Here is a 63,670-nt window from a genome sequence, read left to right on the forward strand (position 1 = left end):
GTAACAACATTCCAATTTTCTGCCTACAGCTTTAAAAATAAAACTTATTGGAAATACAATGAAGGCCATATTACTCAAGTGGTTATCTCCAATTCTGTCTTGATCGATATCGATCAGAAGACCGGTGCATGATTGACTTCTGCATATGGTTGCTGGTGTTATCTGGCTGTTGCCACTCTTCTCTTGCTACGATAGTCACCAACCCTAGATTAATTTCTTCTTGGTATACGGAGATCGGAAAGGTCTCGACAAAAAACATTTATTAATCGAAAAAATTCCAATTTCAAATATTGGTTCTATTCCCTTCAAAATGTTAAGTAGATGGAGGGAACGTGCTGAAGGAATAGGCAACGAAAAAAACGGATTGGCGACAGTATATCATCTTTTATTATAATTATTGCCGCTCGGCCGAATATATAAAAACTGACTTTAAATGTTATTTTTTATGTTTCATTTTGGGGGATTTGATTTGTTTTGGAGAAGGTGAGACCTTACAGCTTCAGGAATGTTACATCAAGTCTATCTCGTTAAAACCAGATATTTTACTCTAGCTTGAGGTGAACTTTTGGCATTATTTGACCAGCTGATGTAAATGATGTTCGAGCCACAGGCCCTCGTGTCTCAGCGAGGATTAACGGTTTTTAAAAAATATATATATATATTTGAGATGAAACGCTTCACAGTACAATAGTCATAATGCGTTGTACTGTAGAGCATTTCGAGTCGGGGGTCATCTCAAATATATATATATATTTTTTTAAAAACCCGTTAATCCTCGCTAAGACACGAGGGCCTGTGGCTCGAACATCATTTACATCAGCTGGTCAAATAATGCCAAAAGTTCACCTCAAGCTAGAGTAAAATATCTGGTTTTAACGAGATAGACTTGATGTAACATTCCTGAAGCTGTAAGGTCTCACCTTCTCCAAAACAAATCAAATCCCCCAAAATGAAACATAAAAAATAACATTTAATGGAAATAAGCTGCATGCAGAGTTTTTCCAGTCGTCTGACCCGTAGCTCATACTCAAACAGCTTTTTGAACGTCGTTTGACTAGATGTTTGAGCTCCATTTCGTAGAGGTGGATTTTGAGTACATCAGTCCTGTTCTCTTGTGGTTGACCAGTGACGCCGTGAGCGTGGTCTGTTGTCAACAATTTGGGTTGTTGGTTCGGTGTTATTAACACTAACTTACGACTATCTTAGCGCTAAGTGAGCTTCGAAAATCTAGGCCCTGTTTATAGACTGAAACCTCGAAGGTATGGCCACTGGACGAAGAGTACTGCCATTAAAGACATGTCAATAACCCGTTGCAGACACGGTATCGCTAGTTCAACCACAACGATGAAGGAAATCAAGTTGACCACAACTGTGAGATAAATGCTCGTCATGCACGTTGTATGCTCCCCAGGGAGTTGAGATTGACAATACGATGTGCCGTTGAGATTAACATCCAGTGAACGAGGGAAAAACAAAGCGCCTTTGAGCTGAGCTGGATATCGGCGCTATACAAATGTTAGTATGTATGTATGTAAATGGAATCAATAAAATTGAAAGAAACATTGGAACACAGAGATAAATCGACCTTCTTTGAGAATGTCAAACTCCGGAAATACACACGTAAGTGGCGCCAGACCTGAAGACCGTTTTTTACAGATCTAAATATTATTAAAGAATGAATATTTTTAAGAAGGACAATTTTTACGGATATACAGCTTCTTTATTCTGTATATGCTGTCGTTGTCAAGCAAGTGACATTAGATTCAATGTCGAAACGTGGCCTATACAGAATATAGAAGTTGTATATAATAAAACTTGTCCTCATTCTTCATCTTCTCAACTTCTAGAATGCCAATGGAAGAAGACTAAATATTTTTGCATAAGATGTTTCTCATCAACACTATCATTGTCCTGATGCTTGGTGTAAACATTTATACTACATGTTCCCCAACTTATTTGTAACAGTATAAATGTCACGAACTGGTAGAAGAGAGTAATTAGTAAATTGATATTGACACTAGGGAGCTGGACTTGCAAAGTCTGCAGGAAACTCTCACAGTACACAGTACATGACAAGCACTTATCCACAGGATCTGATCCATTCCAACATCTATAGACAAATTACAGCTCAACAATGCCGCGTGTGCCTTCAACCGGTTGACCGGCCTCAGCATCAATATCCAATGTTGGATCCAGGGCTGGTATAATTCAATAATACCGATATCAGAGCTGGCATTTATCACCCTGATGAGCGAAAGAGACGGCAGTCGCACTTACCCCAACTGACAAATGGTAATGCAGATATTATATTGATCTCATAAACTAATGAAATCTGCCCGCGGAATCTACAAGCTGAGAGGTCGCGTCATTGACATTTGAAAGGCCATGATTTAGACATGAATACGGGAGATTTAGACAATTAGTAGAATGTGGCATTTTATTTACATAATGAAACTTGTATGTTAATATTATGCATGTTTTAGTTTTAGTTTCTCTTTTAATTATACCCGTGAAGATCAGGGTTAGAATATTGATCTTCAGTAACCCATACTTGTCGGGATCGGGTGGTCAGGCTCGCTGACTTGGTTGACACGTGTCATCGTATCTCAGTTGCACAGATCGATGCTAATGCTGTTGATCACTGGATTGTCTGGTCCAGACTCGATTATTTACAGACCGCCGCCATATAGCTGGAAAATTGCTGAGTGTGGCGTAAAACTCAACTCACTCACTCCTTTTTCATTATATATTGTTGGATATTAGTTTTAGTTTTGTTAAAGGCGATAGATTGTGGTTAGGTTTGTTTGCTTGTATGGGTTTGGGGATTGTCTAAATATCATTGCGGGTTTGAGTCATTGTTTATATTTACATATACTCATGCCAATAATGGTTGTCACCCCCTTCAATTTTTTTAATTAGAGAGGGGATGTGAGGTGTGTGTGGGGGTTGTGGTGGGGAGGGGGGTGACAACCATTATTGGCATGAGTATATTTGGCTTAATTTTCTATTGGTTCAGATCTCATTTCAGTTCCAGAGATCATATGATTTCTCCTCCAAACTACATAATGAACACTAATATTTTCCCACACACTGCCAGCCCCACAGATTATCTAACCTTTAACCTTTGGCCTTTCCCCCATAACAGAGATAGCGACAATATATGTTGACCGGTTTGATCTGGCGCCGGAAACGATTAATTATATCACGTGATCATGAGTGAATATCTATATTAATTCTTGATGATGACAGAGTTAAATACTGCTTGTCAGTGTCGCTATTTGTTGAGCTATTTATAGTAGTGTTTCGGCAGGTACGGACAAGAGAGTGAGTGAGTGAGCTGGGTTATGCGCCGCTTTAGCAATATTCCAGCAATATCACGGCGGGGGACACCAGAAATGGGTTTTACACACTGGATTCATGTTGGGATACAGGTCCCAGAGCTACTCCACCGCTTCTCCTGACAAGAGATGTATGACTATTGAAATTGTATTAATGATGATATTTTCATATGTTCAATGTATACAAATCAACTCGTATGCGCTGTAAAGCGAAGCTTTACTCGTTTGGTTGTTTTTTTCAAATAGAACCACGAATAGATTCCCTGAATTAGGAATGTCAAGTCAACGTGGTAGGTGTTGTCAACAGATCAATTCCAAATTTCATTATTTACCACCTCTATTACTTGTGGATATAGCGTCTTTCAGATGGCGGGAAGTGGACCGTTCGATTAAAAGAAAAACACGTGAAGACTTGTCTCACGATAGCTTGCCTACCTGCCTATCTGTCGATCGGTATTAGGGGACAAAAACATCGAGTGGTCTAGGATGACTACGGAGCAGGAATGGGGAACAGACAAGGATCCAGGGATCCAATACTCCTAAGTAGAATGAAGAGAGAGCCAAACAATTCCATACGAAATGAGAAAATAGAAAATGTTGCCATCCTCAAAGATGTATTGTTTGAGCATGCAAATCTTACTTCATAATAACTCATCACATTTATAATCTTGATTAGATCTTTAAAGCCGAATGACAGGGGAATTGAATTTACATAATGTTAAAGAACAGACAAGAACAAACCGTGTATCATTTCAACATCTCTATAAATACCAACGTTCTTCACCAATTAAATCAGAAAAATAAATATAAAAGGTCACACTGGTGATAACTGGTCCATTTCACACTGCCTCCACTTACCAACTTCCGATTCTGCCCTGACATTTCCAGGACGTATTGTCAAGTTGGAGATCAGCTCACGCACAGGGTGAGATCGAGCATGCATATGGAATTGTCCGACAACACCCATTGATATTTACGGCCATAAGTATATTATTGGAGTGAAAACGAGTGAGTATGGTTTTACGTTGCTTGTATCAATATTCTTGCAATATCACGTAGGGGTGAATACTTGTCACGTATTGTACCCATGTGGTGAAACTATCCCGGGTATTCGGCGTGCGGAACGAACGTTTTAACCACTAATCTTAGGAACCAAAGACTGAAAAGAAGATGCGTGGATACGTGCGCTATATAAATATCCTATAATAATAAAAATATCTAAGTATGTCCATTTTTTGACCCAACACACAGGTACAACATAGGTCGCTGTCACAGCGATGACGTTGGGGAGGTCAGTTTGCGCCTGCATCGTTATGACGTTTGTTCTGACAGTTCAAGGTCAGTTCGACAGTTCAGCGTTCGATTGGGATTTTGAATCAGAATGCCAAAAGATCTGTTCCGATACTCTTAAAAGAGATGGATGTTGTCCCGAGACCTTATGCGAAAGTAACCAGTTAAGTAACTTAGTACTGAACGCAGGCTCCTCACTCAGGTTTGAAATGATCCATTCATGCCCGGATGAAGCTCAAGCTGAACTTAAAAGCCTCTGTGTTGACAGAACCCGATATGACGTCACTTCCGATCTGGAGTCACTCATGCCAGTGACGTCAGACGGCGTGACATTCTTCAACAAGTACTGTGCAGCCTGCTATAATGTTTCTTCTTACTACAAGTGGTCAGTAAATATCAGCTGTAATGCCCATGTAAATCTCCATACCTTACGGACCCAGCAAGAGATCGTCAACATGGCGATATCATCCGGGTACTGTCAGGTCATGCTTCAAAAACCTGCCGCTCTACGCCTTATTACATGCATGAGTACCTCAATCTTTGAAGGTGATGATGATATACTTATCAACAGACAGGTTCCAATTAAATCATTTATCGGAGCAGGGAGAAATCAAAATCCTTCATTCCACGTTGAAACAGATACGCCATTTTCAATCATACTAAGTTTCAGTGACGAAAATGATGATGAGTATGAACTCCCATATGATGAGAAGGGAGATAACTCCACATGCTCCGAAAACCAGTGGACATATAATTTTACGGTAAGATTTTGATTATATTCAAGTTAAGTCAAGTATGTTTATTCATGTTTTTAGGCCGTTGGCCGTTATACATGTACATTTCAATACATTATTAATACATATATATACTCAGTATAATATTTACAATAGTTAAACGTTCTTTTAAGGCTATGAAACATATATTTACATACTTTGAGCATTAGTGTGTCATTGTCCGTCACCATAAGGAACTTAAACTTGAAGATATTTGGATTGTTCCAAAAATACAATGGAAAATATAATTTTCTTAAGTCATTATAATGTTCATACACAAGCAGACAATGATATTCATTTTTCACGTCTAATTCACAAAGTGGACATATTCTCAGAAAATAACCAACATTCAACCATCTGTCTCCATTTACTTTCAACCTTAATAAGCCATATCTTAATCTTGCTACAAATTACGATATTTTTTTACAGTGATGACAGCTAAGTATTTTCTGGAGGTCAAACACTTTTGTACTCCTTGCACAATCTATATCTTGTGCTATTTTGTAAAACACTATTCTAAGATTGATAAAACATATTTATAGCAACGTCTTTAAAGCTTCGAAGAAATATCAACTCATTGCCAACCGATTGGCTTATCCATACAAAACCAAACGCATGATTAAACAACGGCATACGTATTGATGAAGCATAGCTTGAATATGAATAATTATCTAAATTAACCAACATGTCATATGCTTTCTTAGGTACTCTATTATTGGGCATTTCAATTAACTTAATATTTAACAGCCCGACATAAGGCATTGATATATAATGGATATCGGCCACATTCGCCGTAAGTTATAGCATTTGCCGTTTGTCGACCAACATTTAGAAATCTTTTACATGCGATAATATGTACATTTTCGATTTTCTCAAATCTGTTAAGTCTCAACACCTCAGAGCCGTCTAATGAAATAGGCTGAACCTGTGAATCAAAGAGTTTTAAAAATACAGTAGGGTCAACAGTATTTAATTTATTCATAGTTATGAAGAATTTCCGCCAGTACGCGTTTACCTCGGGGAGCTAGATCAGATGCTCATGTTATAGGTAGTAGAAAAGGTAATACCAAGATATCTGTATGTAAACTCTGTCAAAAAAGAAACGCAACCCCTGTATTTTAGAGATTTTGATCTGAAGTTTTAGGACGACACGGCATTTTTATTATTTAAGATAGAAGTCTGAAATTTGGCAGAATAATAACCCAGATGGGCATGTTTAAAATTGTCATTTCAAAAGTCATCTCACAGACACCAGTTTGTCACCAGGGGGGCGTCTTTCTCAGTATCTCGTATGAGCACCACGCGCTGCAATCACTGCACGGCATCTCCTTGGACAAGAACGGATAAGACGCCGGATGCTTTCCTGGGGAATGGCTCTCCACTCCTCCTGCAGTGCAACGGCGAGCTGTTGCAGCGTCTGTGGCGGCGGCTGACGTTGACGTACGCGTCGATCCAGAGTATCCCACAGGTGTTCAATAGGGTTGAGGTCTGGTGATTTAGAGGGTCATGGCAAGACATTGACGTTGGAATTCTGCAGAAAGTTCATTGTTGCACGTGCAGTATGAGGCCGGGCGTTGTCCCGTTGAAAAATCTGTGTCTGTTGGTCAATAATCGGGAGAAGGTGAAGCTCTAACACGTGGTTGATGTAACGTTGGGCTGTCAGGTTCCCTGGAACGATCACCAAGTCTGATTTCTGGTTGTATGAGATGGTTCCCCAAACCATGACGCTTTCTCCGCCAAATCTGTCCACCTGTCGGACGCAGATGGGCGCAAAACGTTTATGACGTCTCCTATACAGACGCTGTCTTCCGTCGTGACGTTGCAAAAGAAAACGTGATTCATCAGAAAACCAGATTCGCCTCCAGTTTTGTAAAGTCCGTATCCTTACGTTGTTGCACCACCTGAGTCGTCGGCGTCGATGTAGGGGGCGTAGTACAGGTCCAACAACTGGTCTACAGGCACGTAAACCCGCTTCTTTCAGACGGTTCCTAATCGTTTGAGCTGACACTCTCCTCAAACTTGGTATTTGTGTGGCAGTCACGGTTGGTAGGGCATGCCGATTACGCAGGTGATGGACCCGGATGTACCGATCTTGAAGGGGGGGTCGTGATTCTTGGCCTTCCACTTCTCGGGCGATCGTTGGTCAAATTGAAGTTGTTGTAGCGGCTCCAAAGTCGGGATATCGTTGTTTTGTGAACATTTAGGTGCCGTGCAACAGTTCCAAAACTTTCTCCGGCTTGAACACGACCAATGGCGATATTTCGGTCGGCAGCACTCAATCGTGGCATTTTTAACACAGCTTTTCGGCGACAAATGAATGAATATAATACGGAAGCACATGGGCTTTTATACACCCCTACATTAACTGCCATTTTCATGATTTGCATGTGTTTTTTTTGTGCGAAGTCACCATGAGGGTCATTTCATGCGTTGTGACGGAATAAGCAATAAAATACACTTATGCGTACAAATGCAGTTGTTTGGATGGCAATCTTCATTAATTACGTGTATCATTTCAATACATTCGAATAAAATTTAGTTTGGAAGCAATAACTTCATTCAAACGAATTTTTCATATCTGAGGACAGGGGTTGCGTTTCTTTTTTGACAGAGTTTATTAATGTATTAGTTGTAATTATTTCATTTTTATTGAAACATTTTTCACATTTTGCCAAAGGCCCGCCCCTTCTAAACTCAAGAGCCGTAGTTTTATCCAGGTTGACACTGACTTAATCCCCAAGTGTCATCGAAAATGTCTCATACATTCAGTTGTCCCTGTAAACCAGAGATAGCATCAGATACTAAATATGACATCCTCAGCAAACATCAGTAATAATATTTCAAGCATATAAGGAAACAACTGAACACCATATGTTCCATTCTAAACAATATCATTTGACTTTTTTGTTGATAAAAAAGGAAGAAAGGATTGGACTTAATATAGTACCTTGTTTCAAACCAACAGGATAATCGAAATAGTTTGTGCAACGGTTCTTGCTAAATCTTACACATGCTTTAACTGATTTATATATTCCTCGAAGGGCTGCCAACATTTTACAACAGAAGCCTGTATTTCTTAGACATGATCACAATTTAACACAATCAGCAGAATTAAATGCTCTTTTTTTAAATAAGCAAATGCGACATATAATTTCTTTCTTTTTTGGGGATAAGCACTTCTGTATAATTGCATCAAGAGTACACACAGTAAGGAGACACCTCTGTAGTTTATGTTTCCTTGTTTATGGAGAGGAATGATAGTGGATATTGTACAATCTTCAGGAAACGATCCAGTATTGGAGCATATTAATCAATTGAACTAAAAAAGGTACATTATATTTCTCACATTTCACATGTAATAGCATCATTACCCGGCGATTTACCATTCTCAAATGGTTAAGAACTGAAGGCATTTCTTTATCATTGATGGGTGATTCCAACAAGACATTATCAATGTCATCTAAAACAATATCATCTACAAACAGTAATAACAACGTCATTGATTTGGGTACAATGATGGATGATGTATTAACGGACTTACGGAAAACGTAACTGTGCTTCATATACAGTTCAAAGCCTGAGATGGCTCGACGCGTACGACAGGATGTGAATCAACCATTAAGGCTAGCTCATTCTGGTCAACCTTTTGTTGACATTTGCAAAAAATCTCTCAGTCTTTTCCCAGTCGTCTTTTGTCGTCAAAGAGCCGGGACGTTCCCGCTTGGAATTCAATGTAAATTGTGGTCACACCTGATATTTATATTGTTAATGGAGTTGTTACATTACCCTCTCTATAGGGCGTGTCCCTCCGTTTCCTGTCTCCAGACAAATAACCAAAATACTATGTTATTATCAATAATAAAACATTTACACCACTTTACGAGAAGCACTGTTACTTTACCCCATAAGTATTAAGTAGAATGGTGATAAGATGTCAATTCTCAATGCACCCAATAGTGAAGACCTCCAACGTGAGATTACTGACATGATAAAACATACAGAACTTGTTCTATGGTGGTAATATTTAAACCAAAGTCTAGATAGGTAAACACATTTAAGCCAACATTCTACCGCATTCTTACACTTACTAATATAATTGTTGTTTTTTTCATTTGTGGTTTTCTCGTTTTCCAGGATTTGTGTTTCGATGTCCACTGTTTCCAAGGGAAGACCATGGTTGGCAGTTCATGCAAGTCTCTTATTGCAGAAGGGAAAGGCTTATTATACCGCTACTCAATCAAACTGGAATCCAAATACAACCAACAACATGGCCATTGTGAAATGGATGAGAGGTTAAAAAGACATGTTTATGAAATAGCTGAACGTTTACAAACAGAATATTTCAGATGTGAAATTTTCCCCAGTTTCACAACAGACGGTTCTGAAAATTATTTGAAGGCTGTGTTGATGTACCAGATCACATTGACCAAACCCATGGATAGAGATGTGTTTGAGGAACGAGCGCTTAATCTGACAAAGGAACCTTGGAATATGACCTGTGGGGACTCCGTAATGCAGTTCAAGGTCAATCTTGTTTCTTCTTCGTCGCCCGAAGCTACTCGAGCATTGGTTAAATCCGATCCTGGAGACAAATTACCCGTGTCCCATCAGACCTTCACTATAAACAATCCCGAATACGAATCATACATAACGGAAGAGAATTCTTACATAAATATTTCCCCTGTCATGGTTTGTCAGTTTGTGAAATTTAACTCAAGCCAATACACACTTAACCCGACTGGAGATATCCGCCTCACTGACGGAAACGTGTCCCTTCAACCTCACGACTTCGACCTCGCCGACGGGGATGCACGTGTGTGTGTTGATGTTCTGACTAGCAGATACGACGCTTTGACAATACCTAAGCGGGTCAATATCCACGGAGTTGTTCGGCAGTATTTATCCTATGTGTGCGTGATTCTGTCTTTGGTAGGACTTGCTACCACTTTCACTGTATACATGGTGTTCCCGTCCCTCAGAACCCTCCCTGCGAAGAACAACATCTGTCTGGTGGTTAATCTGTTCCTTGCACAGTCTCTCCTGCAGTTCGGTGTCAGGAGGACAGAGAATCCTACATCCTGTGCAATCCTGGGGATCCTCATCCACTTCTTCTGGTTGGCGTCTCTCTTGTCTATGAACGTGTGTTGTTTTCACATGTACAGAGTGTTCAGCAGCAGGACGTTAGCCGCTATGCCAAGACACTCCTCTTTGAGACGACTTGTGAAATACATTGCCTACCCGTACACAGTTGCCACTATCATAGTAACTTCCACCATAACGTCACAATACATCACCAGCAATGGCAGCAGCATCGGATACGGTGGAAGACACTGCTACCTGTCTTCACCGTTACTAATAGGTTTAGCCTTTGCCCTGCCTCTAGGAGTCATCCTGCTTCTGAACGGAATCATGTTCTGTAGGGCTGTTCGTTCCATAGCACAGACCAGCCTCATTCAGAGAGAGGCTATGGCAAAGGGTAGACACAACCTGCATGTGTACATCAAACTTTCAACGCTGACAGGACTATTCTGGATTGTGGGGATCCTAGCGGAGGTGTTTCCCCTAGAGGTTCTCGCTTACCTCTCCATCATTCTGAACGGTAGTCAGGGCGTCTTCATCTGCATTGCCTGCGTCTTTAACAAGAGAGTCCTCCACCTAGTTGGCTGTACAGGGAAACTGCCGGGTCAGACCACTAGCTCGGACAAACCGAAAACACGAACCAAGAGTACATCGGCGAATGACTTAAAATGAATGAAGAAAAGTGTATTCTAAACAAGAATATGTTTTAAATGTATTCCCTTTCTAGAATGGTTGGCAGATATAGACAATTGCACAAAGAAAGCAGGCATGAACAGAAGATCCGACTCTGGGAGTCTCTGACAACTGAACGTTACTGATTTTACAAAGTCATGCTATACATAATTACACATTGTAATATGATAAGCTGCACGTGAAAACGTCGTTTGTATAGGAATTTGCAATTCACAAATGCTGAGTCTCTGATTGTGTTTTCTGTGTTAACTATTTAATTAGCAGTGTATGTAGAATATGTACTATCCGTGAACCAAAACATGGCATTACAGTATTATCCAATCATCATTATCATGATCTGAGTAAGTGAGTGAGTGAGTGAGTGAGTGATTAAATTAAGCTTAACGTCGATCTTACAATAATGTTATATTACGGCATGATAGCTCAGTGTAGGAGAGAACTCTCGGTGATGCATGCCTGGGACGTGTCATTCTTTGAACATTACCTGTAAACATAGTCTGGGCGAGCAAGGGTTCAAACCTCAAATCAAAGGTTTCCGGATTGTCCAAGGGACGTAACTCTGTACCGCTAATTGCGGCGCCCTTGACGACATGGACACTACTGTCCCCCAACTGTTCTCATAGCACGTGTTCTTGAGAAGACACGGGCCACTAAATCATATAGCACGTGTTTAGAAAGAGGCACATATACGCAACATGGATAACACGTGTCATCGGCTAGACACATAGCTCGCATTGTCGACGTGACACGTTGAACATACACACCATGTGTTCTCCAGGAGGTACATATATACAACATGAATAACACGTGTCATCGGCTAGACACATAGCTCGCCTTCTCGACGTGACACGTAGAACATACACACCATGTGCTCTCGAGGAGGCACATATATACAACATACAACAACAACAACACACACACACACACTTCATGAATTATGAACCTTGCTCATTGTATATTCAGTGTATTATAGCTGGTTCAAAGCTGGCGACTTTGTGTATCGGATGGTCAGGCCAAGTGGCTTGATTACGTGTCATCGAATGCCCACAGCGTTTACCAATGCTCCTAAAACCAACCACGGGATTGTGCGGTACAGAATCATGTATAAAGCCGAGAATTTATAGATGTCAACTTCTATATTTTGACAACTTGCAAACAACCCACTTATATGAAACCAGGCATCGCAGTGAAGAGCGCCCTACGCTCCACCCAATCACCAGAGGAGCACCCTACTCTCCACCCACCCAGAGGAGCACACTACACTCCACCCAAGCACCCGAGGAGTACCCAACACTCCAGCCAAGCACCAGAGGAGCACCCTACACTCCACCCAAGCACCCGAGGAACACCCAACACTCCAGCCAAGCACCCAAGGAGTACCCTACACTCCACCCAAGCACCCGAGGAGTACCTTACTCTCCGCCCAAGCACCCGAGGAGTACCCAACACTCCACCCAATCACCAACACTAATCACTGAACGTATTGTTTTGCCAAGTCTCAAGGAATGTCTGAAATTTGCAAACTGAATATTAAATCAATAATTTCCTTGGTATAATCAGACATTCTACTGAACCGGCGTTTTCTTCCTGGGACATCATGTAGTTAGACTAACAACCAGTCTCTGAAATGAACATATTTTACAGAAAAATTAAGGCTCATGGTGAAAAAAATTAAAAATATGTATATATACTCTCCCAAAAAGAAACGCATATAGGAATTTCAACTGTATTTTTATGCTTATTTTGAAATATCTTGTAGGCTTTATGAGTAAATGAAATATAGCGAAATTGCACACTGGGAATGTGGACTTATCCGTCTTTGGCACCAACTCGAGGAAAGTCAGTTTGAGTGTCGCATGGAGACGTGTGGTGGCGCTGAAGTCAATACCTCTTGTGACCACCGTGGGCATCCAGAACTGCACGGCATCGCCTCGGTATCGAACGAATAAGTCTCAGAATCTCGTGTTGCCCAATCGCAGCCCACTCTGCATGTAGTGCCTGTGCGAGTTGCTGAAGTGTCTGGGGCTGAGGGTTACGGCGTCGCACCCGTCTGTCCGGGGCATCCCACAGATGTTCGATCAGGTTTAAGTCCGGTGATCTTGAGGGCCAGGAGAGCACATTGATGTTATGGTTCTGGAGGAAGTCTCTAGTGTGACGTGCTGTGTGGGGCCTGGCAATGTCCTGTTGAAACAACTCCCTCTGGCGATCAATGATTGGAAGGAGGTGTTGGCGTAGGATTTCGTCACAGTACCGTTGAGCTGTCAGGTTGCCCTGGATCATCACCAAATCACTTTTTCTTACGGCCGGTGATCGCTCCCAACATCATAACACTCCCCGGCCGAATCTGTCCACCTGGGGAACGCAAGCGTCGGCGAAACGTTCACGTCGACGTCTGTACACCCGCATTCTTCCATTGCGTCGTTCCAATAGAAATCGTGATTCATCACTGAACCAGATTCTACGCCAATTCGGTAGGTTCCAGGCCTGAATGTTGGTGAACCATTGAACTCGATGTCGACGATGTTGTTGTCGAAGCACAGGGCCAAAATAAGGTCTTCTGGCACGTAAACCAGCCTCTCTCAACCTGTTCCTGACGGTCTGTGCAGAAAGCCTCCTCAATCCGGGTATTTTTCGAGCGGTACTGGTCGCCGTAGCTGTTCGATGACGCAGGTGATGTACCCGGATGTAGCGATCCTGCGCCGCAGTGGTCTCTCGAGGTCGCCCACTACGAGGGGCTTCTGCTACCGCATTCTGCCGGCGATATCTCTCCCAGAGCCGTCAAATGGTGCTTTGGTGAACATTCATGCGTCGGGCAACTGCACTTGAGACTGGCCAGCTGCAAGCAAACCAATGGCGATATGACGGTTGGCTTCACTTAGACGTGACATTTTTCGTTCGTCAACAATATTCCAAATACAGTGAATAATCGACAGACAGCGATTGAGACTATCTGATCCCCAACTTTCACGTGCATTGCCTGTGAATTGTGTATTCATTGACACTACACGCCGAAATTGAAAATCATGCTGTTAAATACGGGTAATTTACGGATTGTGGGTTTTGTTGTCATGTTTCAAAACATAAACATCATAGGACTCATAAACAGAGCAAAACCTTTTGTAAAATGAATCACGTTTTAATTTATTGCTACATGAAATTGCTATTTTCATGATGCGTTTCTTTTTTGGGAGAGTATATATATAATTTAAAAGGAGCCCTGAGACATTTTCTTTTCTTGGATATATTTGCTTCAGGGTCTGTACAACACACTATCATTTAGTCTGAGAACCGTCTTGTACGTTATTCGAATACATTCCTAATCATCTCTGGTTTGACATTATATTTGCCAGCAACCCTGTCGACCGATGAAGATCCGGGTTAGAGTTTGTTTTCAGCAAACCCACGTTTGTGAGAGGTGACTAACGGGATAGGGTGGTCTGACAGCGTTGATTCGTGGATCTTTTCCCAGTTCCGTATGTCGATGCTAATGATCTCAATCACTGGACTGTCTGGTCAAGACTCGATTATTCCGATTATTCACAAGTCCCGTTATACTTCTCGAAATTGCTGAGAGAGGCGTTAGACAACTGACAAAATGTGTTCGTGTTGAAGCGTACGTAATATATCACTTCAGCCACAGATATTTGTATCGCAAGGTCGGGTGTTTTTTCATTCCACGAAACATAAAATCACCTAATTAGGACTCCTTGCCTAAGAGAAAGGGCAGGAGACCTATTGTAATCGCTGGGATTATTATAGTTATTCCGCCTCATTTCGTTCCAAACATAACTCTTAAACCAGTGTTCAGAATCGCGTCAAAAATCACCAAGGTGCCCAGTGTGCTGAAGTTGTTCCTACAAATATTTCAAGGCACTTGCTAACAGCAAAGGGCAGATACTTCAAAATTAATTTAAAATATTCAATAATCTCCGAAACTACATGTGCAATGACTACAAAATTTCTTATGCAGGTGCGGAATCCGATATCATTAAATTTCAAGTGCAGGATCCATATGTCTAAAAGACTGATGAAAATATGTCTGTCACCCTCTACCAAACACTTGGGAATCCAACTGAACAAAAATCTCAAACCTACTGATGCTGTACATAGATCATGTCGGAACGCAAAGTGATGCTTTCACGCACTGATGGGCATTGGTCGTAAACCGAAAGGTGTCAGTCCGCTTAGGGACCGTTCATAATTTAAATAATAAATAAATGCCCCACCCTTCCGATAAATTTTAAGCACAAATTTATTTTTCTTTCAAAGAACAAAATTGTTGACCCACCCCGCACCCTAGTACATGTGTACAAAACTGCTGACCCCCTAACACCTCCACACCACCACCCACCACCCCCACACACACCATCTCCCCAGGACAAAATGTGTGAACCCCCATAAAATCATCACATACGCACACGCGCGCACGCACGCACTCACACACATACAACCGCACATCACCACCACCACACACCCACCCACTCCTCTAGCCATAAATTATTAATGGTCCCTTATTTCAGCATGTACAGTTCACAAAACAATATTACCTTGGATGCTCTATGTTGCGAACTTTGGACACAGCTTACAGAGTTAGGCAAGACATGAGTGAGAGTTATCCTCAACACGACATTATATGGCAAAATCGTTACACGGATTACATAGACTTTGCTCCCTCCCGCCTGGAAACATCACCAGACTGACTGACTGACTGAGTTTGGTTTTACGCCGCTTTTAGCAATATTCCAGCAACATCACGGCGGGGGACACCAGAAATGGGCTTCACACATTGTGCCCATGTGGACATCACCAGAGAAGACTACAGAAGCCAATATTTGCAGAACCCAAGCCGACAGCAAAAAGGATTCATACCTCATATACAAAATGTGATCCAGAGGTACAACATGTACAATGTGTTCAGTGGCTATATTGTGAACAACTTAAGCTTCTTGAAAAAGACTGCTGAATGAAACTGTCAGAACAAATTATATTTCGGAATGGACGACACGTGTGAGCTGTGACAGAGTTCTCACGGTTTTAGCACTACAGATGAGTGTGTGTTTTTTTGTAGCAATATTCCAGCAATATCACGGCGTGGGCCACCACAAATGGGCTTCATACATTGTACCCATGTGAGTAATCGACCCGGGAATTCGGCGTGGAGAGCGAACGCTTTAACCACTAGGCTACCCCACCGCCCCCAACTACAGATGAAGAGACATTACTCCAGTGTATACTTGGTAGACCATCTACCATCCAATTGGATGAAGAAACAAAAACAGATTCTATGATCTGTGTGCAGTAATTGTAATGACGGCTATTATCATAGAAAACTTGTTATCTGAAGAAACACGCCATACATCACCGCCTTACTTGCATTGACATGAAAAGTGACATTTAAACTGAATGCAACTTCTCACCACAATATATTGTCTTGTACAAAGTTGAAATAACTCTATTTTCACGTACTAACGTTTCCTTGAATTGTATGTGTAATAAACCTTTGATCTCCAAAAGAAGGACATAAAGATGATGATGTTGATGATGCATTTCCCATTATTGGAAGTGACATGATCCATACAAGATGGACCATTTACTATCTTTAAAGAAATATCACTGTTTGCTCTGAAACCATATCATACGATCTCAGTCACTGGATTGTCTAGTCGGCTCGACTGTTAGCAGACTTCTCATTGATCCGAAAGGGCTTTTTGCTTCTATTTACAGATTTCTTGTTGTAAAACGGAGGTACAAAAGTAACTCCCCAACCAGAAGTTTGTCTATTGAAAGAATAATCGTTTGATTGCAAAAAAGGAAAAAGGCAAAATGAGGAAGTTTTAAACGGCCAATTAAGTTCTGATTAAAGCCAAGAAAAACCCGAAATTGCTGCCTGTAGCTTTATTTTTGCTTATGTATGTTTGAAATGTCAGACAGAAGTCACAGGCTATGTGAATTGACTACTGACGTCAGATCTACATATTGTCAAGCCATATTTATGTACATATCTATACGTTCTGCTTACTTAACGCCAGTGTTGATAAATATAACGTGAACAAGATATGACCTTGATGCCATCATGAAGCATGTGAAGGTCAACTCAGTATACTTGAAGAGTAGAGCTTGTCCTGGTTATGAAGGGGACCTTGGGGTAGCCTAATTGTTAAAGCGTCCACTCCTCACGTTGAGGACCCGGGTTCGATTCCCCACATGGGTACAATGTGATACCGCCGTGATATTGCTGGAATATTGCTAAAAGCGGCGTAAAACTAAAGTCACCCATTCATTTACTGAGAGGACACGCTCTACGCGCTTAAGTGGCGAAATGCACGTATATCCCTTGTTCCCCAACAGTATTTATGACATGAATAGGTTAGACAGAGTGATTAGTAAATTGATATTGACACGAGGGAGCTGGACTTGCAAAGTCTGCAGGAAACTCTCACAGTACACAGTACATGAAAAGCACTTATCCACAGGATCTGATCCATTCCAACATCTATAGACAAATTACAGCTCAACAATGCCGTGTGTGCCTTCAACCGTTTGACCGGCCTCAGCATCAATGTCCAATGTTGGATCCAGGGCTGGTATAATTCAATAATACCGATATCAGAACATTTAAAGGGGCCTGATTTAGACAGTGAGTCGAATTTGGCATCTTATTTACATAATTGAACTTGTATGTTAATATTATTCATGTTTTTATACATTTTTTCATCATATATTGTTGGATATTTTTAGTCTTTAGTCTTGTTAAAGGCGATAGATCGTGGTTAGGCTTGTTTGCTAGTATGGGTTTGGGGATAGTCTTTATATCGATGCGGGTTTGAGTCAGTGTTAAAATTTACATATTTCATTTCATTTCACTACCAGAGATCATATGATATCTCCCTCAAACTACATAATGAACACTGATATTTTCCCACGCACTGTCAGTCCCACCTTGATATCTCATTTCAATCCCAGAGATCATATGATATCTCCCTCAAACCACATAATGAACACTGATATTTTCCCACGCACTGCCAGTCCCACATTTACCCCCATAACAGAGATAGCGGCTATATCATGTTTTCAGCTAACCGGTTTGATCTGGCACGATCCGCTATATCACGTGACCGTGTGTGAATATTTATATCACTTCTTTATGATGACAGAGTTAAATACTGCTTGTCAGTGTCGCTATTTGTTGAACTATTTCAGGCAGTATCTCGGCAGTCGGCATGTACGGATAAGAAAAGTATAACTATTCAAATTATAATTATTTTACTGATGGTATATTCAGTATATTTACAGGACAACTCGTTTAACATTGAAACTTTAAAGGTCACATAAACCCTAGGGGGTAAAATACATAAATCACTAACTGGCATCGTTATAAATGCAACCCGTCATTAAAACTACTCTATTTCGACCTTTAATTGACTTAAATCGACCTTTTTGACAACAGTGCACAATTCTCACCCGCGAACGAAATTTCAACCAATCAGAGCGGCGCGACTCTGTGACGTCATATGAGGAATAGCTTTGAGGGCCGATGCAGAATACATCTACATTTTAGGGTTAAATTATCTTGTTTACAGGCTTGTATAAACCTGAAATCGTGACAATTGTGGTGGAAAATGAAAGCTATATGTTCTTACAATCTACTGGCATTAAATTGTGTTTCCTGCTTTGCCTAGTTTCCGAGGTACAACTTGTTTTCATAGACGCTTCTGTCACAATTGATTGGTGTCGTTAGGCCCTATTTGTATAATGACTGATCCAAATTGATCCCATTTCTGTGTTTTTACCTCGATATTTAATCATGTCATGTGTAAAATCTGTTTGTATTCTCAAAACAGTGTCGGCCCATAAGTTTTCACATGCAATACAGCAATTAATACTCCCTTGTTGTAACCCGTGTTAGGTGGTATAAACCTACACATGTTATTTGTCATCATTCACTTGATGGTCAGTTAATGAATTTATAACAGGTATAATTAGTGGTAACACACTTAGATTACCCGACAAAGGTTCCCATTTGGCATTTCTTGTGTCTGGAGTAAATATTCAACATTATGAACATCGATCAAAGGATTAACCGATAACACGCTGATTGATTAATTACTTTTATCTTACACAGCGGAATTGTCAAAAGGTAGACTAAGTGTTTATGTATGTAGATTTACTAATTTATACTGAATACACTCTGCCGTGTCGGTGTCTGCGTAAAAACAACGTCCTACTTTCAAAGGATTAACCGGCAATACATTGATTGATTGCCCATCATTGGCTAACTAAATTACTGTTTTAATGAAAGGCGGACATTATGCAATTAGTTGCCAGGTGTGCTATCTTGGGTGACCAATGAGACTATACACCAATACCTGAAAAGATTTTATCACTTTTTCGTATATTAAACTGTTAAAAGACACATCATTTGGAACAGTTTTGTGGATATTGATGGATACATTCCTCAAACAAGGTAATGGCCTGATATTGTTCCTCTAACTTTAATCTGTTTTAATTTTAATATTTGCATTTTGTTTTTTAATCATTTGTCGTAGCATTCAACAGAATCATTGTTTTCGCCATGAAGTGTAATGAGACAGACAACATACACTAGGAATTGTGTGTGCGAATTATGATTCACATTGGCAAACTATAAAATGTCTAGATATTACAGTTCTGTTATAAATTCACTATAAGTATCAGCAGATCGTCAGCTTTTATTTAGTTTCAAAATGCATAAAAGTATGATAATAAACTAATTAGGATTATAAGACCAAATATAAAGACGCACATTGACTAGTATCTACATACTGGTGAGTGGACATTAACCATGTGAATGTAGCAAGAAATTTATCGCGCAGTATTGTGACTTCGACCCCCACCTCGCTTCCGTGGAAGAAATCGTTATGTTATAAGTTGTGTCATGCAAAACCCCTTTGGTTATGATTCCAATACATATTTAACTACGAGTAGAAAGTAGTTTTGATTTTCTATCTTGATGAAAACAAACTATAATCTCATTAATTCTAACAGACTTTACGATTTTCCGGGAACATCCGCCAGTCTGTGGATAAATGCTATTTAGGTTTGTTTTCAACGAGTTCTAAAAATCAAAACTACTTTCTACTGGTAATAAAATATATATTTTATATGATAGCCAATAGGATTTTGCATGACATATAGCATATAACATAACAATTTCTCTCCTGGCAGCGAGGTGGGTGTCAATATAATACTACTTACAATATTATTGTTACTTCCACCACAACCTCACTTCCGAGGAAGAAATCGTTAATGTTACAAGTTGTTCCGAGGGAAGAAATCATCAATCATATGCATATTTTACTATAACTAGTAAGTAGTTTTATTCTGGAAACTTCCGTGAAGCGATTGAACACAAGTAAGATATCGTTTCAGGCTTCCACAACATCGCTTCGCACTCACAAACATAACCCATTTAGCACGAACTGTAGGATCCTGTGGAAATCTTTGATTCATCACCCGACCCTAGAGCAATTGACGACAAAGTGATTCGGCATGTCGTCGTTCATGTCGAGAAATCATCAAGTATGAGGGTGCTACACACTTTCTTACAACTAACTGAAAATCGTTCCTCATATGACGTCACTGCAGTGCTCTGGCGACAGAGTTACGTAACCCGTCTGTGGTTTGGCGGGCGAGAGGGAAGCAGGCGACTTTTGGCCACTTTAATCGCTCGGTATTAATTCTACAAGTTTTAAATAATAAACACCATTGTTCCGCATAAGACTAACGCCACAAATCTTTCATATGTAATGGTTAAAAGAGTAACAAAAACAAAGTTTAGTTTAAGACCTGTGCACTGTAAATGGAATCTTTACTCATTTGTTTTCTTGTTGAAAGAAGAACCAAGAATATACGCCCTTAGTTAGGAACGTCAGGTAGGTATTGTCAATAGGTCAATTCAATTTCTTTTTAATTAACCACCTCCATTTACCAGTGGATAGAATTTCATTGAGATGGTGGAAGGTTAAAAGAAAAAGACGTGAAGACTTGTCTCACGAGGTCCTGCCTATCCAGGGGTCCAAAACTTCAAAGATGGATGACTGAACACCAAGCAATTCCATACGAAATGAGAAAGTCCCCTCCAGTATTTTATGGAATCTGTTCTTAAACATTATGTAAATTTAATGCACGTCATCAGTCATCACGCACGCCCACTGCCTGTTGTGTTAGGATGAAAAGTTTGAACCGCCAACATACGTTGCTTTTATAATTGTGTTATAATTCATAGATTTATAGAATACACTCCTGAATAGATCTTCAAAGTTGAATGACATGTGCATTGAATTTACATAACGTTTAAGAACAGATTCCATGAAGTATTGGATATCACACGAATCGTGTCTCATTTCAACACACCTATAAACAACAAGTCAAGCCAAATGTAAATCGTATCATGCTATTTGTATAGCTTTCATACAATAAACAACTTGACCTGACTTTACTATAAATACCAACGTGGTTCAACATTAAAATACAAGCAAAATAAATATTAAAGGTCGCATTGTTGATGACTGGTCTATATAACACAGCCCCCACTAGCCAACTTCCGAGTCTGCCCAGACATTTCCAGGACGTATCGCCAAGTTGGAGACCAGCTCACGCACAGGGTGTTTATCCAATAGCTAGGAATTATCCGATAGCTTTAAAATCACGGCCATCAGTATTTTTATTGGTCTTGAAAGCGTGTGCGTGAGTATTGTTTTACGTCACTGTTACCAATTTATCCAGCAATATTACGGAGAAGGACATGTTGTACCCATGTGGTGAAACTCTCCGGGGTATTGGGCGTGCGGAGAGGACGATTTAATCTCAAATAATCTCCAGAGCCATAGTCTGAAAATAAGATTTTAGGTGGTCAAATTCTTGATTTGGTCAATTCTTGATCAGGTGGTTGCCCGGATGTTTGGTCACGGGTCTGTCTTGCCAATACTTGCTTCATTTGATTACACAATCTCTCGAGGTTCACGAGCACTAAATAAAACTTTGTTTCCACCCGGCGTGATATCACAGCTAAGAATGTCCATTTGTTTGTCGAAACACACAGGTACAACATAGGAGGTCGCTGTCAAGTCATCAACGTAGCAGTGATGACGTTGGGGAGGTCAGTTTGGGTCTGCGTCGTTGTGACATTTGTTCTGTTCGACAGTTTATCGTTCGATCGGGATTTTGAATCAGAATGCCAAAAGATCTGTTCCGATAATCTTAAAAGAGATGGCTGTTGTCCCGAGATCTCATGCAAAGGTGACATTTTAAGTAGCTTAATACTGAATACAGGCTCACCACTTGAAATGATCCATTCATGCCCGGATGAAACTCAAGGTGAACTTAGGAGTCTCTGTGTTGACCGATATGGCTTATCCGATCTGGAGTCCGTCATGCCAGTGACGTCAGACGGCGTGACATTCTTCAACAAGCACTGTGCAGCCTGCTATAATGTTTCTTCTTACTACAAGTGGTCAGTAAATATCAGCTGTACTGCCCATGTAAGTCTAGATACCTTACGGACCAAGCAAGAGATCGTCAACATGGGGATAAAATCCGGGCACTGTGAGGTCAGGCTTCAACAACCTGTCACTGTTCGCTGCATTGCATGTAGTACCCCAGGCCAGCAAGACACTGATGATATATCTATCGACGACCTGTCTGGTTCAGTTTTGGCCTCTCGACCAGATACGCCATATTCAATCATCCTACGTATCCTAGGTGACGAAACTGAAGATGAGGTTCAATTCCCACTTGATGTGAAGGGAGATCAGTCCACGTGCACTAGAAACCAGTGGACACATAATTTTACGGTAAGATTTTGAATATATTCATTCACTTTATTTTATCAAATGTAATTGAAGATTCGGTTATGGTATCCGGTTTACACCACTTTACGAGAACCACAGTTACCTTTCCCCATTAGTATTAAGAAGAATGGTGGTAACGTGTCAATTCTCAGTACATACACGACAGTGAAGACCTCCAAATTATATATTACTTCCAAATTGTTGACATAATAAACTATATAGAACTTGTCCTATGACGGTAGTATTTAAAACAAAGGTATTCTCCAAAAGAGCCAACGCTTATTAGCCAACATTCTACCGTATTCTTACAGTTACCAATAGTTGTTCATTTGTGGTTTTCTCGTTTTTCAGGATTTGTGTTTCGATGTCCACTGTTTCCAAGGAAAGACTTTGGTTGGCAGCTCATGCACGTCTCTTATTGCAGAAGGGAAAGGTCTATTATACCGCTACTCAATCAAACTTGAATCCAAATACGACCCACAAAATGATCTGTGTGAAATGGATGAGAGGTTAAAAAGACGTGTTTATGAAATAGCTGAAAGTTTACAAACAGACTATTTCAGATGTGAAATTTTCCCCAGTTTCACAACAGACGGTTCTGAAAACTATTTGAAGGTTGTGTTGATGTACCAGATCACATTGACCAAACCCATGGATAGAGATGTGTTTGAGGAACGAGCGCTTAATCTGACAAAGGAACCTTGGAATATGACCTGTGGGGAATCCGTGATGCAGTTCAAGGTCAATCTTGTTTCTTCTTCGTCGCCCGAAGCTACTCGAGCACTGGTTAAGCCCGATCCTGGAGACAAATTACCCGTGTCCCATCAGACCATCACTATAAACAATCCCGAATACAAATTATACATAACGGAAGAGAATTCTTACATAAATATTTCCCCTGTCATGGTTTGTCAGTTTGTGGTATTTAACTCAAGCTCATACACACGTAACCCGACTGGAGATATCCGCCTCACTGACGGAAACGTGTCCCTTCAACCTCACGAATTCGACCTCGCCGACGGGGATGCACGTGTGTGTGTTGATGTTCTGACTAGCAGATACGACGCTTTGACAATACCTAAGCGGGTCAATATCCACGGAGTTGTTCGGCGGTATTTATCCTATGTGTGCGTGACTCTGTCTTTGGTAGGACTTGCTACCACTTTCACTGTATACATGGTGTTCCCGTCCCTCAGAACCCTCCCTGCCAAGAACAACATCTGTCTGGTGGTTAATCTGTTCCTTGCACAGTCTCTCCTGCAGTTCGGCGGCGTCAGGAGAACAGAGAATCCTACATTTTGTGCAATCCTGGGGATCCTCATCCACTTCTTCTGGTTGGCGTCTCTCTTGTCTATGAACGTGTGTTGTTTTCACATGTACAGAGTGTTCAGCAGCAGGACGTTGACCGCTATGCCAAGACACTTCTCTTTGAGACGACTTGTGAAATACATTGCCTATCCGTACACAGTTGCCACCTTCATAGTAACTTCCACCATAACGTCACAATACATCACCAGCAATGGCAGCAGCATCGGATACGGTGGAAGACACTGCTACCTGTCTTCACCGTTACTAATAAGTTTAGCCTTTGCCCTGCCTCTAGGCGTCATCCTGCTTCTGAACGGAATCATGTTCTGTCGGGCTGTTCGTTCCATAGCGCAGACCAGCCTCATTCAGAGAGAGGCTATGGTAAAGGGTAGACACAACTTGCATGTGTACATCAAACTTTCAACGCTGACAGGACTATTCTGGATTGTGGGGATCCTAGCGGAGGTGTTTCCCCTAGAGGTTCTCGCTTACCTCTCCATCATTTTGAACGGAAGTCAGGGCGTCTTCATCTGCATTGCCTGCGTCTTTAACAAGAGAGTCCTCCACCTAGCTGGTTGTACAGGGAAACTGCCGGGTCAGACCACTAGCTCGGACAAATCAAAAACACGCACCAAGAGTACATTGGCGAATGACTTAAAATGAATGAAGAAAAGTGTATTCTAAACAAGAATATGTTTTAAATGTATTCCCTTTCTAGAATGGTTGGCAGATATAGACAATTGCACAAAGAAAGCAGGCATGGACAGAAGATCCGACTCTGGGAGTCTCTGACAACTGAACGTTACTGATTTTGCAAAGTCATGCTATACATAATTACACATTGTAATATGATAAGCTGCACGTGAAAACGTCGTTTGTATAGGAATTTGCAATACACAAATGCTGAGTCTCTGATTGTGTTTTCTGCGTTAAATATTTAATAAGCAATGTATGTAGAATATGTGTTATCCGTGAACCAAAACATGGCATTACAGTATTATCCTATCATTATCATCATTATCTGAGTGAGTGAGTGATTGATTAAATTAAGCTTAACGCCGATCTTACAATAATGTTATATTACGGCATGATAGCTCAGTGTAGGAGAGACGCATGTCATCGGCGGGACACATAGCTCGCGTTCTCGACGTGACACGTTGAACATACACACCATGTGTTCTCGAGGAGGCACATATATACAACATGGATAACACGTGTCATCGGCTAGACACATAGCTCGCGTTCTCGACGTGACACGTTGAACATACACACCACGTGTTCTCGAGGAGGCACATATATACAACATACATACGATGATGATGATGATGATGATGATGATGATGATTTTTATGGAGTAGCATGTACAATGTAAAATAGCCCCCCTAAAATTTATGTTCAAAGTAAGTGACCCCCTCGGCCTCATACCACCCCCACCCCACCCCACCCCCCTCCTTTCATGGCATGTACAAAATCAATGACACCCCCACCTCCTCTTCTCATAACTTTTAATCATAATTTTTTAATAGTTATATGTACAATTTTGCTGACCGATTATGTACGAAATGACCCCCTACAAAATGGGTGGCCTCCCCTTACAATCAGCATCACCACACACACACACACACACACCCCACACACACACCCCACACACACATACACACTTCTTGAATTATGGAGCTTGCTCGTTGTATAATATCCCAAAAAGAAACGCATAGGTGTTTTGTATTATTTAAAATCTATTAACTACCTTTTGTGCTCAATCGTCAAAATATGTAACAAAAGTGTTGATAATATGAATTTATAATTACACAATTGCACAAGTAAAAAAATCAACTTTACCTGAAAATGTTGATTTTGATGAGATTTCTTACAAAGATTAAAAAGGCATCGCCACAACGCAACCGAAATCACCTTCCAGTTGAAATTGTGCTGCAAAGAGCATGCACTGTCTTACTTTAAATATCCAGTTTACCTTCGGAAATCGGCATTCGTTTTGAAGGAGTTTCAAGGTCAAATCACTTCGCCACGTCTTGACTCTGCGACACGAAACATCGCCATTGAAAGAATGCACGCTGGAGATTACCAATCTTCTGTTGCCAGGCGTCTGAATTTTAATCTGAGCCCGATATCACGGCTTGCAGCTCGTTACAACCAAACCGGTATAACAAATGACCGTCCTCGTACGGGCAGAGCTTGAGTCACCACTGCAGCCAAAGATCGGTACTACATTTGCGTGTTTGTACTGCCACAGGTGAGAGCACAACAGCTAGGGTGCCCTCTTCTATACCGATGTAAATATTCATGTACTAAAGTCTATTTGTGGACCAGTTATACCTGTTTGAAAATACAGCATTTTCGCAACAGAGTTCTGGCCTATGCGTTTCTTTTTTGGGGAAAGTATATATTAATGTATTATAGCTGGTTCAAAGCTGGCGACTTTGTGTATCGGATGGTCAGGCCAAGTGGCTTGATTACGTGTCATAATTGTAGGCCCACAGCGTCAACTATGCTCCTAATATCAACCATGGGATTGTGCGATACAGAATCATGTATAAAGCCGAGAATTTATAGATGTCAATTTCTAAATTCTGAGTGTTGCAGTAAACAACTTGCAAACAACCCACCTATATGAAACCAAGCATTGCAGTGAAGAGCGCCCAACATTCCACCCAATCGCCAGAGGAACACCCAACACTCCAACCAATCACCAGAGGAGCACCCTACGCTCCACCCAAGCACCCGAAGAGTACCCAACACTCTACCAAAGCACCAACACAAATCACTGAACGTATTGTTTTGCCAAGTCTCAAGGAATATCTGAAATGTGCAAACTGAATGTTAAATCAATAATTTCCTTTGTATGATCAGACATTCTACTGAACCGGGGTTTTCTTCCTGGGACATCGTGTAGTCTGAGAACCGTCTTGTACGTTAGAATTGGATTTCTGTAAACCTACGTTTGTGAGGGTAGACTAACGTAATCGGGTGGTCTGACAGCGTTGATTCGTGGATCCTTTCCCAGTTCCGTAGATCGATGCTAATGATGTCTATCACTCGACTGTCTGGTCCAGACTAGATTATTCACAAGTCCCGTTATACTTGCTGAGAGTGGCAACTGACAAAATGTGTCCGTGTTGAAGCGTACGCAATATACCACTTCAGCCACAGATATTTGTATTCGCAAGGTCAGGTTATATTTTTGATTCCACGAAACATAAAATCATTTCATAAGGGCTCCTTGCCTAAAGTGAGTGAGTGGGTGAGTGAGTGAGTGAGTTTAGTTTTACGTCGCTTTTAGCAGTATTCCAGGAATATCACGGCGAGGCTTGACGAGCGAACGCTTTAACCACTAGGCTACCCCAACGTCTTCCTTGCCTAAAGGGCAGGAGACCTGTCGTAATCGTACGGATTATAAGCATTTTGTTCCAAACAATAGCTCCAAAACCTGAAGTTGTTACTGCAAATATCTCAAGGTTCTAGACTCAAAGGCAAAGGGCAGATAATTCCAAAGTAATTCAATATTTCAATTTCCAAAGCAATAATCGCAGAAACTACATGTTCAATGACTACAAAATTTCTGGTGCAGGTACGGAATCCGATCTCATTCAATTTCAAGTTCAGGATCCATGTGGCTGAAAGACATGTTTTTCAACAGTTTTTTCAATACTTTGTTCCCAAAATGTGCTGCGCTCAAACTATCAACTCCAGAGCTTCCCAAACTGTCTTGAGTCAGTGTTTATTTTTACATACTTGATTTCATTTTCTATTGGTTGAGATCTCATGTCATGAGATCATATGATTTCTCCCTCAAACAACATAATGAACACTAATATTCTCCCACGCACTACAAGTCCCACTGATTATCTAACCTTAGACCTTTGACCTTTCCCACATAACATAGATAGCAGCAATATACGACAAAAGCCGGTTTGATCTGGCTCTGGAAACGATTCATCATATCACGTGATCATGTGTAGACATATATATAACTGCTTTTGATGACAGAGTTAAATAGTTCGCTGTGTCGCTGTTTGTTGAGCTATTTCAAGTAGTGATTCGGCATGTACGCATAAGAAATGTATAACTATTCAAATTATAAGTATTATAATGATGGCATATTCAATGTTTACAGGACAACTTGTGCAACATTGAATGTTTTAAGACCAGTGCACTGTAAAACGAAGCTTTACTCATTTGTTTTCTTTAAAAAGAAAAACCAAGAATATAAACACCTTTAATTGGAATGTCACGCAAGTATTGCGAATAAATCAATTCCAATTTTGTTGTTATTGACTACATCCATGTACTAGTGGAAAGAGCATCTTTCCGATGGCGGAAGGTAGGTGGGCCGTTCGATCAAAAGTAAAAGACGTGAAGACTTGTCTAACGATGACCTGCCTGCCTGCCAATCTGTCAATTAGGCCATTATCCAGACAATTTTTTGGCACCACTCAGGGGGACCAAACACCTTTATGTTTTTGGAAGTGGTTCTGGTATTTACATAACAAAAATATATAATGACCATGACTGTTTGGTAGCTCAAACTCAGAACCAGGCTAAATTCAACATGGCCGTCAAAACCCCAAAAGTTTCAAAACATGTCAATTCCAAGCTTTAATCATGAGTAAAGTTCAGTAAATAGGTTGGAAATGAAAAAGAGATGTAAATGGTGCTAACATGATTAGAAAGATTTAATTAATAGCAAGCTGTGTTACTTGATACCTTTAAATCATATTTTTCTTGGTTTTGTAAGAGTCAAAATTGTAAGTACAAAGAACGTTTTCAAAAACTTATCATTTAATTTATTCTGAAGACAGGTCTTTAATTTCAAAGAGTGAGAGCACCTTCAAGTTCCTTAATTTGTGTAGTGATAGTCACTGTTCCGCATCATAAACATCAGCTTCATCAGTGTCACTCTTTGGCATGTCATCGGTCAGTTGGTAAGGCACTGACAACTTGGCAGTTTACAGACTGTTGTGCACTTGCAAGAAATGAACTCAAGAACAGCATCTGGACCAAGAGGTCCTGTCATTCAGTCAAATCTCTACGTGACCATTTTCTTCCACCCAACCATGACCATCTGTTGCCCGTGGAGTTGGATATTCAGCTTCCAGAGATTTGCTCCATATTGCAGCTTGATAGTTTGCTCTCGGGACATACATACATAGACAATCAAAGCAGGGTGGAAATTGTTCTCATTCAGTTGCCCCTTTTCTCACTTCAAATAAATGGTAGCACAATTTACGGACATCCCTAGTTGTTGGAAAGACTTTTAATCTTATGGAAGAACCTGAGGCATACAGGTGACATGTGAATGCTTGAAGTGAGTCAATCAAACCTGGTGGCACAGTCAACTCATTCCCAACATGTTTGAAAGCCTCTTGATATTCCTTTGTTGTTGAAACCGGTTTTGATTGATATAGAGAATAAGCACGACAGGACACCTGGCCTGTACAATATATGTGGCTAATGGAAATGGGGTATGACAGAATGGCAATACACCCAGTAGGTACCCAGATTGAACTCCTCATTATAGTAAATAAATTGATGAGATGTAGTAAATGGATATTACATGATTTATATTACTACAGATTGTAGGTATATTATTGGCCATATAATATAATACATTATATTATTATTGAATAAACTGTGACTTCACTTTCACATCAAGTGGGGAAACATACTAAGATATGATTGATATAACAACATGTAGAAATACTACATATTTAGCAAGAAATAACTGTGATTTGTATTTCACAGAACAGATTGATATGGTTGCATGGTAGTCAATGCTATGCCTGTTGGCAACGATTACGTAACGCCAGACGCGAAGAGAACGAGGAAATAATCTTGTTCAGAAAATATACAAAGTTTAGAGATGACAATAATATTCAAATGCTGAATGATTATGCTGTGAATATGCGATTACCACCAGATATATTGGATAAAGTGACATGAGATGATAGTAGGCTTTTGCTATGTTCAGATAAACATGAAGCAGACGACAGACCTTAGTTTTGTTTACATCCGCTGCAGCCATTTTGTAACGAAGCCGGACGCGAGCCGAAGAATGCTGAGGGGAGCCGAAGACAGCCAAAGTAGTGTCCTGTTCGGTGGAGAGGTCAGCACTTGTCAGTGAGCTTGATCGCCACTAATTGCTTCCAGATGGTACCGCGATACTTTAACTGAGCACATGGTTTGGAAACCGGGACAATGATACAGCCACTTTTCAATTTAGAATAAAATGGCAAAAGAGTTCTGTTGTTAACAGCAACAAGTTGTAAATAAATGGAATTTTGAATGTAGCAATGAGCTAGAGACAATTTTGACTGGAAGGTCAAATAAGCAAATTAATGCTAAACTCACAAAGTACTTTACTAAAATGAATTTCTAGAAGAAAATATATTGCAATGAGTACATGTCATTAATTCTTGCCATCGAGTGCACGTTTGGACAGTCACAGATGAGTGACCTTTCGCCAGTTTGGCACAGCAAGAATAATTGATGACAGTGACCCAACACTTGTTTTAATTTTGATTTATCAGATTAAATAATGTATTAATTTAAAAGCCGCAGATAATTACTTATCCTGCTAACAACATAACTATGCATTGGAATTTAATACAGAAGACCTAGTTGCAATTTGGAAGCAAACTGAGGCTCTTACCTAAAAAGCAATCCACAAGTTAAGTTGGCTTGTTGTCACCTCGAAAGTGCAGGCAGAAAGAGGAAGATTTCAGGCTTAGGGGTCCCACGCTCCCTCTTTCCCCTGCCATGTGACAACATAGCCCCAGGGGATTAGCTGAAAAACTGTTGCTATGGAACCCATGGCACCAGTGCCTTGAGCCCCAAAACACTGTCAGATAACGGTAAAGAGCGGGACATTGGGTTACTTGTGCAAAGGAGCAGAGAACAGCCTAGTCGACTGTAACATTGCTTCAGGACACAAAATGTGACATGATCAGAAAGCAAAACTAATATCATCCAGTTCATTGGCCAAGTCTGGCAGCTTCCTCATTCCAGGGCCAAACTTGAAGACAGAATGCTGTGTGTGACATGTGGAAGCAAGTGCTACAGAATGACCTCTGAATCTTCAGCTGAAGTTGAATCCTTGTCAACTACACAAGAATAAACAGACACACAGATGCTGTTGCATGCTAAACATGCATCTTAGGAATCCTACGAAATCAGTTGTCATTTCTTCAGATGACACAGGCGTCATCGTCTTGTACTTAGCAAGGAGAAGTGACATTGCAACCAAAATTTACATCAAAGCTGGTACAAAATATTGCCAAAGATTCGTTGATATAAAACAGGTTGCTGAGGCGTTTGCTCAAAGGCCCTTCCTGGACTACACGCATACACTGTATGTGATACTGTCAGTTCTGTTGGAGGCAGAGGGTCAATGCATTGAAACCTTTTGTCACATAAGTTATGTCCCTTCCTCTCTTCTTTCTTTAACTTTCCTATCTCTTCTCTCTATTCTTTCCTAAGATGTATATAATTGAAATTGTATGTATGCAAATATTCGGGAGCGGGTATTTTAAGTTGAATAATTTGTCCCCAATCCCTTTCACATTTGTGAATAAAATATGTTTAAATCAACATTTGGTCAACAGCAAGGAATATCAAGAGGCTTTCCAACAACTTTGGAATGAGTGGACTGTGCCACCAGGTTTGATCGACTCACTTCAAGCATTCACATGTCACCTGTATGTCTCGGGTTCTTCCATAAGGGATGTCAATCAATTCTGCTACCACGCATTTGAAGTGAGAAAAGGGGCAACTGAATGAGAACAATTTCCACCCTGCTTTGATTGTCTATATATGTATGTCCCGAGAGCAAACTATCAAGCTGCAATATGGAGCAAATCTCTGGAAGCTGGGTATCCAACTCCACGGGCAACAGATTTTCATGGCTGGCTGGAAGAAAATGGTCACGTAGAATTTGCTGGATGACAGGACCTCTTGGTCCAGATGCTGTTCTTGAGTTCATTTCTTGCCAGTACACAACAGTCTGTAAACTGCCAAGTTGTCAGTACCTTACCAATTGACCATGACATGCCGAAGAGTGACACTGATGAAGCTGATGTTTATGATGCGGAATAGTGACTATCACTACACAAATTAAGGAACTTGAAGGTGCTCTCACTCTTTGAAATTAAAGACCTGTCTTCAGAATAAATTAAATGTTAAGTTTTTGAAAACGTTCTTTGTACTTACAATTTTGACTCTTACAAAACCAGAAAAATATGATTTAAAGGTATCAAGTAACACAGCTTGCTATCAATTAAATTTGTTTAATCATGTTAGCACCAATTTACCTCCCTTTTTTTCATTTCCAACCTATTTGCCGAACTTTACTCATGATTAAAGCTTGAAATTGACATTTTTGAAAATTTTGGCGGCCATGTTGGATTTAGCCTCGTTCTGAGCTTGAGCTACCAAATTGAGATGTCCATCATACCTTTTTGATATATAGAGACATAAAGGAATATAAAAAGCACTAAAACTTTGGTCCCTCTGAGTGGTACCAATAAGTCCATTTTCAGCTCTTGGCTCAAGTCCTAAATCTGAACCTAAAGTAGAATGACGGGGTGAATTGAATTTACATATTGGTATAGGAAGGAGAAAGACCAAGATCCCGCCTCATTACTCTAGCACCTCAACACCCAACATCCCCGAATCAAGTTCACTATGGACACAGAGAACGACAACAAACTCCCCTTCCTAGATGTTGTTGTATCCATAGACCCTTGCAAGAAGATCCAAACCACAGTCTGCATAATACCCACCCATTCCGACCAGTACATTCAATTCAACTCTAACTCTTATCTTAAACTAAATCACGGTGTCATCTCAACCCTGACCAAACATATTTGCTCCAGCAGCCATAACCTTAGAACATGAGCTCAACCACCTACAACATGTCTTCACCAACCTCAACCAATATCCCACTAACTTAGTCAAGAGGACCATCTCGGCCACCTTCCAGAACAAACCCAAGCAGACCAAACCTGAAGACGACCCCATCACTATTACCCTACAGTATATTGGCAACACTCCAATCAAATCAGCAGACTTTGAAAGCACCAAGCAGGCATCAACACCATCTTCTCTGGCTCTCCAACCCTCAAGACTATCCTCCAAGCCAATGGCAGTAACCTACCCTACACAATACAAAGCAACCCCCCAAAGGAGTGATTTGCAAGATTAATTGTGAATGTGGTGACTCTTATATAGGTGAAACCTAAGCCATTGAAATCCGCCGCCATAAAACTTTGATCAACAGAGACCAAGGATACTAGATATCATCGGCCTATGAAGAATTAATCATACTCTAGCCTCTATCAAAGCATCCTGTCAGCTTTTTGTTACTACCTAATATTCTTGTTTACTGGCTTCATCACCATTGCTGTTTGTTGTTCTTAATCCTCATCTGGCCTCTTCCAATTATGTACCACTTGTTATTCAATTACATGTTTTTGTTATAGTTAATCTGCTGTTTGTAATGACATAATATGCCATGCATGCTTCTCACGATTTAGTTGAAGTCACTTAACATGCTAACGATGTAACAGTCTACATCGAAATGTCGCTCTATCCAATTAACAAGAACTTATCATCCATAAATTTGTATGTTACATTGTTGTTAACCATTTAAATACAAGCACAATAAATATGAAAGGTCACATTGGTCTATATACATGCATCACACTGCCCCCACTTACCAACTTCCAAATCTACCCTGACATTTCCAGGACGTATTGTCAAGGGGGAGGGGGCCAGCTCAAGCACAGGGTGAGACCGAGCATGCATGAGGAATTATCCGACAACACCCACTGAGATTTACGGCCATCAGTATACTGTTGTGAGTGAGTATGGCTTTACGTCACTTTTAGCAATATTTCTGCAACATAAAGGGGTTCACATTTGTCACGTATTGTACCCATGTGGTGAAACTATTCGGCTTGCGGAACGAACGTTCGGACCTCTAATCTTTGCCAGAGCCATAGACTGACAAGATGGGGTGGCCAAAATGGCTGCTGAAACTGAACACACTTTGGATTGGTGAACATCATAAAGGACCAAGCTGGCCGTGATTCGGTTGACTGATTGGGTGGTTGCATAAAAAGTCAATTCTTGATTAGGTGGATGCTTTGTGTCTGGTTACAGGCTTGTCTTGCACATGCATGCTCCATTTGATAACATAACTGATTAGCCGTGTCAATGATCATATCCCAGGTTCGTATTTATCTGGATCCGTGGATTTCGCTACAGTATAACTATGGTCGCTGCTTTCAGCAAACTAACTCAAAAATACCCCAAATATTCACCTTACACCCCTCTCTGAAACTGAAACACTGTTACACTTAACGCAGTCACCGGCGTGTAACATGTATTACTGTCCAAAAACCTAACTATTGGTTGTTGTTTTTGTTTTGCTTTGATTTTAATTTTATGAGAGAACGTCTTTATATTTATATTCGGCTTTAGTCTTTCGGGTTTCACGAATACTGTTACTTTCCGTTCTAAAGAAAACAACTTTTTTTCCATCCAGCCTCGTATGAAAACTAATTATGCCCATTTTGTCCAAACACACAGGTACAACACAGGAGGTCACTGTCACGTCATCAACGTAACAGCGATGACGTTGGGGAAGTCAGTCTGTGTCTGCATCATTATGACGTTTGTTCTCACAGTCCAAGGTCAACTCTACAGTTCAGTATTTGAATGCAAAAATTCTGTTCGGATATTCTTAAAAGAGATGGCTGTTGTCCCGAGACCTTATGCGAAAGTAACCAGTTAAGTAACTTAGAGCTCATCGCAGGCTCATCACTCACGTTTAGAGTGATCCATTCATGCCCGGATGAAGCTCAAGTTGAACTTAGAAGTCTCTGTGTTGACAGCACCCGATCTGACGTCACTTCCGATCTGGAGTCCGTCATGCCAGTGACGTCAGACGGCGTGACATTCTTCAACAAGCACTGTGCAGCCTGCTATAATGTTTCTTCTTACTACAAGTGGTCAGTAAATATCAGCTGTAATGCCTATGTAAGTCTCCATACTTTAAGGACCCAGCAAGAGATCATCAACATGGCGATATCATCCGGGAACTGTCAAGCCATGCTTCAAAAACCTGCCGCTGTTTACGTTATGAATTGCTTAGATTCATTCACAAGTTCTGCATCTGCAGTCCTGCCATTTTCAATCATACTAAATTTCATTGACGAAAACGAGGATGAGAAGGGAGATAACTCCACATGCTCTGAAAACCAGTGGACACATAATTTTACGGTAAGAATTTGATTATATTCATTCACGCTATTTTATCAAATATAGTTTAAGATTAGGTTATAGTCGGAAGCTACAAACTGTAATAACCACATCATCGATTTGGGTAAAATAATTGAAGAAAAGGTTACTGTGCTTCATGTACAGTTCGTCACGTCGAGGACCCAGGTTCGATTCCCCACATGGGCACAATGTGTGAAGCCAATTTCTGGTGTCCCCCGCCGTGATATTGCTGGAGTATTGCTTAAAGCGGCGTAAAACTAAACTCACTCACTCACTCATATACAGTTCAAAGCTTCTTTGTGTATATGAATGCATTGCTAAGCTATCAGATCCTCGTTAAAACACTTTTCGTTAACCGTAAGTAACGCTTTTGCAATGTTCAGGCTACGCGCTGTGGGTTTCCTGGAATGGCGCTAAACGATGTTGCCAGAATATTGCCCAAATACAATATCATCTTATTGAATGAGTTATCTATAGCAAGGCAACACCTGTCTTCAGCGCGTGACGTCACGTCCAAAAAAACAACCACATTCCATGGGTGTATCTTGGGAATCATGACTAAACCGATCCATCAAAGGCTCGAAAATGTCCTTGGTTCAGACAGAAATGCGAGCAAACGCATCAGGAAGCACACCGTTCGGCATCGACTTCTTTCAAAATCCTGAGAGGGTATGTAAGTCCCAAAACATTCGAAGTAAATTAAAACGTTCCACTTTTTTTAATCGTAAAATACCTCTTCTTTTAATGTGTGGCTAGATTTGCTAAATTGCTAACGGCTGAAGGGATGGTGTAAATCCAGCTAGGGTCCATGCAGGAAGCAAATGTACTGTAAGTCCCCATGGTCCCTAGTATGGTGATCTACCTTCAGTTGTTGGCAATCTATAGCCGGTTTTAATATTGTATTGTCATTTAAAAGTAACATATTTTAGATTTAATTACTAGTTTTACATACATATCTGTGATATTCTAGTTGTTTTACTGTCCTTCGTCGGCAGGTTTTTTATAATATACATATATTTCATTTCAATATCGAATGTTCTCGTCACGATATGGCTGAAATATTGCCGATATGACGTTAAATATTAACTCACTCACTCACTCTTTCAAAAAACAAAACTGTATACTATTTACAAATGAGTCCAAGTGTCATCTGGTTGTTTGGTTGGTGTGTTGTTTAACCCCACTTTAAGCAATATTCCAGCTATATGGTGGTGGTCTGTAAATAATCGAGTGTGGACCAGACAACCCAGTGATCAACATCATGAGCATCATTCTACGTAATTGGGTTACGATGAAGTTGTGTTTCTCTAGACGAATTGTCCATTTACATATCCGGGATGAGATGGTTCGACGCGTACGACTGGATGTGAATCAGCCAGTAAGGCTAGCTCATTCTGGACAATCTTTTGTTGACATATGGAACCAAATCTCTCAGTCTTTTCCCTGTCGTCTTGTGTCGTCAAAGAGACGCGGCGTTCACGCTTGTAATTCAATGTAAATGGTGGTCACACCTGCTGTGTATATTGTTAATGGAGCCGTTACATTACCCTCTCTATAGGGCGTGTCCCTCCGTTTCCTGTCACCAGACAAATACCAAAAATAATATTTTATTATCAATAACTAAACATTTACGCCACTTTACGAGAACCACAGTTACCTTTCCCCATTAGTATTAAGAAGAATGGTGGTAACGTGTCAATTCTCAGTACATACACGACAGTGAAAACCTCCAAATTATATATTACTGCAACATTGTTGACATAATAAATTATACAGAACTTGTCCTATAACGGTAGTATTTAAAACTAAGGTATTCTCCAGAAGAGCCAACGCTTATTAGTCAACATTCCACCGTATTCTTACAGTTACCAATAGTTGTTCATTTGTGGTTTTATCGTTTTTCAGGATTTGTGTTTCGATGTCCACTGTTTCCAAGGAAAGACTTTGGTTGGCAGCTCATGCACGTCTCTTATTGCAGAAGGGAAAGGTCTATTATACCGCTACTCAATCAAACTTGAATCCAAATACGACCCACAAAATGATCTGTGTGAAATGGATGAGAGGTTAAAAAGACGTGTTTATGAAATAGCTGACATTTTAGAAACAGAATATTTCAGCTGTGAAATTTTCCCCAGCTTCACAACAGACGGTTCTGAAAATTATTTGAAGATTGTGTTGATGTACCAGATCACAGTGACCAAACCCATGGATAGAGATGTGTTTGAGGAACGAGCGCTTAATCTGACAAAGGAACCTTGGAATATGACCTGTGGGGAATCCGTAATGCAGTTCAAGGTCAATCTTGTTTCTTCTTCGTCGCCCGAAGCTACTCGAGCACTGGTTAAGCCCGATCCTGGAGACAAATTACCCGTGTCCCATCAGACCATCACTATAAACAATCCCGAATACAAATCATACATAACGGAAGAGAATTCTTACATAAATATTTCCCCTGTCATGGTTTGTCAGTTTGTGGTATTTAACTCAAGCCAATACACACTTAACCCGACTGGAGATATCCGCCTCGCTGACGGAAGCGTGTCCCTTCAACCTCACGAATTCGAATTAGCCGACGGGGATGTACGTGTATGTGTTGATGTTCTGACTAGCAGATACGACGCTTTGACAATACCTAAGCGGGTCAATATCCACGGAGTTGTTCGGCGGTATTTATCCTATGTGTGCGTGACTCTGTCTTTGGTAGGACTTGCTACCACTTTCACTGTATACATGGTGTTCCCGTCCCTCAGAACCCTCCCTGCTAAGAACAACATCTGTCTGGTGGTTAATCTGTTCCTTGCACAGTCTCTCCTGCAGTTCGGCGGCGTCATGAGGACTGAGAATCCTACATCTTGTGCAATCCTGGGGATCCTCATCCACTTCTTCTGGTTGGCGTCTCTTTTGTCTATGAACGTGTGTTGTTTTCACATGTACAGAGTGTTCAGCAGCAGGACGTTAGCCGCTATGCCAAGACACTCCTCTTTGAGACGACTTGTGAAATACATTGCCTACCCGTACACAGTTGCCACCATCATAGTAACTTCCACCATAACGTCACAATACATCACCAGCAATGGCAGCAGCATCGGATACGGTGGAAGACACTGCTACCTGTCTTCACCGTTACTAATAGGTTTAGCCTTTGCCCTGCCTCTAGGAGTCATCCTGCTTCTGAACGGAATCATGTTCTGTCGGGCTGTTCGTTCAATAGCACAGACCAGCCTCATTCAGAGAGAGGCTATGGCAAAGGGTAGACACAACCTGCATGTGTACATCAAACTTTCAACGCTGACAGGACTATTCTGGATTGTGGGGATCCTAGCGGAGGTGTTTCCCCTGGAGGTTCTCGCCTACCTCTCCATCATTTTGAACGGTAGTCAGGGCGTCTTCATCTGCATTGCCTGCGTCTTTAACAAGAGAGTCCTCCACCTAGCTGGTTGTACAGGGAAACTGCCGGGTCAGACCACCAGCTCGGACAAATCAAAAACACGCACCAAGAGTACATTGGCGAATGACTTAAAATGAATGAAGAAAAGTGTATTTTAAACAAGAATATGTTTTAAATGTATTCCCTTTCTGGACTGGTTGGCAGATACATACAATTGCACAAAGAAAGCAGGCATGGACAGAAGATCCGACTCTGGGAGTCTCTGACAATTGAACGTTACTGATTTTGCAAAGTCATGCTATACACAATTGCACATTGTAATTTAACAAGCTCACCGTGAAAACGTCATTTGTATAGGAATTTGCAATGCACAAATGCTGAGTCTCTGATTGTGTTTTCTGCGTTAAATATTTAATTAGCAGTGTATGTAGAATATGTGCTATCCGTGAAACAAAACATGGCATCACAGTATTATCCTATCATCATTATCATTATCTGAGTGAGTGAGTGAGTGATTAAATTAAGCTTAACGCCGATCTTACAATAATGTTATATTACGGCATGATAGCTCAGTGTAGGAGAGAACCCGGGGTGATGCATGCCTGGGACGTGTCATTCTTTGGTGAAATACATGAGCATGGCCACTTTACCTGTAAACATAGTCTGGGCGAGCCAGGGTTCAAACCCCAAATCAAAGGTTTCCGTATTGTCCAAGGGACGTAACTCTGTACCACTAATTGCGGCGCCCTTGACGACATGAACACTAGTGTCCCCCAAGTTTTCTTGGCACGTGTTCAGAAGAAGGCACATATACGCAACATGGATAACACATGTCATCAGCGGGACACATAGCTCGCGTTCTCGACGTGACACGTTGAACATACACACCATGTGTTCTCCAGGAGGTACATATATACAACATGGATAGCACATGTCATCAGCTCGACACATAGCTCGCGTTCTCGACGTGACACGTTGAACATACACACCATGTGTTCTCGAGGAGATACATATATACAACATGGTAAACACATGTCATCAGCTCGACACATAGCTCGCATTCTCGACGTGACACGTTGAACATACACACCATGTGTTCTCGAGGAGGTACATATATACAACGTGGATAACACGTGTCATCAGCTCGACACATAGCTCGCATTCTCGACGTGACACGTTGAACATACACACCATGTGTTCTCGAGGAGGTACATATACACGTGGATAACACATGTCATCAGCTCGACACAAAGCTCGCATTCTCGACGTGACACGTTGAACATACACACCATGTGTTCTCGAGGAGGTACATATATACAACGTGGATAACACGTGTCATCAGCTAGACACATAGCTCGCATTTTCGACGTGACACGTTGAACATACACACCATGTGTTCTCGAGGAGGTACATATACACAACGTGGATAACACATGTCATCAGCTCGACACATAGCTCGCATTCTCGACGTGACACGTTGAACATACACACCATGTGTTCTCGAGGAGGTACATATATACAACGTGGATAACACGTGTCATCAGCTCGACACACAGCTCGCGTTCTCGACGTGACACGTTGAACATACACACCATGTGTTCTCGGGGAGGTACATATATACAACATGGATAACACATATCATCAGCTCGACGCATAGCTCGCATTCTCGACGTGACACGTTGAACATACACGCCATGTGTTCTCGAGGATGTACATACATACAACATGGTAAACACGTGTCACCGGCTCGACACACAGCTCGTGTTCTTGACGTGACAAAAAGGTACACTACATGTGTTCCGACGACTTGTACCATCCCTTCCAAGGCGGTGTGGAACAATGACGTCTGCAAGGGGTGGTGTCACCAGGAACTGACCCGAACGCCCCCTTGTGTTCACACGTGCAGTGAGTGAACTTAATTAATGCTGACAATGACAACAATACATATGTTCACCTCTGTGTCGAATTTCATTGATGTATGTCCAAGCTTAATCGTCTTATGTATACTTACATATATTACGTTTAATACATTTTCCTTATTTTTGGCCTATGCGTTTCTTTTTTAAGAGTGTAAGACCTAGCTTTTGAAATAAACATATTTACAGAAAAAAGTTTTAAATCAAAATAAATACAATAAAAAGGAGCCCAGAGACTTTAGAGTGAAAGCGTGGCACTTGCCAAACTTTCTAGACTTGCTGCATTGGGTATACTTCTTTCAGGGTGTTTATGACAGACTATTCATCGGTCAATGCACAGTTACGCAATAAAAACATTCTTGACTATTTATTGTAACTGTAAGTACGTAAAGGTGATTTGTTAGTATTTTTGTGAATAAATAAAAAACTTGTGAGAGGGGTGGAGGAGTGATGGGAGGTTTACTTCACAATTCAAACATTCGATGCGTGTAGTTTACCTATTTTGAAGATAAATTTATCGATAGGTCTTTGACCACACAGTTTGCTCAAATTTCAATTAGTAATTCATTTCATTTTAAGTGACCTCCACCAAGAGATGCTATCATAGCTTGTGAAAAGGGAGTGTACTGCATTGTAAAATAGAATTTGTATTACGTGGTTTTGGTTAAGGGTCAGAGGTGGGGAAGTTTCTATGTTCTGACGCTTTTTAGAGTAAAGTGAAGTAACCCGGAAGCTTCAAGATACCTCTGGAGCAGCATCCACGTGTTATCACTCCTTTATAAGTGCATGACGAGTGCATGCCTCTATCATCTCAAATAACATCAAGACTATCGATTGTAGGAAGATCATCTTTTCACCCTGAAGTTCAAGCCTAGTTCTAATTTGAAGCTTGACCACTGTTGCTGCTGGGTGAATATTATTACCACTGACTTCATTGTCATGGCAACTGTTTATTTATTTTGTAATACTGCCTTTTTAAATTGTAGCCTTTGATTTCGCATTGACACCCTGCTGTGTATTAACATATGGTTTGTTTGCTGCATAATGTATATATTTGCAAACCAGTTTGATTCTACCATCTAATTGTATAATATTTCTTTATTGTGTGTTGGTTTCACGATGAATTCTTTGGGTTAGGTTTCTTTGTTAAAAGTACAAGAGAGTCCGAAAAATTCGCGCGTCCGGTAATTCTGCGCAGCTGCAATAGCGAAATCGAGACATTTCTACAAGGGACTGGCTTTTAATCACTAAAGGTAAGTAAATAACAGTAACTGACAGATAAATTGACAGTTTTATGAAAATTCGTTTTCATCGGACTTTTAAACCCTTTTCTTCATTATTCATAATTGGATTTAATATGAGACACCCTTCCTTACATTGATGAAGTGATTTTTTAAAATAATCTGGCTCTAATACGCTTCCATACTTTGGATCTCCAACTGGATGATATGCGCATCAGTTGCTGCGCAGATTTACAGGACAGTAAGCGATGTCGTCAGAACGCCGGTTAGGTCAACCGTATGGCATAATGCAACGTTAGAATCTTTTAGTCGTCAATAAAACTTATATTTCTAGGTAAATATGATGCATACCAGCATGTTGAGTCACGTAAACCACAAAAAATAAGAGACGTTAGTTGCGGAATTACTGGTCGGCATTGTTATGATTGTAATTATTTTCAAATTGGAAATCGACACGTAAGAGACATCTTTCACACAACTCTCACCTCAAATAGGTTCGTTCGAGCCTAGAATTTCAGCTCTGTGCACAATCTTTGCGCATTGACGTTTTAGGAACAACATATTTCATAACACTATAATACATAACATTCTACAGAAAGCTATTTTATGTGCGCTTTGTTTCAATGGCATCTTGTTCCAGGGAGGTTACTCCCATGTTTCTGGTCACCGGAAAGAGCTCTTCTATACCGAAGTAATAAAATGTTAAACTTCCGCTCTATGTGGACGAAATGAAAACTTGATATTTAATTGATTTTTTTACCATAACAAATGTCCGGGTGAAGGCATTTTCTCCTTAATTACATAAGGACGACTGAAACATGACAGAAGAAGACAAAAACACGCTCCCCGGTGGTGAACAAGAAGAATTTGAGAGGCACTCACCTCAACCTGCAGGTAAATTTACTTCAGCGTTGTTTCTTGTACGGATCTTTGGATGGGTTTTTAATGTTTGTGCACACAGACTCACATTTTTCGGTCTGGCATCTAATCGCTCTAGAAACACAGCAAAATGCATAACAATTACAAAATGTGCAATAGTGTAAACGCTTCACCCACTGATGAATTAAATCAGAATAGATCTAGTGTTACTATATCATGGTAATCATGGCCATAGTAATCACAGCTAACAGTGTAGGGAAAGATTTCCGCCCGTAAACCTCGTTTTATTATCATTCTATGCCTAAGATGTATAGTAAGAAAGATGGTTTTATAGAAAGCCTATCCTAACCCTAACCCTAAACCTAACATAATGCTGAATCTAAACCCTAAACATAAAGCCTAACCCCTTGAAAAAATCAAATAATTAGAATACATTTCAAGCGGGGGTTACGGGCGGAACTCTTACCCATTGTAGATTGTATGCATGGTATTGGTATGATGTTTACCATGTTTATCTTACTTTTGGGATTTTCTAATTTACATATTATGTTTGAAAAGCGTGCGTCAATGCTTAGAGAGTGAAGATAACTGATGGTGTAGGTCCTCCATATCTGTTTCAGAATATAATGTCACCTAAATCAGTTTACATGATCGTGATATTTATTACTTATTGATTGTGTGACACATGCTGCTATGTATTCATAGCACTATTATTACTGTACCTGTCTAATGGATTTATTCAATCTGCAGGTATTTCTGTATTAAAATATGTTACATCTGAGTTGACGAGAGGCTATCTACTGGAACGTGATGAGTCCAAGTATACAGAACGTAGAGAAAGAGTCTACACATTCATGAAAACTCCAAGAGAACTGGAAAAGGTATTACTGGGAATCGAGTTGCACATACACTGTCATGTTATACATGAGAAGATTAATTGGAGTCATACCTTATTAACATTTTGATAAACATGAATAATTTCAACAATCTGATCCTGATCGTAAAAAGTGTATGCACCGAAGAAGGTCATGAATGCCATATCTGATTGATATCATCCTGACATGCACTGGTGATAGATATATGAATCAGTGATGTATGTTGTGCATATGTTTCCACTTAAAGGTATTTATCATAATTGCAGACATGGGTTAATGGTACTTTTATGCCATGTTAATGTTTTTTCTATTTGATGTGGTCTGTGTTTTCTGATCTTGGTGCAATATTGACAAACTTTATGAATAACAACTTCTTCTATTTCATGAGTGCGACGTTTCTTATTTTGTGAGTGCGACATTGTCAAGCAGGTACATGAACTAGTATCGAAATATTGCACCCACGAAAAATAAGAAGTTATAATCCATAAAGTTTGTCAATGCTGTACTTCCCATGTTCTAAAATATCACTCAATGAAGTTGTATCTCAGGGATTGGGATAGAGAACTTGGACAGTGGGCCATTTTCAGGATTATTAGCCATTTTCTGAATTAAGAATGGGCCACTGCCCTTGTATCAATAGAAAACTTCGAAATTTTAATTTGGACATTTTTTATTCTAATGTTCAAAATGGCCCCAGCCTTTCCCGATCCCTGGTATCTTGTGCATGTATGAACATAACTATGATACTTTTTAGTTTTGCATGTATGGGTTCTTCCAATGCCTGGACGCATTCCTCTTCATCTTCACATTCCTGCCTCTGAGAATCCTCATGGCCTTGCTACGTCTCTTCACACACCCTTGTGGTATCTTCACAGCAGGGTGAGTTCTATTACTGGTTCAAAAGAAGATGTCAACTGATGTTCTTCATAATTCATGCCATCTTGTGGTATCCTATCAGCAGTCTGTTACCATGGTTACAGACATGGACATCTCACACAGGAGACTCTTGCTGAATTAACCAGCATGCATTGTTGTGATGATAAGAGAATAACTTACAGTGTATCATGCATGAAACAAACACTAACATAGTACAGTCAAAGTTCAAACATTATTATGTCAAAGTTGAGGTAACCACTGTAACCAACGTAAATATTTTGAGTAAACCAAGATTCGACACAACCTCAGAATGATGACTAAATAACGAATACATGAGGACCAAGCTTTTTTATTTCTGGACAACCACAGGTTCAACACAACAGTGTTTGACTGTAATGATAGCTATCTATCCTTGATCATGTTGATAGTGTTTTAGTTTCAGTAGTTAATTATGGTGACCGCCTCCGTGGTGTAGTGGTTAGAGCGGCCGCCCGGAGAGCGGAAGGTCGCGGGTTCGATCCCCGACCGCATCATACCAAAAGTCGTTAAAATATGGTACTTGTTGGTCCCTGCCTAGCGCTCGGCATTAATGGGTACAACAAGGACTGGTCGGCTCGGAGTCAGAATAATGTGTCTGAGTGGGGTATTCATGCTTCACTGCGGCCTGGTATCTCAGTGGGCTAGCACTATAAAACCAGCTTCAGTCTGGGCTAGTACAAGCAGCCGCACATACACATACACACGCATGCACGTCGTCATATGAGCGAAATATTCTCAAGCACGATGTAAAACCCAATTTCACCTCACCTCACCTCACTTAGTTATGGTGGATAGAACCCAAACTTCTCTGTCATATTTTTTTTGCATTATTTATTTTTTTGTCTACTAACCATATTATTAACTGTGTGTTACATCTGAACATGTATTTCTGGTTTAAATTTGCTATGAGAGTATAATGAACTCTAGTTATCGGTTAAAATCATGGTAAGTTATAACAATGATGGAAATGTACTGAAAGTCATCTCAATTGTCACAGATCAAAGCGCTACCTGGAGTCAGCACATATCTGTGATCTCTTGAAGGGCATCATTCTCCTTGTGTGCATCTTCGTCATCAACTACATCGACACATCCATGATGTATCACCTTGTGCGAGGGCAGTCCGTTATCAAACTCTATGTGTTCTACAATATGTTGGATGTGAGAGCTTTTATACCACATTTATGTTTGTATTAGTAGTTTCTTGCTGTGTCATGCACATACAGGACTAATTGGTAATTGCTTTATTTATCACAATAATCAAGTTCCTAATTTCTTATTTTGATAATTTCCCTTTGACATTTCAATTATGTGAACTGCCAATAAGAGGAAAATTTGTGTGATTTAAAAAAACACAATATACATTTTCCAAACTTATTGTGGTATGTGTTCATCAGTATTTCAAATCATGGTATGCTGGTTATATCGCACACCTTCTGTGTGTGATGCTGTGGTTATATCACCTTCATGGATCTTTGATCATTGTGTAAACAACTAGTTAGCTTACTTGAGATTTACAATCAGCTGTGATATAGCTGGGCTATTTCTTGGCATAAGAGGGGTGGTGGCTAATGGTTAAAGCAGCATTCACAATTAACCTGACAACACTGTCTTCACAATGCATCAACAGTGTGCTTTTTGGGCCATCACCTGAAGAAACTGCCCAAACTAAACCACTAAACCATTGAGATAATGGTTACCATTATTCTGTACTACTCAAAAGAATTTAGGGACCAACCGATTCTTTATGATTACTATAGTTAATCAACATCATTTAAGAGCTCAGTGCTCCATATTTGTCATGGTTAGATATTATAAATGTACAAGTGGTACTTTCCACGTGTTCAGGTTGAAATGTGGATTTATTCTGTTTATGTATTGTCATTTCAGGTCTGTGACCGACTGTTCTCGGGATTTGGTCAGGATATTCTTGATGCTTTGTTTTGGACAGCCACAGAGCCCCGGGGAAAGAAGCGAGAACATGTGGGAGTGGTGCCTCATCTCCTCCTCGCTATTGTCTATGTCTGTATCCTTGATCACTGCAGATTGTTGAAATCCTGGGCCCAGATTTTCAATGCTCTCTTAGCGGTAAGATAGTCATAAGTGCCATGCATTAACATTAACTTACGACTATCTTAGCACTAAGAGAGCTTCGAAAATCTAGGCCCAGGCTTAAATATATCCCCTGTTATTTCAGCTGGTCATAAGAGGTAACCGAATGGATTAGATGTACAGCAGTTTATCTATAACAGAAGCTGTATACTAGCCTGAATAATGATATCATATTGGGGAAATTAAAGGGATCCTGTCTTCAGGTACAATTAACCTCTGACCCAGGTTTCCCCACAAGTGTAAATTCAAACGTTTTCAGTTGATGACATTGACCAGAAAACAATACATATGCTAGATGTGATGTATTTCCTTACTAATTAACTTGGTGTTAGTCTGAAAACTAGAGGGTGGTGGGGTAGCCTAGTGGTTTAAGCATTTGCCAGTCATGCCGAAGACCTGGGTTCGATTCCCCACATGGGTACAATATGTGAAGCTCTTTTCTGGTTACCCTGCTGTGATATTGCTAGAATATTGCTCAAAATGGTGTAAAACTAAACTCACTCACTGAAAACCAGAGTGTCACAGGTAGAGAGGTAGTCCCAACAAAAAGCATTCACCACACAACACCTGGCCTCCGTTTCACAAAGCATTTATCATGCTCTTTGACTGATGTATTTTAACAGTCTTACACTACGGGGCTGTGGGGTAGCCTAGTGGTTAAAGCGCTCACTCGTCACACCGAAGGCTCGGGTTCGGTTTTTCACATGGGTACATTGTGTGAAGGCCATTTCTGGTGTCCCCTGCCATGATATTGCTGTAATAAAGTGGCATAAAACCCAAGTCACTTACTCACTCACTCACTCATAACAGTTTTAACACTACACATGTTTTGTGGCATGGAGTCAACTATGCAGTAAGAGGAGTCACAGATGTCACAATTAACTGAGGCACCGGAATTCATTTTGCAGAGTTGCCTCCCTTAGGAGTGCAGGGAAACTGGGGTCATGGGTTTGAATCCCAGGTGAGCAAATTTATGTTTCTTGGTTCGTCAGTGCCATAATCATGCTTATGGTTTCACCTAGAAGTTTAAACTCTTTAAGACAATGATCACTGTGGGTGTTTTTCTTACATCCAGAGGCGGTGGGGTTGTCTAGTGTTCAAAGTGTTGGCTCGTCCAACGAAGACCCGAAGACCCGGGTTTCGAATCCCCACATGGGTACGGTGTCCCCCGCCGTGATATTGCTGGAATATTGCTAAAAGCGGCGTAAAACCAAAGTCAGTCAGTCAGTCAGTCTTACATCCAGCTTACAGGCCTAGATGTAACGGGAATATTGTTCAAAGTGGAAATTGAAACTAACTCACTCACAAACATAATAAGACAGTTATTTACTCTTAACTGAGCTTCAGTGATGCACACCATGTTGATCCTGTCCCAGGCCACGGTCCTCAATGTTGCCTTCAACTCCCACAACAAGGCGCTGCTCACCATCATGATGTCAAACAATGTAAGTGGGAATGCCCTTAACCTAAGTGGCATCATCATCTTCATTTCACCAAATAGACAGTCACCTGTGTTGTTCTCATAAAGATTGGGCCCCTTTCTCACAGTCTGTGTTGTTTTCATGAAGCTTGGCCCCCAGTTGAAAGATTACATCAGAAAGAGGCACTCTGTATGCTGTTTCATGAAAAAGTGGTTCTCTGTTACAGTCTGTGGGTTGTAATGAAAAAAGAGGCCTTCTATTATAGCCTTTGGGTTATTGTTTTGAAAAATGGCCTCTAGTACAGCTTACAGGTTCTTGAAATGAGGTGAGGTGAAATCGGGTTTAACGTCGTGCTTGAGAATATTTCGCTCATATGACCGTGCATATGTGTGTATGTGTATGTGCGGCTGCTTGTAGTAGCCCAGACTGAAGCTGGTTTCATAGTGCTAGCCCACTGAGATACCATGCCGCAGTGAAGCATGAATACCCCACTCAGACACATTATACTGACTCTGAGGCGATAAATCCTTGTTGTACCCATTAATGCTGAGCGCCAGGCAGGGACCAACAAGTACCATATTTTAACGTCTTTTGGTATGACGCGGCCGGGGATCGAACCCGCGACCTTCCGCTCTCCGGGCGGACGCTCTAACCACTACACCACGGAGGCGGTTCTTGAAATGAAAAAGAGGCCCTTTATTACAGCCTTTGGGTTATTGTTTTGAAAAAAAGGCCCTCTATTACAGCTTACAGGTTCTTAAGATGAAAAAGAGACCCTCTATTACAGCCTTTGGGTTATTGTTTTGTAAAAAAGGCCCTCTGTTACAGCTTACAGGTTCTTAAGATGAAAAAGAGACCCTGTATTACAGCCTTTGGGTTATTGTCATGAAAAAGAGGCCCTTTATTACAGCCTTTGGGTTATTGTTTTGAAAAAAAGGCCCTCTGTTACAGCTTACAGGTTCTTGAAATGAAAAAGAGGCCCTGTATTACAGCCTTTGGATTATTGTCATGAAAAAGAGGCCCTTTATTACAGCCTTTGGGTTATAGCATGAAAAATAGGCCCTCTATACAGCTTATAGGTTATTGAAATGGAAAAGAGGTCCTCTTTTGTACAGTTTTGGGGTTATTGTCCTAAATAGGGACCTTCTATTACGCTTAGGGGGTACTGAAATGAGAAAGAGGCCCTCTATCATGTCTATTACAGTTTGTGGATTATTCCCCTTAAAGAGATCAAGACTGCTGCCAGCAGAATAACGTGTTAGATATCTAGATTCTTTCATGTCATATCTGTCAATGTATACAAGTTTACAAAATGTCAAGTAAAAAAGATACCGTTAGCTCCAACCTTCTCACTTCTTGTTGTCTGTTTTCCTTGGTGTCAATACTTACTGCAGTTGGATGTCGTACATAGTGGTATAAAGTATCCGACTACGTAATCCACGAAACAAGATGACGTCACATTTTGTGGGCACATGAATGGGTGATGATTGCGAATGGTTTCCGTAAACAAACGCTTCATTCACGCGTGGAATATTAGGCATTTTCAATTTGCTGAATCAATGAATAAAATAATCAGTGCGATACAAAATGAAATCATGCATTTAAAATATGAATTTCACCGCACTTCCCTTATATCCACGAATGAAGGTTACGCGAGTGTATATGTGTGTGTCTACAGTTTGTGGAGATCAAGGGCAGCCTATTCAAGCGTGTGGACAAGAACAACCTGTTCCAGATCTCCTGCAGCGATGTGAAGGAGAGGTTCCATTACTGTATACTGCTGGGGATCGTCTTCATCAGAAACATGGCTGAATTTGCCTGGAATCCTGGTGAGATTTTTCGTATCTCTCCGAATATCATAATGTAAATGTGAATATACATGCAAACTGTCCATCAGAATGTTATCAAGGATGTGTAAGTGATAAAGGGGAGTGCCGGGGGTCTGTTATGTTTCCTGCCAGATTATTTGAGGTGAGGTGAGGTGAAATTGGGTTTAACGTCGTGCTTGAGAATATTTCGCTCATATGACGACATGCATGCGTGTGTATGTGTATGTGCGGCTGCTTGTGCTAGCCCAGACTGAAGCTGGTTTTTTATAGTGCTAGCCCACTGAGATACCATGCTGCAGTGAAGCATGAATACCCCACTCAGACACATTATACTGACTCCGAGCTTACCAGTCCATGTTGTACCCATTAATGCCGAGCGCCAGGCAGGGACCAACAAGTACCATATTTTAACGTCTCTTGGTATGACGCGGTCGGGGATCGAACCCGCGACCTTCCGCTCTCCGCCAGATTATTTGAATCAGGGGACCTTCATATGTGTTAACAAGCCATTTGATTCATTCTTCCGTTCAAACCCTTCAAGGTACAGTTTATTCCATTTAAGCACAATCCTTGTAACCATGGTAACATGATATTTCACAGATCACCTGGTGGTAATTCTGCCAGACGTTGTCCTTGTCCTCCTGGCTGAGTTTGTTGTGGACTGGGTCAAGCACGCATTCATCACCAAGTTCAATGAGATCTCCTCTGATGTTAGTGGTATTCTCACAGTGTATTAAGTCTTTCATTGGATTCAACAGATACAGATGATTATAGTGAGAGAGTGAGTGAGTTTAGTTTTATGCCACACTCAGCAATAGTCCAGCTATATGGCGGCGGTCTGTAAATAATCAAGTATGGACTAGGCAATCCAATGATCAACAGCATGAGCATTGGTCTACGCAATTGGGATATGATGACATGTCAACCAAGACAGCGAGCCTGACCACCTAATCCCTGTTAGTCGCCTCTTACGACAAGCATGGGTTGCAGAAGACCAGTTCTTCACGGATACAGATGATTATAAGAATAATTAGCGAGCATGAACAGTTTAGTAATGTGTATCTTCTCATATAACGATATCCTAGACAACAGTACAAGAATCTGTACTGAAACATCAAGCTCACAAAATAAAAGAAGTTATTATCCATATATTTGTCAGTATACTCATATGTGCAATAACTTTTCCAGCACCTTTATTAAAACACAACACTGCACAGTAACACTAATGTCTCTAGGAAGCGACCATATCAGTTTGTTCCTACAATATTGAGATAATGTAATTATCTCAGTAGTGGAATTATCTCAACAGTATGTGGTATGCTACCCACAATAATATGATAAAATAAATTCCCTTTTTCTATAATTATTGATGCCTCCTAATTTGACATTTTTTAACATCTACCGTTGTATTCCAGGCTTACAAAGAGTTTACAATCAATTTGGTGCAGGATATGGTGACCAGCAGACAGAAACATGTAAGTATTCAGAGACAGGGGTGCATTATTTTTACATCTGTGAAGATTGTTAACGTGTATTGGTCATCAGTAACCCATGCTTGTCGTAAGAGGCGACTAACGGGGTCAGGTGGTCAGGCTCGCTGACTTGGTTGACACATGGCATCGGTTCCCAACTGTGTACATTGATGCTCATGCTGTTGACCACTGGATTGTCTTGTCCAGACTTGATCATTCACAGAACGCTGCCATATTGTTGGGATGTTGCTGAGTGCAGTGTTAAACAAACAATCAAAAAACATAATTTTGACAATTATACAGGATTCAAGATCCTTGAACTTTTGGTGTCAGTTATTAATCTGAAAGCATAAAGGCAGAAAATGAAAGACATATCGGAATTTGAACAAAATCATTGTCACTGGCTGCAACCTCTGTACAAAATGACCGAGAAACAATTTTAGCTTCTCTTTTAAGTGTCTTCAAAATAATTGTTTTTCTTTAAGCAGGACCAAATGGACCTCTTGTTTGACAAATTAGCTGTATGTTAAACTGAAAGCATCTCTACAACACTTTGTTTCCCAGGCTTTCACAGACCATTCGGACCAAGTCTCACGTCGTATGGGTTTCACACCCCTCCCACTGGCCTGCCTCCTGTACAAGATCTGCTCAAAGTCTCTGAGGATGACTGGAGCATTTGGCATACTGACGCTCGTCATCTTCTACTTCTGGTAGTAGTTTGGTCTACAATCTGTCAGTCCATGGGGATTTGGGATTAGAATTGACCCAGCCGGCTTGTTCTGGTAGTAAGAGGGGAAGAAAGGGATTTTGTAGTCAGGTTTGGTGACTTGGTTGCCTACAATAACCAGACGATATGGATCATAGCTCAGGACATGATTGCTCACAAGTTGCTGTTATATAGCTGGAATATATTGCTGAGGGTGGCATTAAACAAGAAACTAACAAATACAGTCTCTTTCCATTTCCACCTGATCACAGGAGATCCCCAGTCCCTTGTGTGGTACAGAATCTTGGTACTATACCCAATATTTGTTTGACACTACCATTAAGGCAGCACACAATATTATGACTATTTATTTTGGGCCTTGATGTTCAAATAAGCAGGAAATAAGCAGGCTTGCAGATGAATGGTTGAATGGACAAGACCTCAGACCCTGGAGCCTAGACCCTAGACCCCAGCAAGGCAGCGAAACATCTGAGGAAACTATTCTGTGCTCTTCCCCTATGCTTCCCTTAAACCTAAAATAGAGATAAGATATATTTTGTGATCAAGCCATTTGTGCGCCAGTATTACCTGACAGTATGGACAGTAGCACACTCGATTTGTTTTGAAAAACACATTGACGAAGCTGTGATATTGCTTTCCATGGTGTGATATGTAGTTATTCACTCCCCAAGCTGAGAGTAGGTGCCTTGTAAACCCACTGTACTTGTTGTGACAACCAACTAATAGTTCAGTCACATGGTCACAATATGCAATTGTCAGTCAAAATACATGATTATACTGATTATGAGTATGATAGTGATATGATGTTAAAGTGAAACCTTGGGAAATCACACTAGTCCCCTGGCCTGAGACTACTCAATTGTGCGGAGGACAAGTGAAAACCAGTGATGTTAGCCATACTGGACTCACAGAATCCAAGTGCTATTTTTGTACTAGTTCTTAATGCTTTGGGGCAGTGGGGTAGCCTAGTGGTTAAAGCGTTCGCTCGTCATGCCGAAGACCCTTGTTCGATTCCCCACATGAGTACAATGTGTGAAGCCCTTTTCTGGTGTCCCCTGCCGTAATACTGCTGGAATATTGCCAAAAGCATACTCATCTACTCATTCTCAATGCTTCAGTTTTTGCTACTAACTGGATCTAAATAGAACTGATAGATGTAGATGTAGTAAATATTTTTGTCTCAAGTAGTACCAGCTACAAACTTGGAGCACTACTGATGTAAAACTTTCACCAGGCCTCTAAACAAAGCATGCATGTAAAAGAATATCTCATTATGTTTTTCAGTTTGTTGACATTAAAAGTCTTCACAAGCATAGTGCTGCTGGGACATGGATCAAGGTTGTTATCTCAGCAGAAAACAAAATTAAAGAAACCAGGAAAGTCACAAGAAGTAGATTCTCAGAAAATCCCTAATAAGGAGAGACAGTACAATAAGGGTTCGAGAGTAGCCCCACGCCAGACAGTTCACCTTCACCAGAACCTGACATAGTTACCTCCCCTGCTGCCACCACTGTGGCTAATGATATGTTTTCATCCTCAGAATCTGTAGACTGTGTCAAGCCATCTGATTTGCCAGAACCAAATGATGGCTTATATACTGATTGTAACAATGAATCTGATTGGACATTATCGTCTCCTAATAATCATGTGACATTGAGACAGTGTAGTAGTGACAGTTCATTGTTTGTTAAAAATAGAGATTTGGGAAGTTCGGATGAAAAAGAGGAAGAAATTGTTATTGATGAAGAAAAAGATGATGATAATGTAGAAGTGTTAGCAGAGGCTGAGGAAGAGATCCAAAGTGATAATCACGAGGCTGTGTTTGATGATAAAACATCTCCCAATGAACCAGAGTCTGATGTTGCTGTTGAGAGGAACGGTGACGCTGAATGTCATGTGGACAAAGATGACATGTCGTCACCTGTAGATTACAACGAGGAGGAAAAGAAGAATCAATAATCATGGTCATCGGGGCACAGGCATTAGCACTTGTTGTTTTATATGGAAAATATTGTTTGAACATTTCAAAGGATTTGTGAGCCTTGCTCCTATGACTCTCAGTACAGCTGGTTTCTTAAATATTCTTGAAGTATATTCAGAACTGATGCCAAAAGCATAAATTAGACTTATACTGTTTGATTTGTTTATGTATGTTTAACGGTACATGTTTGTGAAAGCGCTGTTTGAGTTACATGTCTGTTTGTATTTGATGTTACCATAGTAATAGAGATTTTGAATGTTACCATAGTAATCAGAAAAGTTCCACATCAAACATTTTCAAAAGACGATGATTAAGTATTGAAATATCCTTGCCATATAATTTGCCAGAATGTTTTTGTTTTTTAATAAGAGGCGAAAAAGATGAATATTGTCTACAATACACACAATCATCATGATATAGGGTCCAGAGCTATCTCAGGTGGGACCGACTTATTTTCAACATCTATTTTTGACATGACAGTCATTACTAAATATTTATACTCATCATCTTATCATTTGTGTCATTACCATTAAGAGCGGGTCACGTGGATATAATGATGGCGACTATCAGCATGATCAGATATTCATTACTCATGAATATGAGGCCACGTCAATTTTATTTCTTGTTTTACTGGATCCGCCTGTCATATTTTTTCAGGAATAAGAAAAACATTTAATAATTTTCCCCCTCAAGAAATAAAATGCTAATGTTTTTATTGGCCAAAAATGTAAAATTACAAGAAAATTACTTTTTTGGTTCTTGCCCCATATACACTTGATAACTTACCAGAAGTATAATAATTTTAGTATATAGAAGGAATATTACTTTGATTATTTATTTTATTTATACATTTTTTCCCTCCTGCCTTTAGGTTTTCGGAGGACAAAAATCCGTAAAACAAGAAATATAATTGGTCTGGCCTGATTAAGAAAACAATTTTTTGTTGTATTTATTATTCCTCCAGTTTTATATTAGGGTGCTCCAAACATTCACAGAATGCTTGTCTTATATTCAGAATTATGATCATATGAAGTATGTTTTTTTATTTATAGGCTTTTTTTCCAAAAATTGATGTGTTTTTGTATTTGGTTCTGTTGTCTAAGGTAATGAGAGTTTTTATGGGGTAGTCCGGTGTATTGATCTTTTATGAAAACATTAGTCTGCCAGGAGTGCAGAAGGTTGGGGATTTCATCCCTTGACGTTGTCATACCAAAAGACATTAAAAGATGGTTACGTGGTGTGTCTGGGGTTTGGCTTCGAGGGAAATAGGTCGGACTGGTTGACTCCGAGGAAGTGCACTGTGTCTGAGTGAATGTTAAAGCTTCAGCATAGTATCTTGTGGGTTGCCATGATGACAGGTGTTGGGGTGCTGTTGTTCAAAGCAGTCTTAGTGCTAAGGTGATTGCAGCTTCCATACCTTAACGTAGACATATGACAATCATAGCGCTAAAGTTGTTTTATACACCAACAGCCAGGACTGTCATAGTCCCTTAAATTGTCCAATGACATTTGGATTTCTCAGTTGTCTGCCCTTATTATGGTTTATTTTGAATTTAATGAGAGACACTTTCCACCATCTGATGTTCATTTCCAGCCTAGGTGTAGATATTGCAGTAAGTAGAATGTGGTAAATAATGCACTTAAAACCTACAAGTGTGGGCTTGATTCCCTAAATCTCCATAATTATCTTGCTAGGTTTGTCAGCAACATAGCAATGCTGATATTTTTTCACCGAAATGGAAAAAATGTATGGCCTGGTCCCTTTTCCCCACATCAAACTAACATGCCATGATGTAACTGAAATTACAGTTCGAAGCAGCATTAACATAGGCTTAATGAGTAATACTAACCACTTGTCTCAGTACATTCTCGATAATCTCCAGGGTATAAGTTCCGATGAATCTCCACTAGTCCCCTGGATGCATCTACAGCATCAATAATTGTATTGGGTAGCCTTGAAGGCAAGTCAGTTTGGTTGTTGCAGGGTTTTATATGTACATTGCAGAGAAAGATATAAGATTTTTGAAACAGGGTTGCCATGTACCAGAAACACCCAGGTCATGAAGCGTCTGGAACGAGTGTGTGGTTAACATGTTCCTTGAGCACCGCTTGCATCTCCTGGACCCACCAAGCACGTATATACAGTGCTCAAAGCATTAATTTTGCAGTAGTACTAAAAGTGGCACAAAGCTCACAAAGCCATGATATATGTATCCAATGTCTGACTCCTATTGGAGAGAATGTTACAATCAGTGTATGAAATAAGGCCCGTCCGACCGACCGAGACGGTCTAGTTTTCTGACAGACGGTCTAAATTTACAGCTTGCCAGCCCGATGGTCTGGTAAACATTTTAAATGGTCCATACATCTGAGTAAATTCACCATATTTGGTCTGGTTAAATCCATTTTGGGCTGGTAACATTTTGAAGTTACCAGTCCTGATGTCTGGCTGGATTTTGGGCTTATTTCATACACTGTTACAATGGGTGTTCATGTTCTAATAGGGCGGTGGGTTAGCCTAGTGGTTAAAGCGTTGGCTCGTCACGCCGAAAACCTGGGTTTGATTCCCAAAATGGGCACAATGTGTGAAGCCCACTTCTGGTGTCCCCCCCCCCCCCGCCGTGATATTGCTTGAATATTGCTAAAAGCGGCGTAAAACTAAACTCAGTCAGTCAGTCAGTCTAGTTCTAATAGCAGTGACTGATAGATAGGTGAGGGTTTTGAAATTGAATTTAGTAACTAATTTCAGTATAATGAATACCCATAGTGTATCGTATACACCACTGTAATGTAACTTTTTTTGTCATAGAGTGTATAGGAAATTGAATATGCCTTAAAAAATATATTTTGTCAAAAAGTGCACTTTAGTAAGATCTGGTTACTCTGTAGGTTGGTTGTAGTGCACAATAATTTTATTCTGCAGTTGATTGCACTGCAGAAACTGATTCCCTGGAAGTCCTGGCAACAAGCTATTTATAGTTTGTAAGTCACTGACATGTGACAGTGTGTATGTTGCTGTTGACAGTGTCTGTATATTTTGCTGAGAGTGTCTGGTATTGCCTAGTAGTGTCAGTGTCCGTATATTTTGCTGAGAGTGTCTGATATTGACTCAAACTGTGAGTGTCTGTATACCGCGTTCGAAATACCCGCTTGCCCGACTGCCCGGGACAGGTTATTTTCAGCACGGACTGCCAGATTCTCAAATCCACCTGCCCGACGGTCGGGTTAAAATTTAGACATGTATATGAAGATATTTATCATACTTCTGGATAATAAATCATTATTAATTCACTCATAAAAATAGAGTAAACAAGTAAATTAGTATTGTTCGTGGGCAGGTAAGTTTTGGTCAGGGCTGGCAAGTTTTACAACTAACTAGCCCTGTGGTCTGGCTGAAATTTTTGGGAGTTTCATACCCTGCTCTATAGTTTGCTGAGAGAGTCTGGTATTGACTCAAACTGCCAGTGTCTGTATAGTTTGCTGCGAGTGTCTGGTATTGACTCAAACTGTCAGTGTCTGTATAGTTTGCTGAGAGTGTCAGGTATTGACTCAAACTGTCTGTCTGTATATTTTGCTGAGAGTGTCTGATATTGCATAGTAGTGTCAGTGTTTGTATATTTGGCTTAGAGGAACTGGCATCGCTGTAGACAGTGTCAGTGTCTGTATATTTTGCTGAGAGTGTCTGGTATTGTCTCAAACTGTCAGTGTCTATAGTTTGCTGAGAGTATCTGATATTGCCTATAGTGTCAGTGTCTGTATAGTTTGCTGAGAGCTTCTGATATTGCCTATAGTGTCAGTGTCTGTATAGTTTGCTGAGAGTGTCTGGTATTGACTCAAACTGTCAGTGTCTGTATAGTTTGCTGAGAGTGTCTGGTATTGACTCAAACTGTCAGTGTCTGTATACCGGTAGTTTGCTGAGAGAGTCTGGTATTGACTCAAACTGCCAGTGTCTGTATAGTTTGCTGAGAGAGTCTGATATTGCCTAGTAGTTTCATTGTTTGTATATTTGGCTTAGAGGAACTGGCATCGCTGTAGACAGTGTCAGTGTCTGTATAGTTTGCTGAGAGTGTCAGGTATTGACTCAAACTGTCAGTGTCTATATTTTGCTGAGAGCTTCTGATATTGCCTATAGTGTCAGTGTCTGTATAGTCTGCTGAGAGCTTCTGATATTGCTGTAAACAGTGTCTGTATATGTTGCCTTGAGCATCTGGTATTGCTGTCGACAGTGTCAAAGTCAGTATACATGTATGTTGCTGAGAGTGTCTGGTATTGCTGTTGACTGTGTCAGTGTCTGCACATTTTGTTTCACATTCGCAGTGTAAGTAAATGACAGTTGACAGTGTCTGTGTTTTTAAATGACATTTGATAGTGTTTGTAAATGACAGTTGATAGTGTTTGTAAATGACAGTTGAAAGTGAAAGTGTTTTAAATGACAGCTGACTGTGTCAGTGTTTGTAAATGATAGTCAACACTCTCAGTGTTTGTAATTGACAGTGACTGTTTGTAAATGACAGTTGACAGTGTCGGTGTTTAATGACAGTTGACAGTGTCTGTGAATGACAGTTGACAGTGAAAATGTTTGTAAATGACAGTTGACAGTGTCAGTGCTTGTAAATGACAGCTGACAGTGTCAGTGTTTATAAATGACAGCTGACAGTGTCAGTGTTTGTAAACAGGGTAACTATGTGTGCTTGTAGTACTGTTTGATAGCTGTTGAGAGTGCCTGCATAATGAATGTTATAACCAGACATGTGATACTGCTTGTTGTTTGAATGTTACCATGGTTACATGTTGAACCACACTATGTCATTGTTTATATGGTTACTGTGGCCTTAATCATATTTCTCCTGTATCTATCTATACAATCAATACGTATGTATATTTTTGTGCAGTCTTGCAGTGGTGAGTAACATTAATCTTTTATTTATTTTTTCTATATGACTATGAAATGGTGTAGAGACACAGTATATTCAAGTTTTTCTCAATCAAATTACACAGTTATAAATATTTTCATTTTATCAAAAAGTCTTTCAGTTTCTCATTTCATATATTATCATGAACATGGAAACATTGTGTTAGGGATGTCACAGTTCACCAATGCATTGATACTATCAAACGATGTGATATACTATACACTCTTACTTTCATTGAGTACCCCAATTCATGTTTGAAGCCCACATTGCTCTGCAAAAGGGCCTATTCATTTATATATACTGGTATATTTTGGGTGCACATCTGAGGCATTTTACCAACAGGGTATTTGCTATAAATGATAGAAAATACTTATGCAGTGTCTCAATATTCATCTGAAAATTGATGAAATGAGACATTAATATTTGAAATAAAAGACCAGATATTCAAGAAATGTCAAGTGTTTTAATGATATTTATGCCCTATGAAATATAAACATGTACAAACAATTGCCATGAATTATGAATGGCAATGGATATCGTATAATGAACAATTATTGAATCATGAACAAAGCATATATATATTGCAACCCACTTGCTGCAGTATAAACAGGGTTTGTGCTTATAGTCATTGCAAAACTGCCAAATATTTAATGTATAAAGACAAGTAGAAATATTTAGAGGTTTGGGTATGTGGTATTATGGGCTGGTGAACTAGAACTGTTAATGTCAATCACAGCCATTGGTGATCCCATGGTAGCTAACTTAGGTGTTGTAGCTAACTTAGGTGACATTTTTCAAGCACATGTTTGCCTGGTCATACTGTATTATGTACAAGTCTGTTATTACCAGGGGCAGTGGGGTAGCCTAGTGGTTAAAGTGTTCGCAGTGGGTACAATGTGTAAAGCCCATTTTTGGTGTCCCCCACCGTAGTATTGCTGGAATATTCCTAAAAGCAGTGTAAAACTAAACTCACTCACTCACGGTTAGTACCAGGAATATTAACATGGTGTGTAATGACATTCATTGAATCACTCGCACTTTAATAGTAGAATAAATGTGTTAGGACATATCTTTTGATGAAGAAAACATCATCCGTTCACTGGTTCAAGAGTAATCCAACGACAGTCTGACAGACTCAAAGGGGCACCTGTTTGGTGGGGACTCATATGATTTTTGACCATTGTATGTGGAACTGTAGCATCTTGGATTGAGAAGACTGTCACATCACAGAGCTTTTATCTCACTACAGGGTTCATGTATTAACTACTGTTTTCTTTTATGCATTGACGTTTTACAGAATTTTTCAACAGTTGAGTGTTATGAAACATTTATTTCCCTCTGATTGTAAAAGAATGACAGAAAACTTTGGGTACAGATACAACACAGACTTGTGTAATGAATCATGTCCAGTCCACATGAATGTGTGCTGTATGTTTCTTTACAAAGCTGATCAAACCAAATGGTTAGAGTTTTCATTTTTCAGCAGGATGATCAAAATCGAAAACTAACTTCCATCCTTGTCTTCCGGGTAGAATGTATCAAGTACTTTTTTCATTTAACAAAACAGAAGACCCAGACGCTGAACCAAAGCATTATACAGTAGGGATCAATTCTTATGGTTAAAAAAAACAACAGGTCCAAAAGAATTTTGTGAGGACTGTGGATGTTGACAACGCTAGTTGTCTCCCTTGAATTGTCTGCCGCTATTGCTTTTTGGCAATATGAAATGTCGCGCAAGAGTCGTAAATATCGGAATGTCACAGTTTTCAAAGGCGCATCTGGGGGGTTAAGGTTTATAGAGTGCCTGGCATTCACTGGCAAATTTATGATGAATGAAAATGTTCATTATACGCTCCCTTACACTACGATTAATGCCAATACACTGAGCTGAAATGAACTTAACTATTATTTCGAATATTTTCGACCCATACGCGCCTAATTAATTTGGTAGGATTACTATTTAATGATGCAATCGAAATCACGTTATGTGTTACAAGCATAGTATTGAATGATTGTGTGTGATCTTGCACTATTGTTGATGCGCATGTTAATAAATTATTTTTTTTAACTATAAACTGACTCTTTGTATATCAGTCACACCCAGCCGAGAAATGCTGTTCTCTCTCTCTCTCTCTCTCTCTCTCTCTCTCTCTCTCTCTCTCTCTCTCTCTCTCTCTCTCTCTCTCTCTCTCTCTCTCGATCTCTCTCTCTCTCTCTCTCTCTCTCTCTCTCTCTCTCTCTCTCTCTCTCTCTCTCTCTCTCTCGATCTCGACGGGTGTTCTTTGGCTGTGTGCTTTAGCTTCTATCGACACAATCGATCTGGTTCCTCAGTCTGAATCAAGCCAAACTTCGCCGACTGAGATTTGATAAATTATTCAAGTAATTAGAACGTGGGAAACGCAGGTGGTTGGTGTGTTGCAAGTTCTTGAATGGCCTGTGTTCGATTCCCACGAGGCAGAGTTCGTAACGCCCATTCAGTGTCGCGGTCTTGCAATTACTATGAACTGATTGAACTCTTCCAAGGCCGATGATAATCGATTTTCCTGAAAAAAATTACCGTTTTCTTTTCACGGTGAGGGCACCAGGGAGACGTATCATTTAAATACTGATGAAGATGGTTAATGCTGTTGCAAGTTGTGCTGGATGAATTCGATAGTCACTGTGTGCATTGCTTTTACCAAACTGGTAACAGCTGTGTTGCTTTGTGCTTTCTTCCTATAGTGACCGCCTCCGTGGTGTAGTGGTTAGAGCGTCCGCCCGGAGCGGAAGGTCGCGGGTTCGATCCCCGACCGCGTCATACCAAAAGACGTTAAAATATGGTACTTGTTGGTCCCTGCCTGGCGTTCGGCATTAATGGGTACAACAAGGACTGGTCGGCTCGGAATCAGTATAATGTGTCTGAGTGGGGTATTCATGCTTCACTCCGGCATGGTATCTCAGTGGGCTAGCACTATAAAACCCGCTTCAGTCTGGGCTAGTACAAGCAGCCGCACATACACATACCCACGCATGCACGTCGTCATATGAGCGAAATATTCTCAAGCACGACGTTAAACCCAATTTCACCTCACCTTCTTCCTATAGTGAGTGAGTGAGTTTAGTTTTATGCCGCACTCAGCAATATTCCAGCCTAGCTGGAACTCGGCGCTATAAAAATAGATAATAATAATAATAATAATCTATATGGCGGCGGTCTGTAAATATTTGAGTCTGGACCAGACAATCCAGTGATTAACAGCATGAGCATCGATCTACGCAACTGGGAAACGATGACGTGTGTCAACGAAGTCAGCGAGCCTGACCACCCGATCCCGTTAGTCGCCTCTTACGACAAGCATAGGCTACTGAAAATCAATTCTAACCCGAATCTTCGCGGTAGCGTTGTACATTTGAACAGCGGCCTGACACGGAGACAATAATTTCTACCTGAATATCACATGCTGAATATAGCACAAGTAAAATCTTGTAAATGAGCGTTTATTATAACATTCGGCCTCATGGTTTACGAATCCATCAAGGACATGACGCATGCTACAGTAAAAACGAACACATTTATAACGAAGTGTCGGTTAAAGCATCCGCGCGTCACGCTGAAGACCCGTGTTCGATTCCCCACATGGGTACAATGAAGTCCATTTCTAGTATCCCCGCCGTGATATTGCTGGAATATTGCTAAAAGCGGAGTAAAGCCATACTCAAGGTTTTCTAAACCCTGGATGACCCATGTGAACCAGAGCTGACCAAGTTGTCCATACCTCGTTAACTCCTGGATGGACGTGCTCGGAGTCGCCGCCTACGTACGCGTGTGACGTCATCGTTAAATATAATTAGTTTCTAATATTGATTCATTCATGAATACTTTAGTGACTACATTTAACTAGGTATTTAAATCAATGTATTCTGATGTACGTCAGGACTGACTGAGTTTGGTTTTACGCCGCTTTTACCAATATTCCAGCAACATCACGGCGGGGGACACCAGAAATGGGCTTCACACATTGTGCCCATGTGGGGATTCGAACCCGGGTCTTCGGCGTTACGAGCCAACGCTTTAACCATTATGCTACCCCACCGCCCCGATGTACGTCAGGACATTTTGATTGTTGGTGGGTATACTTTAGAACCAATAATCCAATCTTGATTACCTTACATCTATGTTTGATTTCTAAACGTTAAACGTTATAGATATAGCATTAGTTGCACACGTTTTTACCCCTCATAGCTTGCAAGGTTCGATGGGGTAGCCTAGTGGTTAAAGCGTTCGCTCGTCACGCCGAAGGCCCGAGTTCTATTCCCCACATGGGTACAAAGTGTGAAGCCCATTTCTGGTGTCCCCCGTGATATTGCTGGAATATTGCTAAAAGCGGCGTTGAATCATTCCCACTCACTCACTTA

At 40.5% G+C, this 63,670-nt stretch overlaps 3 protein-coding genes and 1 long non-coding RNA gene across 4 annotated transcripts; 3 read left to right on the forward strand and 1 right to left on the reverse strand.

Moving 5' to 3' along the window:
* The first annotated feature begins 4,598 nt into the window (after positions 1-4,598).
* LOC124275625 lies at positions 4,599-11,408 on the forward strand. The gene is made up of 2 exons (XM_046711233.1): positions 4,599-5,389; positions 9,536-11,408. Exons 1-2 carry the CDS (start codon positions 4,616-4,618, stop codon positions 11,150-11,152), a joined length of 2,391 nt encoding a protein of 796 aa, XP_046567189.1. The 5' UTR covers positions 4,599-4,615; the 3' UTR covers positions 11,153-11,408.
* An 11,089-nt stretch (positions 11,409-22,497) lies between these two features.
* Positions 22,498-24,972, forward strand: LOC124275626. The gene is made up of 2 exons (XM_046711234.1): positions 22,498-22,692; positions 23,353-24,972. The coding sequence occupies exons 1-2, from the start codon at positions 22,498-22,500 to the stop codon at positions 24,970-24,972; spliced, it is 1,815 nt and encodes a 604-aa protein (XP_046567190.1).
* Positions 24,973-42,854: 17,882 nt separating this feature from the next.
* On the forward strand, positions 42,855-55,031 carry LOC124275642 (transmembrane anterior posterior transformation protein 1 homolog). Its single transcript, XM_046711246.1, has 11 exons — positions 42,855-43,046; positions 43,782-43,912; positions 44,661-44,785; positions 45,819-45,981; positions 46,711-46,846; positions 48,280-48,377; positions 50,032-50,182; positions 50,783-50,892; positions 51,598-51,657; positions 52,219-52,364; positions 53,666-55,031. The coding sequence occupies exons 1-11, from the start codon at positions 42,971-42,973 to the stop codon at positions 53,868-53,870; spliced, it is 1,401 nt and encodes a 466-aa protein (XP_046567202.1). The 5' UTR covers positions 42,855-42,970; the 3' UTR covers positions 53,871-55,031.
* Positions 55,032-57,381: 2,350 nt separating this feature from the next.
* LOC124275646 lies at positions 57,382-58,433 on the reverse strand. The gene is made up of 3 exons (XR_006898327.1): positions 58,400-58,433; positions 58,012-58,258; positions 57,382-57,486 (listed from the first exon to the last, which is right to left on the reverse strand). It is a non-coding gene; the product is annotated as an uncharacterized LOC124275646 (long non-coding RNA).
* Between the last annotated feature and the right edge of the window lie 5,237 nt (positions 58,434-63,670).

Source organism: Haliotis rubra, unplaced genomic scaffold (assembly GCF_003918875.1).
Source record: "Haliotis rubra isolate DU_JTF1 unplaced genomic scaffold, ASM391887v1 Scf200, whole genome shotgun sequence".
NCBI lineage: Eukaryota > Metazoa > Mollusca > Gastropoda > Lepetellida > Haliotidae > Haliotis > Haliotis rubra.

Bases quoted from the DNA above. Each gene is read 5' to 3' on its own strand.
- LOC124275625 (XM_046711233.1), top strand. From the start codon at position 4,616: ATGACGTTGGGGAGGTCAGTTTGCGCCTGCATCGTTATGACGTTTGTT. The intron at 5,390-9,535 runs GTAAGATTTTGA...CTCGTTTTCCAG, and splicing joins AGTGGACATATAATTTTACG to GATTTGTGTTTCGATGTCCA.
- LOC124275626 (XM_046711234.1), top strand. From the start codon at position 22,498: ATGATCCATTCATGCCCGGATGAAACTCAAGGTGAACTTAGGAGTCTC. The intron at 22,693-23,352 runs GTAAGTCTAGAT...CTCGTTTTTCAG, and splicing joins ATATCAGCTGTACTGCCCAT to GATTTGTGTTTCGATGTCCA.
- LOC124275642 (XM_046711246.1), top strand. From the start codon at position 42,971: ATGACAGAAGAAGACAAAAACACGCTCCCCGGTGGTGAACAAGAAGAA. The intron at 43,913-44,660 runs GTATTACTGGGA...GATACTTTTTAG, and splicing joins CTCCAAGAGAACTGGAAAAG to TTTTGCATGTATGGGTTCTT. The intron at 46,847-48,279 runs GTATCCTTGATC...ACTGAGCTTCAG, and splicing joins CCTCGCTATTGTCTATGTCT to TGATGCACACCATGTTGATC.